We start from the raw sequence: 72,089 nt of genomic DNA on the forward strand, positions 1-72,089 counted from the left end.
AAAACTCTCCTCTTACCCATTAATTGAAAAAAAAAAGATGAATATGTTATGGAGTAGTTGTATAAACATGTTTTAACAAAACTCCTCCACTCAGTTAAGAACTAGGCTGAATTAGTTCAACTAATTTCAAAATTCGTTTAATCTGGGGATCAGTGGTTGGAAAATTTTATTGTTTTTAAATGTAATTTTGAAAAGAAAATATGTTGGTTTTGAAAATAATTTCTTTTAATTTAAATTTTAAGAAAGCTTATTTGTAAATTTAGTTTTGGTTTTGTAAAAAATATTTTTTAGTTATTTATTATATTAGTGTATTGATTATTTTAATTGTATTTTTTCTATTAAACATAAAATTAAATATTAATGAATTTCGAAAAAAACAAATTATGATTTAATAATAATTTTAAAAAAAGACAATATGATTAAAGATGATAATGAATCGGATATGAATAGTATCTACTCACTACTAACTAGATATCCCTGAGTTTTAAAAACTCATGAATACCCATAAATATTTACAAATATTTAAAAAATATATATTTTATAAATTTTTAAAATATAATATAATAAAATTATAAAAAAAATATAAAATATAATATAATTAAATTAAATATAAATTAAAATTAAATTTTAATTAAATTTAACTTAATAAAATATAAAAATGATTTGTTTACACATTACTTATTATTATATTATTAATATTATTATTTAATTTATGTTTTCTAAAAAATGATTTTATTTTTTTATATTGTCAAAGTTTTTATTTGAAACTTTTTATTTTATATTCTATTTCATTACATGTTGAAACTTTTGGTTTATTTTATTTTTATAAAATTTATGTTAACTATTATTATATACTTTGACATGTTTATGTTGTCATCCTAAGTAATGTCTATTATTTGTATCATATGAAAATTTATTATAAAAAAAACACATGGGGAACCAAATTAAAATAGTGTGAAAAAAAACTTTCCAACAAAAAACCTATTTGAACACGAGAAACTGAAATCTATTATGAAAAAAAAAAAGTACAACATGTGACTAAAAGTAAACTATAGTATATTTACAACACAAAGAGTCGATTTATTTATAAATAATTATCCTCTTGATAAAATAATAAATAGGAGAAACTCTAAAACTCATTTTTGTTGGTTATTAAGTGAGTATTATCAAATTCTCCAAGTAATATGAAGAAGATTGTTGTGTTGGAAGTTATCACTACAACCCAATAAGTCTATTGAGTTGGGAGATTTGGATAGTTATGCTTAGAATGTTTATAATTTTTTTAGAAGAATTTACAGCTTTGTTAGAAAAAATTATACTATAAGAGTTTGTAAGTTTCTCTACAAAAGTTATACAAGAAAAGTTTACAGTTTTATAAAAAATAATTACATGAAGGTTTGCAGTTTTTGTTTACAAATATATTTTAAATAATACAGTTTTTTATAAGTATTTGTGGAGTCGAGTATTGAAGTGCTAAAACATATTAAATTTTTAGTGTTTTTATTTATATTTTTGTTCTTATTTGTGAGTGTATTTTCGTTTAAAGATTTTTCTATTGTGTGATTCCCAATAATTGTTGCATAAACATTTGAATTTTTAGTAATTTTTGTTTTTAAATATGATTTTTTTTTTTACGTATTAACTATATTCACAACTATAAACAAAGCAAACTTGGAGTCCAACGCCTGATAATCTTCAATCAAAGTAAGAAGATTTTGAGTCACTTTCAATAAACGTGGATGAATTTGGTATCCAACTTTATATATATTAGAATAAATGTTAAATATAGCCGTGAAATGAATAGTTAGATAATTTATTATATATACTAATAAATCAAATAACACTCAAAAGTAATTATAAAAAAAAAGTAGGAAATGTTAGGCAAAACTATTTAGATGCCTTTATTTGGAATTCAATTTAAACTTATAGATTCTATGCTGAACATAAATACATAGCTATAAATTCATTAATTGATTAGTTAATTATACTAATATGCCTATAAATAAGATTGATACGAAATATCAGCCTTAATGTTAGACCAAAGATATTTACAATTCTTATTTTAGGTCATATATATCATTTACATCTTACCCAACTACAATAAAAAATAACTAATTAATTGAATAAATATACTAATATAGATATAAAAAATAAAAAGTATCCTTACATATTATTTATATAAAACTATATGCTACCCAAATTATTTAATCATGTAACATCCCAAATTCTCACATTAATGTAACATCCCAACTTTTCACATTAATGTAACATCCCAAATTTTCACACTTGATAATTAACATTACATTTACGTTAACATTCCGTAATCTCACCCTTTAAAATTTCCTAGTTGATATAAATCTATACATGTAAAAAGATTCTAATTATCGTTCTTCTACTCCTCCCTTTCCTTGGTACTATGTGAGGCGACATTCCTTCATCTGCTCCCGTATAACGAATTATACGATCATCGCACATACCCAAACACAAAACACAAACAAGTAGGGTGAGCTAACATGCAACAAATCATTTATAAGACATGCATAATTACTTCGATACAAACATCATATAATAATTATGTCAGACACCCTCATACCATCGTACCACAATTCCTATTAGACACTCGTCCCACAATACCCAATAAATACCATAATACTTAATAGACATTCATTCCATAATACCCAATAAACACTCATCCCACAATACCAATAAACACTCATTCCACAATACCCAATATACACTCATTCCACAATACCCAATAGGCACTTATTCCACAATACCCAATAAACACTCATTGAACACTCGTCCCACAATACCCAATAAACACCAAAATACCCAATAAACACCACTATACCCAATAGACACTCGTCCCACAATACCCAATAAATACCATAATACCCAATAGACATTCATTCCATAATACCCAATAAACACTCATCCCACAATAGTAATAAACACTCATTCCACAATACCCAATATACACTCATCCCACAATACCCAAATAAACACTCATTTCATAATACCCAATAGGCACTTATCCCCACGATATTCAATAGGCACTTATCCCAACGATATGTTGATGAGCGATACAACGGAAGGTTTTTCACTTGTGATGTCATTCTTAGTCCCCTCACTATGTCCAAAACCGGCACATAGACCAGGACATTCTGCCCTCCATACCATTCATAATGTTAGTCCCCTCACTATGTCCTAAACCGGCACATAGACCAGGACATTCTGCCCTCCATACCATTCACAAGGTTAGTCCCCTCACTATGTCCTAAACCGGCACATAGACCAGGACCTCCTGCCCCTCTCACCACATAATTCATCATTCTCTACTTGAGACTGATTGATTATTAGAGTATCAGGATAACCTCCAACTTCATGACCCTCAACATCAACATATACGCACATACCATGTCATTACAGAACCTCTCCACGAAACTCATACAATGCTCACATTCCTTAACTCATATTATACCATTACGAAATCTACCCATAATCCTCATACACCTACCATGACATTACAGAATCTCTCCGCGAGACTCATACCATACTCACATTCCTCGACTCATATTATACCCTTACGACATCTCCCCGTAATACTCATACATGTTCAGATGCATAAATTCAAATCAAATAAACTTCCATCATTTCAGAAATCATACAAACTGAATATATTCCAACAAGATATATTACATGATAATTTAACAATACATAATCTGTACACAAGATTTAAGTTAAAAACCTGTCGAGTAGACTTCCAGGAAAGAGAGGTGCGTCACAATGGACAACTTAAGTACCAAGTCTTTCCTTAGCCAAAGTGTTCCTCAACTAGTTTTTAACAAATTTCTTATTAACAGATTCAAAACAACAGCATATAATATTTACACCGAATATCAATATAGATAAACACACAGTAAGCATTAACAATATTCATACATAATTTCAAGACATGAATAGTAATAAAACAGTACTAAATCATAATATAAAAGCTTAGAAAAGTTAGCTCCCCTACCTCTATTCCAGACTTAATCTCCTGCTCCGAATTTGTTTCCCCCGAAACCCTTCAGAACCTCTACTCTTCTTGCAACTAAAAATTTCTCCCTAACTCTTTCTTCTCTATTTCTCAAGCTCTCACTTGATTCCTCTTTTCTTGGTGCAAAATACCCTTCCCTCCCATGGCTATTTATAGTAAAAAAAATTTACTATTCATTAATATTTTAATATTATTTATTATTTTAATATTATTTAAAAATAATATTTCAATCATTTTCTCACCAAATATGATCCTAATTTCTACCTACTACTTTCTTCCATGCTAAGGAATCTTAATGCTGAAAATTTATTTTTACTATTTACTTTTTACTATTTACTATTCACTTTTTACTATTCACTATTCATTTTTTTTACTATTCGATTTTCTTAAAAAAAAATACTAAATAAGTTATCAAAAATTTTAACCTCTCCTTCTAAAATTACTATAATTTTATATTCAAAATATATATTTTTCTATCCATTAAAATTATTATTACTAATAAAATGCTAAAATTTACTATTATAAATATTTTTTTTCATGGGTCTTACATTCTCCCCAACAACAAAAATTTTCGTCCTCGAAAATTCGAAAATTCGACATAAAAAAATAAAGTTATGATTATTTCACTTTATCTTCTAGTTTCCTTGTAAACTCATTACTCTACTTATTTTGTGCATAAAATTTCTAGCATCTCAAATTGAAATGTACTCACGAAAAAAATTAAAATCATAAACCTTCAGAACACTCTTACTTGTCACTTCTAGCCTCGTCAAAACCACCATTAAACATATCTCACTAGTCTCAAAATAATCCATTAATGTTTTAAAATAACTCATTACTCATAAACTATTAATCACAAAATTCCAGAAAACTTTTCATTCCTACTATAACCAGAAAGTGATTCTCCTTATAGATCCCTATTTAAGACTTTCATGACCCTATAAAACTCTAAGAATCATTCTTTTTCCGTAACAACCTTCCATTATATTTTCTCAACACAATTTCTACTCCTAGAAATCGTATACCACTAAAAGCCACTTATGTTTACCAAAATTATACTAGATTGTTCCACCTTACCCTCTACTTCTATTCTCCGTAAAATTTATAATTACTCTGATGATTACACGGAGTCCAAAACACTATTACTAAACAATTCATCCTTTATGTTTTTTTTTTCTATACCCATTTAACAAGAACTTGTCCAAAAGTAATACCTATATTGAGTATGCTTTATAACATCCATAGAAATCCTTCCACACTTAAGATCATGCATCATTTCCTTCACTCGTCCTTGATGAACTTATCTGACTCTCAGTAATACTGCCTTCACCCTTAACCACACTTAATGTTCAACAATCAACTCACAATTCTTGAAGACCATAAACTTCTAAAAACATATTGGAACATGACCAAACCATCCTTTCGATCATACCCTAAACTACAATATCTATCCTTCACTTGCATTGATCAGATATCCCTAAAATACTGATCCTCATCCTTTATTTAACCCACACTAAATGTTGAACCACTATTTTTTTTTTTTTACCTGATAAACACTTCTGAAATACTTGACAAAACTAGAATAATCAAACTTCTTTCAAGATTATACTCCAAATTACCTCAACCTTCATCTAATTGTTTTCCTAGCAAACATTACTAGCCTAAGTTAAAACATTCTCCAAGAATTAACTTATAAACTCTAAATCTTAGGAATATAAACCTTGTCCTCAAAATACCTTCCCACATCCTAACCTAACATGAATCCACAAACTTAACGTTGCCTCTAACCCAGTACCTAACAACTGCGTATCTTTGATAAGACTCAGCAGATCACTCAATCAACAATGTTATAAATTCTGAAACCACTTATTTTAATCTTAATAAGGCCGAATTTAAAACTAACTAACTTCCATATCAGCACTGCACCTACTCATTTAAATAAACCACTTATGCCACATAAGTTAAATCCATCCTATGACATTAAAATATAGTTTAATGGTTAAACTAATTAATCCTCTAATACTTGAAATAACTCCTACAGATATAAAGAATTTATGGGTAATCAAAACATGTCATAGCACAAAACCATTGTGCCAAGTATCCCTTCCCACCACTCTATTCAAGAGCTTTTTCAGGCAAGTATACTCTCCAAACCATTTAACCACCATGTTACTTCCTACCACTCTTCTAGAGATTATCAGGGCAATTGCCACCACTTAAAGAGCTTATTAATGCAATCAACCACAACACAACCTTAATTATAACATGCTTCCCGATATCAAAACCATATCCCCAGGATATTTAGTGTTAACCAAATCTTAAATTTTTATCTTATGCGAACTAAAAGTAAATATAAATAAGTTCACTCACACACATCATTGGTCAGAGATCAAGGTGCGACATATAAATATTTACCCATCCTTTACATCACCATTGAGGTTTGAATACTACCATATAACTATACCTGATGAAAATTGCTCCAATCACAACCTACAACTTCTTAATTATTCCAAATTCCCTAATCACATTAGTATTGCAACTCTCCTTTTTATCTATTTCCAAACTCTTCTTCTTCCTTATCTTGCCATGTTCATAATATTAATTCAACTTACACTACCTCTACTAACTTTAATATTCCAAAATTAATAAGATTTTCAACCATAAGTCATGACTCTTTAATCCTCTCATAAAAATACCAAAACATTGCATAAGCTGAAAGCCAAAATTTTCGTACCTGGATTTTCTCTACCACTCATCATACCAAAATCACATACTCTCAAATTTTATCTCTAATACATTTACTGGAAAAATCTAACCATCTCTTTTTAATCATCCATTTAGCTTAGAATCCTTTCAATACTTCATTCTTCTCTAAAGACCTCGTGTTCTCTTAACTTACAAATTTCTCCTCCTATTAAACTTTCTCTCAATCCTCTTTATTCCTTATACCACTTCTCTTCTACTCTTCTTCGTCTAATATTTGATTTATCCTTAATCTACTTTAGTATTCCTATCCCTTTTTATTTTAAACTTTATCTTCAAATCTTCCACCATTTTCTTTCTTCAGATTCCAACCATCACTGATACATCGATCCATGTTACCAATCTCACACAATGCCACTCTGTTTCTCACCAACACTTCCCTCTCTTCTGACTTCTAACATTACTGATATACTAAACCAAACTGATTTCTCAAACCTTGCTACATTCATGCTTATCCAAAGCTTCTCTTAATCTAGCCTTTGAACTTAACTCCTTTTTGTGAAACGTAAGATATCTAATCTCCTGATTTTGTCCTGCAAACATCTTAAAACATAACTTCTAAACACCAACATCTTCACTTATCCTTTGAAACTCAAATTCTAGTATTATATCTCCCTATGAAGGCTTTAACTAATTATAATATCTTTCATAAACCTTGAGAATTAAGAAAGGAAAATCATCTCTCGTAAAAGTCATGAGTAGTTAGACACAATACTCTACTATCTACACTTGGAGAAAATGGTAAGTATACCATTTAGACTCAATTCTTCACAGAGAAGACACAACAGACCCACGACACAGAGGTCATCCTAAGGACGAACTGCTCTGATACCATTAATGTAACATCCCAAATTCTCACATTAATGTAACATCCCAACTTTTCACATTAATGTAACATCCCAAATTTTCACACTTGATAATTAACATTACATTTACGGTAACATTCCGTAATCTCACCCTTTAAAATTTCCTAGTTGATATAAATCTATACATGTAAAAAGATTCTAATTATCGTTCTTCTACTCCTCCCTTTCCTTGGTACTATGTGAGGCGACATTCCTTCATCTGCTCCCGTATAACGAATTATACGATCATCGCACATACCCAAACACAAAACACAAACAAGTAGGGTGAGCTAACATGCAACAAATCATTTATAAGACATGCATAATTACTTCGATACAAACATCATATAATAATTATGTCAGACACCCTCATACCATCGTACCACAATTCCTATTAGACACTCGTCCCACAATACCCAATAAATACCATAATACTTAATAGACATTCATTCCATAATACCCAATAAACACTCATCCCACAATACCAATAAACACTCATTCCACAATACCCAATATACACTCATTCCACAATACCCAATAGGCACTTATTCCACAATACCCAATAAACACTCATTGAACACTCGTCCCACAATACCCAATAAACACCAAAATACCCAATAAACACCACTATACCCAATAGACACTCGTCCCACAATACCCAATAAATACCATAATACCCAATAGACATTCATTCCATAATACCCAATAAACACTCATCCCACAATAGTAATAAACACTCATTCCACAATACCCAATATACACTCATCCCACAATACCCAAATAAACACTCATTTCATAATACCCAATAGGCACTTATCCCCACGATATTCAATAGGCACTTATCCCAACGATATGTTGATGAGCGATACAACGGAAGGTTTTTCACTTGTGATGTCATTCTTAGTCCCCTCACTATGTCCAAAACCGGCACATAGACCAGGACATTCTGCCCTCCATACCATTCATAATGTTAGTCCCCTCACTATGTCCTAAACCGGCACATAGACCAGGACATTCTGCCCTCCATACCATTCACAAGGTTAGTCCCCTCACTATGTCCTAAACCGGCACATAGACCAGGACCTCCTGCCCCTCTCACCACATAATTCATCATTCTCTACTTGAGACTGATTGATTATTAGAGTATCAGGATAACCTCCAACTTCATGACCCTCAACATCAACATATACGCACATACCATGTCATTACAGAACCTCTCCACGAAACTCATACAATGCTCACATTCCTTAACTCATATTATACCATTACGAAATCTACCCATAATCCTCATACACCTACCATGACATTACAGAATCTCTCCGCGAGACTCATACCATACTCACATTCCTCGACTCATATTATACCCTTACGACATCTCCCCGTAATACTCATACATGTTCAGATGCATAAATTCAAATCAAATAAACTTCCATCATTTCAGAAATCATACAAACTGAATATATTCCAACAAGATATATTACATGATAATTTAACAATACATAATCTGTACACAAGATTTAAGTTAAAAACCTGTCGAGTAGACTTCCAGGAAAGAGATGTGCGTCACAATGGACAACTTAAGTACCAAGTCTTTCCTTAGCCAAAGTGTTCCTCAACTAGTTTTTAACAAATTTCTTATTAACAGATTCAAAACAACAGCATATAATATTTACACCGAATATCAATATAGATAAACACACAGTAAGCATTAACAATATTCATACATAATTTCAAGACATGAATAGTAATAAAATAGTACTAAATCATAATATAAAAGCTTAGAAAAGTTAGCTCCCCTACCTCTATTCCAGACTTAATCTCCTGCTCCGAATTTGTTTCCCCCGAAACCCTTCAGAACCTCTACTCTTCTTGCAACTAAAAATTTCTCCCTAACTCTTTCTTCTCTATTTCTCAAGCTCTCACTTGATTCCTCTTTTCTTGGTGCAAAATACCCTTCCCTCCCATGGCTATTTATAGTAAAAAAAATTTACTATTCATTAATATTTTAATATTATTTATTATTTTAATATTATTTAAAAATAATATTTCAATCATTTTCTCACCAAATATGATCCTAATTTCTACCTACTACTTTCTTCCATGCTAAGGAATCTTAATGCTGAAAATTTATTTTTACTATTTACTTTTTACTATTTACTATTCACTTTTTACTATTCACTATTCATTTTTTTTACTATTCGATTTTCTTAAAAAAAAATACTAAATAAGTTATCAAAAATTTTAACCTCTCCTTCTAAAATTACTATAATTTTATATTCAAAATATATATTTTTCTATCCATTAAAATTATTATTACTAATAAAATGCTAAAATTTACTATTATAAATATTTTTTTTCATGGGTCTTACAAATCAGATCAACTTAGTATATATAGGTTTAAGTTTAAACTATATATATGACTATAAAATAAATAATTAAATATACTATTATATATAATGATAAAATAGCATGTTTAAAGTGACATTGATACAAAATAATAGGTTTAATAATGTAAATACGTTTGTAGATTCTTATTTTAAGTGATAATAGAAAAGTATTATTGGCAGGTTAGTTTGATGAGATAGAAAAGACAAATTTTTTTATTAATTAATTAATTTAAATAAATAAATAAATAAATATATTAATATAGGTATAAAATTATATAATTGAAATAATACGTTATTAATGAAAAATAATAGTCTTAATTCGAATTAAAATGAATAGATATGTATCATGATGAGATGTGAGTTTATTTTAAACCCATAAATAAATATATTTCAAAAGTGATAAAAGAAAGTAGGAAAAAAAAGAAGAGTGCGTTGATGAGATGTTAAATTGATTAAATTATTCTAAATCTACCTATATAGTTCTTATAGCATGTTAAAAAGTGGACTTCAAGTCTAACTTAATACCATAAAATCGTCTTGTAAAATGAAATTTACACCAATTTATATATTATAAATTAGTCTTATCTCTAATCGATGTTAGACTTTCAACAAATGATTGTTTTTTTATGATGTTAACATAATCGATTAAAACTAACCGTTTTAAAATTGTGATAATTCTAATATTGTTTTTTAATATTGTTTTTTATGATGTTAACATAATCTCTGTTACATCCAATATATATATATATATATATATATATATATATATATATATATATATATATATATATATATATATATATATATATGTTTTAAACTTAGATTTCAACTATAAACTCATTAATATAACTTGAATTCTTCTAATTTATTCTTCTATCTCTTTCTTCATTAGCACTCAATTAGACGACATTCCTTCATCTGCTCCCGTATAACGAATTATACGATCGTCGCACAAACACAAACAAGTAGGGTGAGCTAACATGCAACAAATCATTTATAAAACATGCATAATTACTTTGATACACTCAACAAACATCATATAATAATTATGTCAGACACCCTCATACCATCATACAACAATCGCACCATAAACACTCATCCCATCATACCACAATCCCTAATAGACACTCATCCCACAATACCCAATAGACACTCATTCCACAATACCCAATAAACACTCATTCCACAATACCCAATAGACACTCATTCCACAATACCCAATAGACACGCATCCCACAATACCCAATAGACACTCATTCCACAATACCCAATAGACACTCATTCCACAATACCCAATAGACACTCATTCCACAATACCCAATAGACATTCATTCCACAATACTCAATAGACACTCATCCGGATGATACGTTGATGAGCGGTCACGGGAGGTTATGCACTTGTGATGACTTCTACTTCTTCTTACAAATACACTTCCAAAATACTCCATACCATCCACAAGGTTAGTCCTCAACACTATGTCCAAAACTGGCACATAGATCAGGACCTCCTCACCACATAATTCATCTTTCTCTACTTGAGACTGGATGTTTATTAGAGTATCAGGATAACCTCCAACAACAGGACCCTCAACATCAACATATACACTAATACCATGTCATTACAGAATCTCTCCACAAGACTCATATCATGTTCATATTCATCAACTCATACCATGCTCAAATTCATAATTTCATATCTACCACAATAACATGAATTCATCAAAAAATTTCATTCCAACAAGATATATTGCACAATAATTTAACAGTACATAATCTATTCAATAAGATTTAAGTTAAAAACTTGTCGAGTAGACTTCCAGGAAAGAGAGGTGTGTCACAATGGACAACTTAAGTACCAAGTCTTTCCTTAGCCAAAGTGTTCCTCAACTAGTTTTTAACAAATTTCTTATTTACATATTCAAAACAACAGCATATAATATTAACACAGAAATTCAATATAGATAGATATATAACAAGCACATATGTTTTTCATTAACAGTATTCACACAGAATTTCAAGACATGAATAGTAATAAAACAATACTAAACATAATATAAAAGCTTAGAAAGGTTAGTTCCCCCTACCTCTATTCCAGACTTAGTTTCTTGATCAGAGGTTGTTCCCGGAAAACTTCGAGAATCTCCACACTAAAATCCTTCTTACTCTAAATTCTTCCTAATCTTATGATTTCTCTCTACTTCTTGGTGCAAAATCTCCCTCCCCCTTGCTTGGTATTTATAGGCCAAGATTCTGGTACTATTTGGTGTTTTTATTATTATTATTATTATTATTATTATATATATATATATATATTTTATCATTTCAATCACCGAAAGATGTTTTGGTGTTTTTCTATTATTTCAATCACCGAAAGTTTCTTTGTCCATTTGTTTTCTTTTTTTTTAAACAAAAAGGTAAAAAAGAGTTTAAACTCATGTTCTTGAAATCACCACAATTTTCTATCATTTAAGTTACCAAAATTTCTTATTTAGCTTTCCAGATTTTATTTTTACATAAACTTATTAATTATATTTTCCATTCATAAAGAAAAATTTATTACTACTAGTAATAAAATTATTACTATTAAGATAATTATTTTTCATAGGTCTTACAATCTCTAGGAGAATAAATCATTGTTTTACTATGCAAGACTTTCTCACCCAACACACTTTCTAGATTTTGTGGAAACTTTTAGCAAGAGTGTGATGATTTGATTGGCCACTAGTTTTTCGACTCAATCCAAAACAATGAGATGAAATGAATTGTTAGTTCATTCAAGTAATAAATATAAACAAAATCACAAATTATAAGATCAAATATGAATAAACATTTAAAAAGTAAACCGTACAGATAATTTTAGTTAATTACATCCAACCTCTTACAAGAAGATTCGACCACTCATGACGATTTAAATTCAAACTCTAAGAGTTGCATAACATTCCTATGGCTCTTGTTATAGCTAATATAAGAATTACATATAAGAATTACATAGAAGAGAATGACTAATTCTAGCTATTTCTGAATGAATAAAATAGAGGCAGAGTCTTGCTTTTATAGAATATTTTGGTTGGTGCTCAACCCCACCTTTTATGCGCAGCCATATGAATTTCTTCATGTGTGAGTTTTTTTTTTGGTTTAGCGTTATGTTTTGATGCTTAGCTTTCTTTGCACAAAAGGTTTTTTTCTTTGGCTTAGCTCTAATTTATTATGCTCAGCCAGTAATGCAAGTTATGTCTCTTCATCTACTTTCTTTTTTTCTATGACTTGAAACCACTTCCTACCGTTGAGCTGCCTTTTTGTTATTTCTTCTTCCTTTTACTCCAAAATAGCAAGATAACATTAAATTTCATATAACTTAGTTCTTTGATACACCATTGTGCATTTTAAACTAAAAAGGATTATTTTCTTATTAAACGCAATCAAATCAAGCTTGATAAGTGTCTATTTTGATATAAATTTTAAGGTATATTATACACTTATCAAAGACCTTATCGATTTTAATGACATTAACAAAAAAAGACCTGATTTAAGCGTTTTAACAAATTTTGAAATACATTGAAACTTTCTAACTGTATACAAATTATATATCTCAAGTACAAAATAATAGTTTAAAATAAAGCAATTTGATTGGGTGACGTATAGTTTAAATTAGCCTAACAAATTTAAATAAAAAAGTAATGTATTACTCTATGATATAGATTTAGTAAACAAATTCTCATTCATTAAATAAACTAATGAAAATACATATGTGTAATATTTGTGTATGTATGTTTATTTTTTTTCGTTATTAAAAGTAATAAAATGGTTAAAATTAAAAAATGTCAAACCGAAGATTAAATTTAAAGAAACATTCACTTAAAGAATAAATTGATAAAATAATTATTTTAATTTTAAAAAAAATATTCAAAAATACAATTAAAAAATAAATATAAACACGCACAAAAATCTTCTTTATATATAAATATAAATTATACAAAATGGTCAATAAAATGATATAATATTTATTCATATGAAATCACAGTATCATACATACATAAATATAACAACCCAAAAATTTAATATTTCCAAATTTGCAACCAATTAAAACAAGTAATAAATAACATAAATACCATCAAATTAGTTAAATATACTATTATGTGTAACAAATGATAAAAAAATAATATTGATATAAAAAAACTATTAGTTTTAACGTTAAACCAAGAATATTTATAGTCTCTTATTTGGAGTGATAACAAACAAATAAATATGTTGAGAAAAGTTTACTTAGATTAAAAAGAAACAAATTCAATAATTAACTATACTAATATTAGATATAAAACAATATACTTTAAATCATATAGCATAGATAACAAAAATAATATACTTAATTCGTGATAAGAAATAAACAAACATGTTAAGAAAATTTATATGATGCATCAGTTGCAAAAACAAAGTAATGGATATATAAAATTTCATTACGAAGATATTTAATATAGTTTCTAAAATTCTATAGCACAACTAATTTATATAGTTTCGAGTAAATTTGTTTAATTAATTAAACATGGATATAAAATAATTAACTATTATATATATATATATATATATATATATATATATATATATATATTAATTCACGCGTGTGTGTGAATGTCAAATATATATTAAAATTGTAATTAAAATAAAATAAGAATTAAAATTGTAAATTTATTTATTTTTATAATAATAGACAGTAGTAGACAGAGAAATGAGGACCCAAATGATTACATTACAAAAATGACAAAAATAAAACAAAAAAAAAAGCGCAGAATGTCAGAGTGAATAGTGAAAATAGAATAGATCCAATATTTGCAATGATGATAGCATGTGAAAAGTTAAGTGTATTTACAAAAAAGATATCTGCAAAATCACAAAAAATTCATAATGTGAAACATGTGTCTAATAAAATACACCAATTATGAGACTCATGCATAAAAGGATAGGAAATTTTTTTTATTTTATATATTATTTTTTATTTTTTATTATAAAAAGGTTTAATGTCACTTTAGATCCCTATTTTTACATAGCATTAAAATCGTGGCTGACAGTATCTTTTTAAATGATGTGGCATTAAAAACGTGTCTGAAATGTATTTTTTAATTTTTGAATTAAAAAATGAAGTGGGGCAAAGTGGTCAAAAGAAATTAAATTAAGTGTAGTCGTTCCTTTATGTGCAATTACCAAATCGAAATCAGATTGGGAGAAGATTGGGGCTTTGAATTAGGGTTCGTGCGAGAACAATGAAAATCGAAATTAACACGAAGTAGAAATGTATGGAGATGAAAATGCAGTTGAGCTTAGCGTTAATCTGGAAAAGAAGAAGGTGATTACACTAAACTTGCTTAAAAGGGTTGTTGTTGATAAATTGCAAGCAAAGCATATTATTGTTGTTGGATTACTGGATTTGATCCGAAGGAGTGAGTGATGATTGTTGATTCGATTGAGAAGATGGAATGATTGTTCAGAATTTGATTACAGAGAAGGAAAAAACATGAACTCAACAGTCCCTTCTCTCTCTACAAAGTTCCCACTGAAATAAAAACAAGAAATAAAAAACACTTTCTCTTCTCTCTCTCATTTTTTTTCAGTTCTTTTCTCTCTCTCTCTCTCTCTACAATGTAGTTCACCAGAGATGGCAAACTTCCACCGTAACAACGTCGAGAACGTGGTCCTTGGCCACCACCGTTCCAAGAGCACCTCTATCGCCGGTGGCCACTTCCGCATGTGGCACTCCCTCTCCACCACCTCCTTCTGCCGCCTGGTCTTCAATGCCGTCAGTTGCGGCACCAACTCCCGCTACGTCGAGAGATCGGACACGTACTCCAAGAGACACCACCACCAACCGAAACAACAGCACCGACACAAGATGAAGCCGAATAACGAAGATCTGCTAAACCTGGCGGAGGTCAAAGCTGACACGGAAACGAAGAAGAAAGAGGACAAACTCGAGGAGCTGAAGAGCCTAGTGAAGGAGCTTCTAAAGGAAGATGAGATAGAGAAAGAAAAAGAATCAATGACGCGAAGAAGAGAAGCTACTTCGAAAGTGAGGTTGCTAACCAAAGAGGATTTAGAAGTATGCAGTTTAATGTTTAATGTTTAATTCATTTTTACAAATTTCTTTTATTTAAAAAAAAAATTAAAAGACACATCACAATCACATACATTAAATAAGCTACTCCACGTCATTTAAAAATGAAGATTAGCATGTCAACCATACACTAACGTCTTTAGGCTCAATTTGACGGAAAACTCCTATTTGATTCAATTTTACAAAAATAAGGATCCAATTGAGACGCGAAAAAAGAAGGAAACCTATTTGAGATTCTGGACGAAATTAGAGATATAAAGTGACATTAAATCTTATAAAAATCATATATAGGTATAGGTGTATTAACCTTATAAAAAAGATTAAAATTTAATAATTTTTTTCAACTTATTGTATTAGTGTCTAGACAGTGGATAATATGGGATTTAATATTACAATAAAAAAAGTTTGTACACAGTTACTTATTTTTCTATAACATTCTCATTCAAATTTAAGTCTTTGTCATTATCTTTCAATCTAATTTTTTGCAATTCTGCACAACAGATAGGTACGTGTAATGATTTACATTGGGTGGGAATTTAAAAATAATTATCTAAACAAAAATAGTTATTTTTATTTGACTTGTTTGGAATGATGTCCATATGAATTAAGGTTGGATTGATTTGTAAGCTAATAACTAGTTTATTTTCTTGTGTTAAATCATTTTTTTCATTATTTTTATGATAATACAAAGTATTATACAAGTGTTGCAATATACAAAGTACTTGTCTTATAAAAGAACCAAACATATGTTTCACATATCAAAGTTAACGTAGTGAACAACTAGATTTAAGCCAAATTAGATGTACTTCACCAATGTTTATCACAAGACATGTCTTTATGACATAGTATTATCTAATGTCTATAAACACTAGGACAAAAATATTGTATAACGTCGGTATTTTTTTATCTTTCACATTGAATTCGAGACTGACATCATGTCGGAAGATGTTAAATTGACGTCGTATTTAAAAACTCCGATGTTACCAGTAAAGCAAATTGACGTCGGACATTCTTTTATGTTTGACGTCAAATATGTTAATTAACTTCGAATTTTGTCAATATACGAAGTTAATTAATTTTTTTTGTTCCTTTTAATTAATTGTGATCCTTTGTGGTTTTTTTTTACAACTCTATGAGCCTGAAAAGCAAAAAAAACAATAAATTTCAGTTTTTGTTATTTTATAAAGCATGAACTATGAATGTGCAATGGTATCAACAACAAACAACAATAACAAACAAGTTTAACAAATAAGTTCTTTAAAATGAAAACGAAAACTAACCTTCAAAAGGTGAATTAGTCGAAATAAAGTGTTGTCACCAGTGTGAGAGAAAGCAGAATGCACATATGAAGGACAACCGGTCAAAACAAACGAAAATCATACCTAAAGTAGTTAATTAACATGTATTTGTATCAAATGAAAGAAAGATTACATGTGATGGCCGTCAAACTTTGTTCGAGAAAAGTTTGAGCAGAGAAGGGAGTCTCACATTCTAAGATAAAGTGAATGAATTTAAAATCTTCTGCTCAAATTTTTATTGAATTCACTAACTTTTTGACGTCTAACGCTAGGGCATTCGACGTTTTATAACCTTTTGACGTCTAATTCTAGGACATTTGACGTAATCCATTTTCACCTCCAGACCAAGCATTTTTACAAAATTAACGCAATACGACGTTGGACTTCTTAATATTCGACGTCGTATAACAAGTTGACGTCGAATTACAGTTCTAAATGACGTCTAATAATTTTATTTATTTACAAAAATAATAATTTTTAATGACAGTTGAATGGATGATATTATACTCTATTGTTTTTTCTATTGTTTTTGTTATTGTTTTTGTTATTGTTTTTGTTATTGTTTTTATGCTGGTAAAAATAGACAAAAAACATTTCTCTGTAAAGATTCCAACATAAAATATTATTAATTAGTATACTTATGCTCATTATAGTATTGTCCATATAACTAAAATTAATTTTATATCAAAGTTTATAATAATACTTAATATATGGGAGGTGAGCAGCACATATGATGGCGTGTCATGTTAAACTTTGAATTGATGGAGACATGGCCATGGAGGCTCACAATGCTTACACAAATCTTTCGCGAATGGCTCCAAATCGATAATGCCTCACTCACTTTAAAGGAAGTTGGAAGCTTCCTCTACAATTTCAAGATCAACCCATCACCCTATCAATATTGTTAAACCAAAGTTGGATTTTAACTTTTAAACTTCATTAAAAATTGTTAAAAATAAGTAAGATTTAAACTTCAATTTTTTTGAAAAAAAAAAATATTCATATTCATATTACCAACAACAACGAAAATTTAAAATATATGGTAACAAAATTTGAATTTCAAATTTGAAATCGCAAAAAATATAAAAGTGTGATAACAAATTTAATTTTGAAATTCAAAATAAGTGAAAAAACTATAAAAAAAATTGAAACTTTTTAATATATTTGAACAATTTTTACATATTTATAACCTTTCAAAAGAATTTACATTTAAGATGGAAACAAAATTTAGAAGATGAAGACTTTCATTAACAATATAATAATATATTATAATACATAATAAAATCTAATAATATAATAACATGATAATATTAACAAACATAATAATAATAATGAAAATAATATATGATACAGCATAATAATTAAATAATTAAATAATGGCATCATTAATAAATAAAAGTAAACTAAATGAAATAATATTTCATTTAAAATATAAAATTTTAGTAATAGTTTAAATATATTTACAATATAATTATGTCAAATTTTAATAATAATGTAAAAAATAATTTCAATAATATAGACATAAATATATAATAGAAAAAATTTTAGAAGTTGAAGAGTTCAAAAGATTTTATGAAATTATAATATTGTAATATGTAATACTATTTAATAATAATGTTAATTTAATAATAATAAAAATTAAAATATAATATAAAATAATAAATAAATATTGAATAAACACATCGTGAATAAACTAAAAACAATATTACGGAATATATCTTTTTGAATTTATTCAATGTAATTTTTATTTTCAAGTGAAGTTAATTATTAAACTATTTATATTCTTTTTAATTTTTCATTTTAAGGAAAAAACGACAAATAAGAGTTTGAAATATGAATTTGTGTTAACATGTGATAAGTCCAAGCGTTCAACATTTGTATTTTTATAAAGTGTATTTTTTTTTTCTGCATAGTATTTTACATTGTTTAAACTTTCTATTTTTAGATAATCAATTCTATACATTTTTCTACATTGTACTTTTACATTTTCTAGTTTTCATATTTTTTTTTATCCTCCAAAATTTATACTTTTATTGAATCTACTGAACAATTTATGCATTGCTCATCTTTTTTATTTATAATAGTATACTGTTTACAATTTTCTACATTGTTTAACTAATGTTTCATCTAAAATTGAATTTAAATTCTTAATTTTAAAACTCAATCTTTATTTAAAATAATTATATACAATAAATGTCATTAAAAATATATAAAAATAACTTAAATACATTTTTTATCATAAAATCAAATATTATTTTTTAATTTTATGAAATAAAATATTTATATTAAACTATAATTATATTTTTATAATCTCAAGTTAATATAATAAATATATTATAATTTTTAAAATCATAAATAAAGAAAAAGAATATGTGTTTCTTAAAAACATTATCAAGCAAAAGGTAACGACATAAAATTGCAAGTTGATGTGTCACACAAAAATGTTATTTTTGTTAATGTAATTACAAGAAAGAAATATTAGACAAAAAAAATGGCTTAATAGCATTGTTTGGTTACATTTTTGTCAATTTTGTTTAATATTAGATTTATTTTTTTTCAAATGTTCAATGTAATTTTTAATTTCGTAATTTATATTTAATTTGGTCCCTTTTACTAACCACATTTAAATAGTTGACGGCAAAATGTCCACAACACCAATCAGTGAATTACATGACAATTATTGGTTGGCGTGGACACATAACCCTTGTCACTTCATCATTATCTTTTACCTCCAAAAACCCTAATTTCTTACTGCACAAAAACCCTAGCCGTCATCGTCACTCGAAGGACTCGTCGGACCACCACCAGTCTTGCGCCGCCACGGCCAACCTTCTCCATGCTACAGAAACGACAGTATCTCACCCAACCTTCTTCACACCAACTTGCAAACAGAATTTCAGAGAAGTAATCTCAATCGCGATGAATTATGTCGCGCAGCCATGTTCACGACCAGCCACCATCTTCGCACCTTCATCATCAGAGATTTTGAAACCCTAACCAGAAACTTTTGGCGAACATATCACGCACTAGTCACGCTGTTGTTCCAAACGCTCTACCACAAACATCGCGAAACTGAATCGCGAGTTCATCGTGCCTCTAAGCAACATCGTTGTGAAGCTTCTTCATTCTTCACCATCCACCATCAGCCTGAAACACAAAAGATCAAAACCCAGAGAACCAGAAATCTCCTTCAAACAAGAAGCTCGATACGTGCAACAATGGTGAAGAGCCACCAACATCATCACCAACCTCTTGCAAGCAAAACCCAAATCACAGAAATGCAAAGTCAAATCACGCAATCATCTTCAACCGTCGTACCAGAGCCTCTCTGCATGGTTCTCCATCGTGCCTTCTTCATTCACCTACAGGAGAAAAACTTAGAAGCAAAGGAGAAACCCTATTCTTCCGTGAGGACACTGAAGCAAGCTTTTCCCTAATATGCAGATGCAAATCTAAAACCCTAATTTTTGGGTGAAGAAGGGAGTTGCCACATGTCAAGCCCTCATTGGTGCGACCATCATTAGCACATGTCAAGCCCTCATTGGCGCAATCATCGTTAGTCAACTCTGGTTCTAGCCAGAGCCACGTCAGTCAATAACTATTATGTAATTCATTGATTGGTGTTGTAGACATTTTGTTGTTAACTATTTAAAGATGATCAGCTAAAAAGACCAAATTAAACATAAATTATGAAATTAAGAATTACATTGAACATTAAAAAAATAATTTCCATCTCAAAAAAAGCCAACGAAAATAGAAACTAACAGTAATATTAAGTCAAAAGATTTATACGGAAAATGAATATGGTATCTTTTGGTTCTGGATTACCTTTTAAATTTCAAAGAATACATTTTCAATATCATCAATCAATAATCATTGAAAGTAATGTCTTATAAGAGTTAAACTTTACCTGCCACGTCTAGTATTCAAACATCGACAACTCTAAACTGCTATTTCTACAACAAAAACCAAGAAAGGATTGAAAATTCTAATTTTAGACGAAGATAAAAATATGAGTACGACAACTAAAAAATATTGTCTACAAATATTGAAACTCTTTAAAAATGTCAAACTTACAATATTTGCCATACAAAAAAAAAATATACACATTCTTCTTATTTTAAATTTTATTTCTATTACAAAGTATGTTTATCAAAATTACATTTAAGTTACTTTGTAAATTAATCGAAAATGAAAAATATCTATATAAGTGTTCCTTATAAATAAATAAATTTTTATATCAATATAAAGTTATGAAGTAATGCAAAATTATTGAAAACTAATTTAATTTTATGAACATTGACATTTGATACTCTTCTATATACACTTTAATTTTAACATATAGTATGAATGATTCTATAATTTTTTATTAAAATACAGTATTATTTTTTCATTGATCTGCTTATACGGTCTGAAAACTAGTTTAAACATTCTACGGTTTTTCTCAAATTAAAAAAATAAACCTTCTAGAAAAGAACTAACTTTCTAGCACAACTCTAACAAATTATGTTCATTTATTTAACTAATCTTCATCCAATTACTTTTATATCTTACAATTTTTCTAGGCTATAAAACACACACTAGTACCTGTACGGAGAATGGGTTATATAATGTCAAAACATGTCTACCGTGTACAAATTCTTACAAGTAATAATTTATGTATACCTAAACCCAGCCTAATTTGATGGTCCATTCATTACAATTACTTCCTACACCTTCATATTTTCTTTGTTCTTTAATGTGACAAATAATTGACTTTAAAATTTTGTATGCTTTTAAAAAATATTTTAATCATTCCAGAAAAATATATTTTAAAATAAAAACTTTAGAATATGTAATCTAGAATTACATTCTCACTATGTTCAAAATATTTTCTGAAATATGTTTCAAAATATAAAGAGTTTGATCTTTGTCAGCCCTCAATATAAGTGATCTTTAGAGAAGGGGTGGATCTGTGTGCATCAGTGCTTCAATTTTGAAAGGCTCTTGCACGAATCTTATAATAGTTTTTGAAAGTTTTTCGAAAAGTTTGTTTCAAAAATTTGCTCCAAAGCTTCCGGAACAAATAATCTAAAGAAATGTAGGATAAAACAATCAATTTGAAACTCATGAAAGGGTAGATAAAAATTATTGGGTGGAGGAATTAAAAGCCTATCTTATTCAAAAATTTAACCATTCAAAAAGTTTTAAATTTTATATTTCCAAGACATTTTAAAATATTGTAGCTTATTCCAAAATTACTATTCGATAGTGAAAGTTTTATTTATTCCGTAGAAGCTTTACTAAGAAATGTGCTTTGATTAATGTAAAATACTTAAAACTATTGGATAATGTTTATAAAAATAGCTTTTATGGAAAAGCAAAACCTAGAAGCTTTATAATACATTCGAGAAAACGTTTTTACAAATATGAAGAGACGTATGCAAAGAAAACATGTAAGGACATGAAACAACTGTCCAAAATGAAATGTCATGGATGCAGCAGAATGAAGGGTTCAACAAGCATACTCTGAAAAACACAACGCAATGTACAGAAGTATAACCAGTGGATGATCCATATGAAAGCAGCGATGACAGCATAAAAAAGAAGCCTATGATGTTTTAGCAAGAGTCGAGAAATTCATACATTGTTGCCTCGCTCCCAACGAGAACTCAGATTAGGAGGGTCTAAAAAAATGGTGCAAATCACGGCAATGAATGACAACTCATAAAAAAAAGGCACTTCGATTTTTTAATAAACAGTTCAGTTACATAGGAAACAAAATGCTCTCTAATGACATAACTTTTAACTTGTTAAAATATTGATGGTAATGTTTTGCTCTACAATTCAAGGGCTGCAAAGGCTCCTTAAATCCTCCTCCTTCGCATACCAATTTGGTATTATTTTTGAAACATGGGGGTAAAGATCCTTGTAGGAGTTCCTAATCGTTCCTTCAGCAACGCCTGTGGCAATTGATATATCTGCATTAACACAAGCTGTCAGAATGCAATTGTCGGATTCATGGGAATTCAGAAGATACTCGTTTCAAATATATTTTCAAATAAAAACCTATCAAATTGAAGAGATGAACACATAACCCATTCACATGAGTTTGTCCTCCATGCCCCCAAACCCCAGGTTACCCTCTAAGGAGTGGAGTGTCACAAACCTTTAAGAGGCTTCTTATCATCAGAAAGCTGAGTTATGATATATATAACTGCTGCAGCAATTGATATGGGACTCCTCCTGAAAAATTGCAGAAAGATATGTTCATTAGTATCATAACGTACATCTCTGAATATGATGAAAGCTAAAACTGGTTGGTGAGAGCTACACATGCAGAGGGCAATACAGTTATTTTGGCTGATAAAATCAAAATTACATGCAATACAATCTTCGGTGTTTCCACATCATGAAAAAACACGCGTTATTTTTGCATAGCACACCTAAGAGGTCCCACTTCTTACAAACATGACCCCGATTCCTCAGCTTCCACTTCTTACCCAGATGCAGCACACATCATGTAAAACCTGCAGGTTTCTTCTAATCCACAATCTGACCGTAACCATGTTCTCCACGGAAAACAGGAAAGTTTGACACCTTAGCAGATATTCGATCTAGACAATTTATAATACCCTGACCTTATTAAGCTGATATGTTATTTCATAGTATCACTCTACTGTGTCAATTTTAGCCACCGTGTTTTCCTCTCAGAGAAAAAATGAGTAAAGTCCTTTGGCTGAAACTAGACATTTAGTACTAAAAGTGTAATGTAATAAATGGGACAAACCAGACTTCAGCTGTGAACAACCAACCTATTACAAACTCTATATTGAGATGAAATAAAGTAAATATACCTTATATCAAATTCTTCTGATTTCTGCACAGCTTCCTGAGCAGCTTTAACAGCTTGATTATTCATACCAAGATTAGAACAGAATCGCCTCTGATGTTTGAGATGAAATTGGTCAGCAACATTAATAGAAAATATTGAGATAAATTAGCTCCACAAATACATGTAGAAAAATAAAAAGCTATGCATGTAATATTAATAGAGAAAACTCACCATAAAGTCCCCTGCATGTATTGTACCCATCTCCACAGACTGACCATTCTCCAAACCCAGCTGTTTTACTATGTACTCTTTTGCTCGGCCAATTTCCTTCTTTGTGGCCCCATTGGCAACAGAGCAAATTTCTAGTTGAAATCCATAGGTTCAGGGAAGCTTATTTACATACAGAAAGATAAATTGGCAAGCATCCAGATGTTAAAAGAATCATAAGCAGTACCCTTAACAGTACGAGGTTTGTCTTCTTGTCGGCAAGCAATGTAGAGACAAGCAGCCAATAAAGCATCCTGATTTCTTCCTCTACTAGACTTTTGATCTTCAACCCTCTTATATATCTCATTAGCCCGATCCTTCAAACCAATAAAAAAACAAAAAAAGTGAATATATTAATTTTACATGAGAAATAAGTAGAAGATGGACAAGAAAAATTAAAATGAAAGATGGACAAGAAAAATTAAAATGAAAGATGGACAAGAAAAATTAAAATGAAGGTTTCAAAATTAAATTGAGACAATGAAAGGATTATATAAACTTGGTTCTTAGAAGCTTGACATGACATGAGATGAGGACTGCCAAATCGTAATCCAGTCCTTTCCCCAAGTCAAGTTGCAGATAGCCATACTAATCGCTTTGAAAATATAGGTCACATATTCAGGAAGGCACTTATGTTCTAACCCACTAATTTTACAATAGAAAAAACTTATTTCGGGCTCCTACAACTTTTGTAACATAGATCAAGCATCATGAACCAGGTGCACACGAAGTGACCCTGGCCTAGGAGGATTATAAAGCCCTGAACCAAAAGATGCTGCAAAGACACACCTCATCGAGGTAAGAAGTGTACACAACAAAGAGAAAAAAGCAAACTGCCATATATATTAACAACACAAGATAAACATTCAAAGTAAATAAAATTTAGGTTAAAATATAAGACTAGCATCATTAACAAAGTGCACATGAGAAGATTCTATGAAGGAGAAAAAAATCACATACCTCACTGAGTACTAACACTACAAAGAGAAAAATGCAGAGTAAATAAAATTTAGGTTATAAAATTAGCCCTTCTGCCCTATGGGTTCCATGCATTTGGTTTTGGAGGGGGGAAGTATTGATCCCAATCCCACATATTTGGATTCTAGTTTCTAGTAAGTAAAACATGCCTCGTCTGACAAGAAGTCTTTCCAAAGTTCCAAAGGCAACGAGCTCAATAAAGGGGTAGCACCTAAACCAGCTATAGGAACTGAACCTTCTGAGGTTCCTAATAGCATTCTACTACACTAGCAACAATTACGGAAGGCCATAATAAAACAACCTTAACTGTACCATTAAAATGTAATTGAACACCATGTAACTCAACAAAAATCTATACAATGAGGTAGCTGGCACAATTACAAAGTTTCAATAAACTTTGTATTTCTGTTTGAGCTTGAAAGCCTAAGACTTAATTATACCGACAGCAATGATCATATACAGTGTATAAGGATATTCACAAGTTAATGGAACTTGTTATGTAATCAAAGCAGATAGATAAAATGAAGACTTCAAGTTAATATCCCCTTACTAATAATGCAGCTGCTTGTTTCACCATAATTACCTTCAACACTAACATCCACACAACCTAAAGCACAGTACCTTCCATGTGCAATGATTGCCCCTATCTACACACAAATGTTACATGGTACTCATTTGGCTACACTAAAATTTCGGTTAACTTTCCAATCAAAATCCAAACCACAATTCCAATCATAACAACCACGCAGTGGATACAAAAATACACGGTTTTGTGAGTCCCCTGTCATCTCTTTTTAGCTTACTTCACTAAGCATGAGAACGAATCTTATCAAAATAGCCTAGTTCAATTAACATTTACATGGACATAAAACTCCATAGAATAACCGACTTAATTTAGTTCAATACATCTTCAAGTTCAACAAGCTCTGCACCCGTGGTTCAAACCTCACTCACAACCACAGCATATATTCATTAAGGCCTATTTGGAAACAAGTTAAAAGTGCCTTTGAGCACTTCTCTGCTAAAAACATAGAACTTTCTATAACAAAGAAGCTCCCAAAAGCTGTCAAACAGACTTCAAGTTCTGTATCCAAACAGGCTATTAGACACAAACACATACGCAGTTTCAAGAATCTTCTAATGACCTAAAAATTAAAAAAAAAAAAAAAGAGAGAGAGAGAGAAAAACTGTCGGAAACAAGAACACAACATACCTTGATGGTCGCAACCAGTCCCAACCTGCAAAATCATCAACCACATTAGCCAATCCCTCAATCATAAACATTACAAAAATCACATTTCACGATAAAAACTTAAAAACAAAGCCAACAAGAGGTAATCGTTTTAAAAAAGTACAATAAAACATAAAACGACATTAGACCTCATATGGAAGCAAGGATCATGACTCGTATGATACCAATCCCCCGAAACACTGATATGACAGTTCACGTTCTGGATTCATTCATTTATTCATTTAATTGATTTGTTGAGTGAGGTCAAAATTAAAAAATATAGTATAAGATGGGGATCTGGATTGGAACCCTAGGAAGTGACCTGTCGGACATGGTGGCGATGGTCTTGAAAGCCAGGATGAGGGCGCGATCGGGGTTGGAACCGCGGTTCTGCCAGCGGCCGAGGGAGGAGGAGAGGAACTCGCCGCCGGAGCCGTTGGGCTTGGCGATGACGGTAGACAGGCCGCCGTCGGTGAGAAGAGGGTTAGAGGGACCGCCGACACGGTTGGGGTCGTTATCGCCCGACTCGTTGGCGAAGGTACGCCACTCGGAGGTCTCGTCGATGGAGTGGGACTCGAGGACGAGGCCGCACTCGGAGCAGACGGTGTCGCCGGCGGAGTGGTCGAACACAACCTCCGTCTGCTTCTTGCAGTCGCTGCAGAACGCGTCTGACATCTTCTTCCTTCTCTCAAGGTTCCAATACAATGCAGGAGACTCTGTTTGCACGCGGAGAGTGTTTTTGAGAGAGAGAGAAAGAGAGAGAAAGAGAAACAGCCAAGAACTGCAGCGAGGGGAACTTCGCTGCGTTTTCTCTATTTATAGACGAAACTCATTTGTAGGAGATTTGGAATTACACTTTACAAAATAAATAATAATAATAATAATAATAATAATAATTTTGTAAACACTAATAATAAAATTTAGTTTCACAATTATTCTTTTAGCGTTTCTTTTCACATTCTTTTACTTTTAAAATTTTTATTTTCATTAACAAACATTTCAATGTACAAAGTAATCTCCCTCATTGATGAAAAATTGAAATATAACACTTGATAAAAACATGTGTTGACTTTATATTTATTATAATATTATACTAAATTTTCGATTATATTTATTATTTTTATTATAAAAAACATATGTGCATACAAATATGACATTATCTATATTTTTACTAGTAATAATAATAACATAATAGCATTAATACAATTAATAATTTTTCGATCAGCGTTTTATTGATCTAGAATATTTTCTTGAGAAAAATGAAGCAATTAATAATTCAGTAAACGATTATTAAAATTGGAACTACTTTTAAGGAAATAATATTAGAATTAATTAACAGTTATCTGTGCTGACGGTCCATACTCATCAATTAAAATTAAATTTTGTCCTTCTTTTATTTTTTTTAAATTAAAAATAGGAATACAACCGTCATTCTCTCTGATATTGTTTTGCTGGACTAAAAAAATACTAATTTTTATCAATTTTAGTTCTGGAATTTTAACAATATTTTTATTTGTATATGTTTATCAGAAAACATAATATAATAAATTTATGAATTCTCACTTTTATTTCATCTACTAAAATAGGAAACGTCATTATTATTATTTTATTAAAAGGAAGAAAACTGTTCTATTTATTAATCTCTACGTATTAGCTTAAAACCTTTATAGTTTCAATAAATATATGTTGGACGTTTATTTGAGTTTTTTTTTTACATTAATTACATGTGATGTGGTAGTTAATTAAGAAACATTAATATTTTTTCTTGAACCGTAATAAATTTAGATTAATGAGACTTACCACGTTTTTTTAAGTTTTAATAAATAATAAAAATCTTTTAAAAGTGTTATTAACCTTCCTCTTTATTAAAAAATAATTTTACATCTTGCAACAACTTTTTGTTAAATTAGATTATACCGTAAAAAATTTTGTTTACATAAGCTATTTTTCTTTTATCAAATTCAATAATAATGATAAAGAATAATATTAATTTTATCTACTTAACAGTAATTCTATAATTTAGTATTATTCCGTGAGAAAGGGAAAGAAGTGAAATGAGATTATACATATTGTCAGAATCATTAAAAACGCACTAAAAAATCCTCTGAATGGACGCTAGGTGTCAAGCAGAAGGGATTCGTAAATCAGATAGTGGAAGACAGGTGTCGGCAGGTGAGTGGACGCTCGTTTGACGTGAGAAGCAAAACTGAGTTTTGGAAAAAATTCATGTCACACTCTCTGCATGCACCTTCTTCCTCAAACTCTGAAAATTTTAATTTATCCTCCTTCTTTCTAAAAGCTCTCCCTTCTTTCTACCAAATCTTACCATTTCTCTTCTCCGATCACCGTTCAGGCACCGTAGAAGCACTTTCGGCGTCCAGAGCTTCAGTTTGAACCGATCGGTTTCGAGTTCTGAACTGGTAAGTTCTTCTTGTCTTTAGACGTTCGTTTTCTGGCACATGCAAACCAAGTTCTGGTTGCATGATTTCATCTTGTCTGAACCATTGTTGGTTGTTTGGTTTAGTTTGAAGATTTGTTGAGCGTTGAGGGTAGAAGGAATTTTAGTTAGGCGAACTGTATTTCTGCTTCTAGGAACTTTCGTTCACGCTCAGAGGTAAGGGAAGCTTATTTAATTTAATTTGCATGTTTACTGTGCTGTATGAACGTTCGTTGGATTGACTGAAGGAATATGATGTATGATGGTTGATATGCATGGATTGTATCAAGTATGAAAATTGATTATGATATGAATGTATAAAGTTATGAAACTATATGTTAAGAAATGAGTTGGAATATAAATGATTCTGGTATGAAATTTCCTCTATGAAAGGGTACGTTCGTCACTGAACGGTCATTGACCGTTCAGTATTTCTAGTAAACTTTGTTAGAATTGGATTCTTTCATTTGGGAAGAATCCTAGTTGAGAACGAGTGTCTTCACTTCGAAATATTGTGCATGAGCGTTCGGCCAAGCGTAGTTGGTTATTAGTGTTCGGTTATAAACTTAAGTATATATATTTATATATGTGTAATTGTATATTTTAGTTATTCTTAAACACTACTCCAATAGTATCTTAGTATATTTATCAAGCCTCTTTTCTATAAGTTTAGTAGCACTTGGTCTTATACCAAGTGTTCGTATTAAGCAAGTGTTTGGTCTTACATCAGACACTCGTTCTAGCTCCTTAAGTTAAACTTCATAATAAGAGCGTTCGTTCAAGCCCACTAGGGTTCGCTCACTATAGTGTTCAGTCTTTGACTGACATTCTGATGGTTATTGGTGTTTAGTTCCTTCAAAGGTTACGTATATTTATTGACGTTCGGTTTCTTCATGTGAATTCTTCTAAGTATTATTCTTTGAATGTCTTGAAGTGTCTGTATCCATTGGTTCCGGCCTAGAGTCTTAGTGCTTGGCATGGTCTTTTCAGTGTTCGGTTGGATCTCTCAAGAGTCAGTTCATCTAATTGGCTCACTTTGTAATTAACGTTCGTTCCCTTCGTTCCTGCGATATCTATTGCACTCGGTTTCTTTCTCAACCTGACAGTAAATCTCTTGGTCTTAATCTATTCTGGAACTGAAGACCTCTCAATCTCGCTCCAAGTGTTTGGTCTCGTTCTGAGTTAGGGTTGAAGGTTCGGTATTTGGTACCCTTACGGATCTTTGTGAGAAATGTTTAAGTGAGATGAATAATAATGAAAGATAAGAGAGGGTTGCTATCTGTTTGGTAAGTCGTGTAGCGAATATAGTCTCTTTGCGACTCTTGCTAGCTTGGGAAATTAGCCAAATTAATTCGAATAGCGAATTTGGGGCGCTATGCGAATTTTAGCTGAAAAACACTCCCCTCGTCAGGAAAATTCGCTCAGCGCACCAAGGGTGGTGCGCTGTGCGAATTTTTGCTGTCTTACCTTGCATCTTGATGCGTTGTGAGACATGGTTCAGTGAGTTTCATATTTTTCCACATCTGTTTGAGCTGTTTGATGTTGTTTGACTGCCAGGATGTATGTATGTCCATATATTTGAATTGTGTGGCTTGAAATAATGTTACTGCAAATTGAAATGATGAAATTGCGTGTGAACTGGACATCTTAGAGTGAGATGATTGAAAGTGATGTGCGGGGTGTTAATGTTGTTTTGTATAACTGTATGGAGCTTTGAACTGGTATGTCTATCCCTACACTCAAAGCACTGTTCATGCTCAAATAAAGAAGAACAGTGTGAGTGGTGAGAGTAGAGGGAGGTCCTCGTCTATAGTCTTAGAGTTTAGACATAGACAGATGGGGGATTTACCTTGCATAGTGTTGGGGAGGGTCAGTTGAACTATGCAAGTGCAAAGACGACCAATAGTTCGACAGTTATACCAATCCGGATGAGTCTTGTTGAGTGTTTGAGTCATGGTTTAAAGGGTATGCTTTAATTATTCTTTTATATGTAACTAAGCATGATGACATCGATTGATTGTACTATATGATTATTGCTTGTTTATCTAGCTCACCCTTGCTTCTTGTGGTGTGTTGCTTTTGTATGTTTTCTTTTGCGATAATCATCCACTTGGATTGGAGCAGAAATTGTTGAGGAGATACCTTTGGAGCAAGAACTAGAGGACACTGATGTTGTAGTGCAGTCTACTTAGGAATTTCCTATTTGAACGCTTGAAGTGTTGAATACTCTAAACTGTTTAAGTTTAAAATTTTGTCTTCATATTTGGATGACTGTAATTACGTACTTAATTGCAAGTCATACTCTAACTGTTCTCTTTATTTGGATGTTGACGTCTATATTATATGATTGTGGTTATTATATATTTGGGATGTCACATATATTATGTGAGTGAAATAATAAATAATATAATTACAATATTTAAATAATTAATTTTGGATGGATTTGATTTATAATGATTTTAAAACGTCAAACAATAAATTGAATTGAATCACTCTATTCTAATCCAAAAAATTTCAATTTTATAATATAATAAATCTATCCAATGGAATTAAAAAAGACAAAAAAAATATATGTATATACTCTGACGTTTCTTTCTCTTTTCTTCATAGTTAATTTATAATTCTCACCATCTTTATTTGTTTTTTTCCTAATATTTTTCCTCCTATCTTTTTTTCTCAAAATCTGATTATATGTAGAAAAATTAATAATTATTTTTAACTTGAAGATCTAGAAAATTATATTTTAGAAATGGTAGTAAAATTTGGTTATTTTAATATAAAAGAAACTATTATATACGAGTTTCATTATTTTAAAATATATTATTTTTTTAAAAACTACTTTTCTAGAGTCATTTGTCTTCTCTCTAAGGATTTTTGCACCTTGTTAATTTTTTTGAAGATCGGAGACCACCTGTGTGATCCTCACAATGAGATTTTCAACTCTACCCAATCAGTTTCTCAAATAGAGTATGTCAATTCTCTATGTTTTCTCTAGTTTCACGTTCTTCAATGTATGTGAGGTTTCTCTTTGTCGCATGTATGGTCTGAGCTTTCTCTTAGGTTCTGTACTTATCAGTGGTTCTAATGGTATACTCTAACCATGTTTTCGTGGTCTGTAAGTGTTGTTTGGTCTCTTTGAATTGAGGGAGCATAGTAGGGTTTTCTAGAGACAATTGAAGTTTCTAATAGGTAAGGGAAGCTAAAGTTATTTTATAATTTAATTATTGTGTATGAAATAATATTTTGTAGTTTATGAATCTAATGCATGTTGATAATTATGTTAAAATGATTGTTATTGAGTTTGAAGTGTTTTTGGATTGGTGGTTATTGGTTGAATGAGGTTGTTATGTTTTACTGATTTTGTTTAGAACTGATCATTAGTAAGAATGTTGTTGTTAAATTATTAGTAGTGTCAATTTGGTTCTGATGTTGAGAAAAGATGATTTGGTGTGGATTACAAGTGTTTATCCTTAGTAAAAAGAGAGATTTTGATAGATGAATTTGAGAAGTAAGGGTCTATTGATAGAAACAACAATATGAAACGTTTGGTAGGATCAATGAGACTTGTTGAGAACTTGAGTTACTAAAATTCTGATAGGAAACTAGGTATGAGTCAATAAGGTGACTTTAGAAGGTTTTATGTTCAATTTTAGGGATTTTGACTAGTGAGAAATTAAACTAAAATGTTTGGTCAAAAAGAGTGTCTAGAGTCTGTTGTGAAGTCATTTATAACTTGTTAAGACACTTAGTTTGCATAAATCTGAGTTAAAAGATGTTGTTTTGAGTTTAGGTCTTTTTGGAGTTGTCAAAACGGACTCAATGCACCTAACTCTAGGTTTAATGATCAAAGGAGTACTTTGCTTTAATTCTAAACATGATTTTCCATAAGTTTTAGGGTGTAAGGAATCCATTTGATCATTATAACAAAGCTCAAGTGCATAAAAGGTAAGTTTTGAAGTGTGCAATTTGTTTTCATGGGGTTGAGCGCCCTTAATCAGTGTGTCCAGCACTGAGCACCCCTCTTTGGACGCTTGAGCGCTAGTTTGTAGCAGCCATGGTGCCAGTCCCTAGGCGTTGAGCGCCAGTTTCCAGCAGCTAAGGCGTTGAGTGCCAGTATTTGGGCGCTTGGTTTTCCTCTTTCAAGTCTTGTTTTATGGTATTTTCTAATGTCTTGAAATCTTTTGATGAGTTATTTCTTGTACTTGATGAATTTTGTGAAATTTTAAGTGGTAGCATGCAATGTTATATGGAATGTTGTGGAAGGTTTGTGAAATGGATTATTATATGAAGTGTAAATAAAGTTATGAATATGATTATGTATGGGATTAGATGATGATGTTCAATAAAATAACAAGTATGGATTTAAGTATGATATAAAAAAAAGGAATTCCATGGAGGAATATCCTAAAATTTGTTATGTTGTGTAATGTATTTAAGTAGGGGCTCCTGGATTAGGGAATGATTTTGACACTCTCATTAACCCTATCTCAAGTAGAGATGGGTGATTATGCTGTGAAAAGTAGTAGGAGGTCCTAGTCTATAGTCACTGATTTTGGTCATAGATGTTTGACGGATTAACCTTGATGTATGACATTATGGTGGTGGTTGAGGTTGTGGTTATTATTATTCCGAGCAAGTTGCTCCACCATACACGGCTGTAGATTTCCCATGAGTTTGACATTAATACATCTATCTGGATAGTTAAAGTTTCAAAGTTGAAGGGATTTTTTCTATGTTGCTTGGTTTATAATATGGATTTTTTGTTATTGCTTTAAAAAAGATATGTATATTCTCTTGATACTTTAGTTTCCCCTTATTTTTGTATTTGTCTATGTATTGTTTTCTCCTTTGCAATGATCACCTTAATTGGTGTGAGTTTAGGAATAGAACATCTTTTCAGTTGATTCAACTTTTGGTTGAGAAAGGAACAACAAGATAGATAAATTTTGTTCTTTAAAGATATAACTTCCTCCTGTAATAGTTTCAAAGTTATTATATATGTAACGTTTTATTTTAATAGTTTTACATTATTATATTAGAATGTTACCTAACCAAACAAAATTTTAAACAATTTCTAGTTTTTTTTTTCTTTTATGAATTTTAATAAGATCAATTAAGAAAAATAATGATCTCAATTTGATTAAGCTCATACTGAATTTTTATTATGTTTAGATGTTTTGCTCAATCTCTAGATTTTGAACAACTATTTGTTTAAACTAAAACTTTCTTTAAAAAGCAAGGAATTACATGTGAGAAAAAGTTATACATTTTTTTTTATAGAACCTTAGCATAAATTATATGGATGTGTAGATCACATAATTACAATGTTTTAAAATTATTAATTTTTTTTTGTGTTGATTCAGTATATTTTAGATATTTGAACTTGAAATGAGATTTATATAATTTAAACGAAAGAAATTTTTAATCTCAAAGAAAAATATTAAAAAAGAAAATAAAATGTATTTAAAATGTATTATAGTATCTGAAATCAAAATATACTTTCAAATATTATAATTTAAAATACAGAGTCTTCAATATAAATTCTTTAATTCATAATAATTTTTTACATTTAAAAATATATTTATTATTATACAATCGATAATATTATGTACTTCGTAATAGATTATTAGATTATACAATTCAAAATCTTTCCACATCCATGGATAATTTAGATTTTTTTTACAGCAACGAAAACAGGAAGAAGGTTTGGAGGTTTTAAAAGAAATATGCAACAAATATTAAGACATTTTCTTTCTGGACCGTGCCCATGTAGAGAACTTGGGCCCGGCCCACGAGACGAAGTTTAAACCCTCACTTCAGCTACTGCCCCACGTTTCCCCAAAAAACCCCGACCACCACCACAGACCTCGATGAGCGCCGCGAAGGTAGTGGCAGCGACGATCCGGCTCACAGTGCCAGCCGGCGGGGCTCGGCCGGCGCCTCCGGTGGGGCCGGCGCTAGGTCAGTACCGGCTGAACCTGATGGCGTTCTGCAAAGACTTCAATGCGCGCACGCAGAAGTATAAGCCTGAAACTCCCATGGCGGTGACGATTACGGCATACAAGGACAACACGTTCGAGTTCACCGTGAAGTCGCCTTCGGTGTCATGGTATCTGAAGAAGGCCGCCGGGGTGGAATCCGGCAGCAGCCGCCCTGGTCACGTGACGGCGTCCTCCCTGTCGGTTCGGCACGTGTACGAGATCGCCAAGGTGAAACAATCAGACCCGTACCTCCAAAACATGCCGCTGGAATCCATTTCCAAGTCCATCATGGGAACCGCTAACAGCATGGGAATTAAGATCGTCAAGGACCTCGATTGAGGCTTTATTGATTTGAACTGCTTTCTTATGTTGTGCGATTAGGACTGAGGTTAGGGTTTTTATCTTGAGGTTGTTATTGTGCTCTTTTGAGTTCAATAGTGGAAGAGATGCTAGCACTTGCACATAAGCTTTTGTTATAATAATTATTTTGCTAATGGATGTTTTAATTGTATTGATCATGTTGACAGTTAAAAAAATGTTCTTTTAGAGGTTTTTGTTGGCAATATCAGTTATATGATCCAGTCCTTTGGTAAAAAAATATGGTAATATTACCTTTGAATATTTTATCAGTGTCAATGGGGTCTGGGATCTGCATAAAGTCGGGTTTTATCTTCTTAGTAGTATTGATCAACTATGTCTAAGAGGGTTTGGTGATGTTTTGTTCTCGGCAACTAAATGTATGAGTGCTACTTTTGGTTTTCTATTCTTGAATCTTGCTCAATTTATATCTATAGTAGATGTAGAAATCAATTTAGGTTTTAGTCTTTTAAACTGCGTATTTGTTCACATTCATTTGCCTGATGAGTCTCCAGTTGTTCTTGTCCTTTCTTGTTCGATGAACAATTTCAAGTTATGAAATTTGACAATTTACTGACCCTTTATATATGATATGTGGCTGTTGAAATTGGAGCAACTCATTTATTTGATTTCTAGAAGAATATACACATGTGCATGTAGCTAATTTAGATGGTGAACTGGTCATGCTTTGAATAGAGTAGGCATGATCGATTGTTGAGAACAAGAACCAGTTCCTCTCGGTGTGATTTGGCTGATCTTTTAAAATAAAATGGTGACTAGACAGGTTTTTTTCTGTTCGTATGCTATTGGAAGGGGAAAAAGAAGATAAAAATGATAAAGGGATTTGGGGAATGATCTGGCGAGTTTATTTTAAGCACAGAGAAAAGCAAGAAGAAGAAAATAAATGAATGAGTTTTGTAATAAGCTGCAATTATGCATTTGTAAAATCTGAATTCTGGATGCATGAAAGTCAAAGTCTTGAAGAAGCTGAAGAAACTTTGACCTGTATATGCATTTTGCAGATGCAGATTGGCATCCATTGCTGTCTGTCTTCCCTAACTGTCAGGCTTTCTTTCCATACTGCTCTGATTTCAAAATCTGGGGTAAGAATTAACAGTTAACCTGTTCCTTTTTTTTAATGTTGTTATTGTCATATCATATGTGATAGTTCTCTATTAGCTTCAACACTTAACAAGGTTTCTGAAGTTATCAGATAACAGGGGATTGATCTGATGATGGCCCTTGTTATATAATCATAGATTTGAACTTAGGAAACTAAATTATTGTTCTGAACATATAGCATTTGACCCAGCTTTTTTACTTTTTCTCATATTGTTTTTGTTTTATTCAATCTGAAGTCCCAATAATCTCAGTGGTTCTGTCTTGCAAGTTAAAAACTATATTAATGAGTCATAGCTCACTTTTGATGTTGGGATTCAATGATGAACTAAACCATACGAGTTGCTGTAAAAGTACTGTAAGATGATGAACTAAACTATATTTTTTAATTCTTAATACTGTAATTCATATTTTTAAAATAAAAATAATGTTATAAAAAAAGATTATTTGGAAAATGATACTCAGATATTTTGTTTAAAAAATAAGTACTATGAATAATTAGACTATGAATATCTAAAGGTAAATGCAAGTAATATATTATTTTGTCACTGAAAATAGAAAAATAAGACTAAAGTGAAGGAAATGAAAGCTTTCTAGAAAAGGAGTAAAATGTTTTCAATGACAAAGGTAAGATGAGAATAAATTTATTAAACTTGTTCCTCCACATCAAAAGAAAAATGAGGTAAGAATATAAAATATGTACACCTACTAATCAAATTTCAATTTCTGAGATCAATATAGGTGTCTTAACTCAGATAGTATTTAATAATTACTATTTTTTTGGTCCTCATTTCTTTTTTGTTATTTTAATTCTTCAAAATTTAAATCTTATTATTTTATTTTCTCTAGTTAATAATTGAAATTTAAAAAATAAAAATGATAAAAAATTTAAAAGAAAAACAATAAAATTAATATATCATAAAGATTTGTAGAATAATCAAACCTTAAAACTAATATTAAATAATTAGCTTGAACGCCCTTCAAGACCTGATTTTGTTACTAAATTTGTTTCGAGGTTTTGTTACTAATTTTGTGACACTTTCCTATCTTTTAATTCCTATTATTAACTCTAATTAATTTAGTAAAAATAATAAGAAGTATTAATTAAAACAATTAAGTCTTCTAAGTTTATAATTTTATCATGAATGTTTTTTTATATTAGTTTTAAATTGTGTAAAAAAAATTAATAATGTATTTTTAATATGAATATAATTTGAATATATTTATGATTATAAATTTTAAAAAATATGTAGATATATTACTTTTATCTTTAGAAATAAAATACCTATTTATAATATACTAAAATTATAATATCAAAATTAATATCTAGAAAATAATTGACAGGCATTTAAGTAAACAATAATAACTTTTTAATATAAATACAATGTTTAAAGTAAGTAAATTGTTGGTTGAGAAAATAAAATTTATAAATAATTATTTCATTGATATTAAAGAAATATATATTTAAATTAGTTAAGTCCTTAGACATATAACTACTTTGATTTTTAATTTTAATTTTTAATTTTAATTTTTAATTATATTAATTAATATTTTATTTTGAGTAACAAATTAATTGTGATTAAATATAAGAACTAACAAATAGTAAAAAATATAAAAAATGTACATTTAACAACCCTTTCTCAAAAAATCAAAACATACATATATATATATATATATATATATATATATATATATATATATATATATATATATATATATATATATATATTTACTGAAATAAATATTTTAAACACGTTTTTCAAATGCATGTAAATTATTAAAACCTGAGTTTAAAAAACAAAGGTAAGTATAAACTAGTAAGAATAAAAACCCAACTCCAAATGAAAACTATGAATTACTCCATTTATCCTCTACTCATCTATCATTTTATAAATTTTCACATCCACTTATCCCTTTATTTTCACTATATTGTTTTCTAATTTTTTGAATTACGATACTTATAAAAGTTATAAATTAAAATAAAATAATAACTTACTATGAGATTGAAATATCTATTAACATAATTATTATTTCAAAACATTACATATTTAGCACATTTGTTTTCGGAAAAATAATTAACATAAGTTAAAAATAAATTATGCATCCAAAAGTTATAAAAAAATCCAAATTTTTAAAAAATAACTATTTATGAATAAATAACTTGTCTTATTGTTTAAAATAATCTTATTATGTAGACACCCCTTTCAGATATAATTATTAAAAATTCTATCTAAAATAAAAAATATCCAAAAATATACGAATTACAATAAAAATTCAATTCATCTCTAACACCTTAAAAGCTTATTGAACTAATACTAAATAACAATCTAAAAAAAATACGCTGAATATCGGAAATATATTTTTTTTAATAGTCAATTTTAAAATCTAAAAGAATATGTTTACGAACCACACATATCCTTCTTTTAGGAAAAACACACTTCAAACAGAAAACTTCCTTAATTAACAATAACAAAAAATAAAGTTGTCATGTCTTATTAACAGTAATAGAACAATAAGAGCACTGTCATTTTCAAATATGATCATGTTTTCTATCTGTTACACTACTTTTAAATTTAAAAAAAAATCATAATTGTTTGAATTACCAATATAAGTAAATTTAAATATGGTAATTAGATATATTTTAATATTTGAACAAAATCTATAACTCAAGATGAAACCATAAATAGCTTAAAAATAATAAAGGAAAGTTTGTTTTAATCACTACTATTCTAAACATTTCCTACACCTCCTTTCTAATTTTGTTTTAGTACTTTTTTTTAACAATTTACCCAATCACCTTTTCTTTAATCCACATAAAGTCAAATATTTATATAAAAATCTAAGAAAAATACTAAATAAAAATTAGAAATTTAAATCAAAACAACATTCAAAGATCGAATCTGAGATTCCCATCTCAGAATAGATTTTACCAACCCCTATTTTTCAGAAAAAAAATATATCACTTATAAAACAAAAAAGATAATCTATTTAGATGAAAAGAAACATCATGAAGATGGTTGGAATTCCTAGTACCATCCAAAGATAAAGTAAGATTGTATGAGAAAAAACTTTCCTAGAAGTGGCGATTACCTACTCCCCAAGCAAATAGTATCCCATATTAGGATCATTGCCACACATAGTAATCCATCTGTCACTTTTCTCCCAAGATTCTAATTTTGGTCACTCTTTCCATTTTTGGTGGTCTCTGCAGAATCCCAATCCTCTCCAACAACAATATAGTTGTGTTTTTTTTTATTTTGTGTGTGCTGTGTGTCTTGCATATAAATAAAGAACCTCTTTTGAGGTCCTTCTTTTCATGCCCATCTTTCCCCTCTTATTCTGAATGCTGGTGGGTTCAGTGTTTGGTGAGGAAGGATAATAAAGGTTGGTGCTTTGTGAGAGGGAAGAGAAAAAAACATGGGGAGGGGGAAGATTGAGATTAAGAAAATTGAGAATTTGAACAGCAGACAGGTTACCTTTTCCAAGAGGAGAAATGGGTTGCTCAAGAAGGCCAGAGAATTGTCTGTTCTATGTGATGCTGAGGTTGCTGTCATCATATTCTCTAGCACTGGCAAGCTTTATGAGTTTTCAAACACAAGGTGCTTGCTTGTTTCACCCCTTTGTTCAAATCTGAAACCTTTCACAAACAAAAATGATTCTTTTTAGGATTTTGTTTGTTTTTAGGATACAAGGTAATCTTGCTAGATATTTAGTTTTTTTTTTCATGAAAGTTGTTTGGGGTGGTGATACTTGTGGACCAAGTAAACAGGTTTGCTGTTCTTTGTATTGGAGAACCATTTAAGAGTTTAAAGGAGAACAATTGTTTTGTTACAAGAAAAAAAACGTGGAGGGTTTTTATCAGACAAATGTTTGAATTTGGATTTTTGTTAAGGTTTAAGCTAAAGGTGTGGTTCTGATGAATTTATCTTTTGTGGATGATGTGAATGGTGAGGTTAGTTAAAAGAAAATTAACTCTGCAAGACAGAGAAAGAGATTTTTAGGGGTAGAGATAGAATTATACTCTACATGCATTTTGTGGCTATGGGATCAATGAAGAAACAAGTACTGAAACTGAGTTGTGTTCATGTATGATGTATCTGGTTTGATGAGTTGAAGAATCCCATCTTGTGCTATTCTAGATTCCTAATGCCAAAAAAACATCTATGGTAGTAACCATCACATTAGGGTCTACAATTTTCTACTTTTTTTCTAGTCCAAATTCTGCCTTAATCAGTTATTGACAATTAGCCATGTTTAGACTATCTTATTTAGAGAGCTTCCTGAGAATATTCTAAAAATAAGTGATTATTGCTCCAAAATTTAGCTGAAGTAAATATGGGGACAATAATAAAACATATCTTTTAGTTTTCTTTTAAAACTTAGATGCCATTTTTTAAATGCAAGGATATAATTGTGATAGAAGATTTTTTTCCATCAAATTTAATACTAATTTGCTAGTCCAAGCTCATGCTGGCCTTTTAGCAACTTTCAAATGCTCTTACTGTTCTTGCAACTGTTTATATGATCCACCTGAGGCTTACTTTTTTCTTATGATTAATGAATTTTATTTCATTTATGAAGCATGGAGCATACCCTATCAAGGTATATGAAAGGCACAGAATTGGATTCTGCAGAGCAACCTATTGATGTGTCCCCAAAAGATGTATTTAAATGTTTCCCTCTAATATCTTAAAGCATCACACTTTTTTTAATAAACCCCTAACCCTTTTAAGTTAATCTTTCTCAGTATATAGTTTGAAGTGTTATTATTCATGCTTTTCAATAGGTTACGGTTATGGAGCCTGATACAGATCTTTTGATGGATGAAATAACAAAGCTTCGATCTGCATACTCGTAAGTTTCACTGACACTTTATATAACTAATCAGCAATGCTATTGCAACTAACTGATACAATCATTAGTGAAACACCTTAATGAAATGACCCAATAATGGAACTACCTCACTGTATTTTCTATCTCGTGTGTTGATTTTTTTTCTGATAATATTCTCAAATTGTGTAGAAATATGAAGGGTAAGGAGCTTGATGGATTGAGCCTTAAAGAGCTGCAGCACCTAGAAAAGCAGCTGAGTGAAGGGATATTAGCTGTCAAAGACAGGAAGGTACTGAGATCAAATACCAACAGTGATGTAATTGATTGTATTATTTTGATTCGTAATTTCCTTAATCCTTACAAGATTTTCTCTACACTATTCCATGCATGTTAATATGGTCATATTCAGACAGAGTTTGATCCTTTTTAAGGGTATTTGACCACAGTGATTCATTTCCTTATTATGTATAGTAGTCAATAGCGGAATAAAAGAGTGGCCTTTGGCTGCTATGGATTCAAATAATGGCCATAATAGCAGTTTTTTGCTTGTTATGGCAGAACTGTCCAAGTCTAATAAGCTTCAAAAATATTTTTAAATAATGATTAGTTCATTAGTAAGTACTTATTGTAAAAAAAAACGAATAACTAGATTGTAACCAGGTTAATCATATTTTATTTCTGACATGTTTATCAGTTACTAAATTCAACCACTTATTCAGTTCTTCAGGTCAAGACTTATATATGAATCTGCTGTGATTAATCTTATTCCTCACAATATATTGTTTCAGGAACAAGTACTTGTAGAACAACTTACAAGGTCCAGGATACAGGTACAGGGTTCTTCTTGCTCTTTTCATCTCGTTTTCATTCCACAACATAGCTAGTAAAGAGTCAATATTTATGGTAATTGTATTCCTTCCAAAGCCTAACTTTAAAGGAAAAATTTCAGAGGTTCATTTGTTCAAAGTCATTATTTCTTTATGTTTGTAGAATAATAATGGATTATACTCTAATGGAAGAGAATTTGGAATACAGCTTTCTTTTCATAAGTTGTTTTTTAACAAGTTCTCCAAATGTATCTGCAGGAGCAAAAAGCTATGCTGGAGAATGAAGTTCTGCGTAAACAGGTGAGAACCAAACCTGATTTAAGAGTAAAAACTATAAACTATCTCAAATTAACCTTTGAAATCTGGAAACAGCCAATCTTCTTACTCGTCTTTAATTTGAACTGTAAACAGCTTGAGGAGATACAAAATAAAACAAAGACACAGTTCCTTGAATTTAGTTGTTTGGATAGAACATTTTCCAAGAACAGTTCAAAGTCTCTTTTCAATTGTGCTTCAGAGGAAAATGGTCATTCAGATACTTCTTTGCAGTTAGGGTATGTCATCATGACTCCCTTTGTTCTTATTGAAACCTATTTAGAAACTGAAATATGTTGCACAACATGGATATGGACACTTTGACATGTGTAAACTCTAAAATGTAGGACATGGGGATACTGATCTATATATTTCATTATTATGAATTATTTAAATTGACAATCAAGAATTATGTATTCAAAATCATCTATAAACAAAGTTAGTCAAATATAACAATATAAACATATTGCTACTTGATATTAAAATGAGAGATTAAATAAAAACATTCTCAATAATGGATATATAATCTAAAGATTCCTAATTATATAGGATTTATTCCTTAACATTGTAATTGAGTTGAATATAAGTTTTGACATCAGCTAATGAATGATTATGACGTTCTCTAAGGTGAAAAAGTTGAATACTATTGACATTAGCCAAAAGGGTTTCATGCTTGTGAATTTTCTTGTTTCAGGTTGTCAACACCAGATTATGGTCATCAGAGGAAAGGATGGAAAATAGAACCTTGCAACGACTCAGGGAGTCAAGTGGCTTCACAGTGACATTTTTGTACTGAAAGCTTTCTTCATCTGCCACCTTTAAGTTTTAGAATATAGAGATAGTTTTAGGCAAATTAAATAAATTTTATGTTTAGTTCATAAATTTTTGGCTTTCACCAGCATTTGGTTGCTGAATTAGGTTAAAGTTTCATGCTAAATGGCCTTACCATGTTGAAATACTTTAGTCATTTAGTTCAACCAAACAGTTTTCAGGTATTAAGATGGTTGATTAGATAAAAAAGGTGGTTTTTGAGGTCTCCCTCTCTTCCTCTCTCTCTCTCTCTCTCTCTCTCTCTCTCTCTCTATATATATATATATATATATATATATATATATATATATGTAATAATGGATCTTTAGGATTATTTGTTGCAAAATTCAAGTGAACTTGGTGGAGAATTATAAACTTATGAGTTGATGGGAGGGATCTTTTTTCACTCTACAAACATGTACCAAGGCAAGTGTTGTGAAACCAAATATATAAAATAATCAAATTACTATAAGACATTTATATTTCATTTTCATTTTTCTTAGTGTAATGGTTACAAATGAGTTATTTATTAGAATTAATAGATTAAAAAGATGAAGTATAAGAGTGAAGAGTAGAATAAACAATTTTGACTGTGGAATAAATAATTTTGGAAGAGGAATAACTACATTATGTATATTTAAAGTTTCCAACAAACGTTAGTCATTATTTTGGGTGTGTTTACACTTTGTATTTGCTAGAAATTTTCTAAGTTTTCTTTTTTTTCCCTAATCATAAATCAATATTACAATGACACCTCACAAATTTATTAAAATAAGTAATCTCACATCTCAAATAAATATCAAAATATGTTCTTTGTGACATTTTCGACACAAATAATAAAATATTTTACTTGTTATTGTAAAAGCTTCAACAAAATTCATCATGTGTTGACTCAAATCTCACAGTATCAAGAAGTTGTTTTAATGAGATATCATATCAACTTTGTGTGATATTTCACTCCAAATTTTCTAATTCAGTTTATGTGAAGGTTAATTGTCAGAACCATTAATTTCAGCTGTGAGTGGAAACCAAGTGTAGGTGAAAGGGTTTAGAAAATTCAGAAAGTGGAAGACAGGTGTGTGTAGCTGATTGGTCGATCGATTTTTGACAATAGTATATAAGTAAAATTTTCAAACATTGAGCCACTTTTGCATGCACCTCTTCTCTCCAAACTTTCTGAGTTTCTCCTCCTTCTCTCTACAATTCTCCTTCTTCTCTCTAAAAATCTTCACTTTCTCCTTCTTCTGATTATCATCTAGGTTGTGTCTGAGTTCTTCCTTGGTGGCAAGAGTTTCTTTTCCATCAATCTAGTTGCTGTGTGAAGTGGGTATGTAAACTCATTCTTCTTTTTAAGTTTTGGAATTTCCTAAAACATGCAAGACTGTTTAGCTTGCATGTGTTCTTCATCTATCTCTCTAAAACTGTTTCTGTCTTTGATCCTTTGGTTGGTCCCTTTTCGCCGATCGAAATTGTAATAGGTTGCTTTAGAAGTGGTTGCCGGTTAGTTAAAGTGGTGGAAGCTTAGGAAGTGCCTAGTTTATTCAAGGTAAGGGAAGCTAGTGATTTAATTATATTTTTCAGTGTTTGGAATTGATGTGTAGACGCTTGCATGTATGAATAATGGTGTGTTTAATTGAATTGTATTCAAATTCTATGTTTGGCCGAGACATGTGAACTGGACTGGGGTTTGCCTGTTGTAGAACGTTCGATCATTTCTGGTTTGGGAATGAAAGCATGTGAAAATGTGAGTGGTGAGCAGTGTGTAATAGATTCAGTGAAATAGGTTTAAAATAACTTAGAAATCAAGTTTGGAAGATTAGAAATTAAGAAAAATGTCTTGTTTTGGTTTAAGAAGTGTTATTCAGAGTTTTGCTTTGATTGACCGTTCGACCGTGTTACGTACTCAGTCATTTACAGGTGTTCGGTCTATTAGAGGTATTATCTAAGTATGACCGTTCGGTCTGATCATAATTTTCTGATATTAAACTAGAGTTCGGTTTAAGTTATGAGTGTACGGTGTAAGCTCTTCAGGATTGGATTAAGTTCCTAGTATTCGGTTTCTATAGCGGTCGGTCAATAATAGCGTTCGGTCATTTTCTTCTGTTTTGTCTCTTACGAAGCGTTTGGTTCTCTCGGTTGGGTAGTGGGAAAGTGTTTGGTCTCTAACGTTCACATGATATCTTTATTTTATGAATGAAAATGTAACCGATGAATGATAGATTTTGTTAAATATGAGAATTGTGACCTTTAAATACTATGGAAGAGAATTCCAAGGCGGAATGTCTCGTGTATGGTTATTGAATTGTAAAGTATGAATATGGATATGCTAAGCTGGCGTTCATCCTGAAATTCTATGAGTATCATTCTCACATAGAGAGGTATTTCATTTGTGAGAATAGCAGGAGGTCCTACCACCTCAGGGTGCCGAGGTAGCTATTATGGGATTAACCTTGGGTAGTAGCTTGATTGGTGTCAGCTGTTACACTACCACAAGTGTAAGGACGACTGTAGCTACATATTCATACAATCTGGATGGTCAAGTCATAGTGTTCGATTTATATATATATATATGAATGGTGGTGTTCAGTTTGTATGTGATTAAATGTATTAAGTGTTTGCATGATGTACCGTTCGTTTTTGTACGTATTGAACTTGCATGAATTGTATATATGTGTTTATAATTAAATTACATTAGCTTACCCTACTTTCTTGTTTGTCTTGTTTTATCTGTCCGGTTATCTTTTCTTTTGCAATGATCTTCCTGTGTATGTGAGCAGAAGGTGATGAGTGTTCGGTGGAACAAGCATTGGAAGGCGAGGACCCTGTTGCTTAAGTTAAGACCGCTCAATCATTAGTTGTTTATAGTTTTAGAATGGATCGATCAGTCAATAGGCTTAACCTATCTTTTGTAAACCGATCGGTTTAAACAGTGTGTTGTATCACTGTTCGATTTATGTCTTTATTTTTGTATCAGAGTTATGTTGTTCTGTAAAGTTTTTAGTTTTATGGTTATTTTGGATAACTGTACTGTTAAAATACTTTACTAGCTTTATGTGAACTGGTCTATCATATTATTATATGTGATTAATCTATAATATAGTATTATGCTATATTTTGGGATGTTACATCAATCAACATTATCCCTTTCGATTATATATAATATTTAATCAATAATTATACTTGTGTATTATAATTTGGAATAGTATTTTCAACTCCAAATTTTGTAGTTGTTTAATTCAAAATGCTGTTTTCAAGTTTTGAATTGCAAAATCCAAAAGAAAAAAATAAATTCAAAGTTTTACTTATAAATTCCTCAATTTGAAAAAGTTATGGATTGTTTAATCTAAGAAAACTTTCACATTATACAACAGGGAACGAAATAAAACGACCTTCAGATGTTAAAAAGAAAGAAGAAGAAAGAAAATGGAGCTATGGGAGGTTCATAAACATATAATTCTCAAAGAGCAAAATAGGTAATATGAAAAATATTATGGAGTAAGAAGTTACAAGGTGCAAGAAGAATTTTGCTTTGGGCCAGATCATGTGCTTTCTTGTTCAATTTGTTCAACTTAAATAGGGAGCTTCTTTCCTACACCCATTCACCCCAAATTTTTCATAATGACCAAAAGAACCTTTTGACTTTAACCAGGTTTAGGTTTTGTGAAGGAGTAATGGAGGTCAAATTGTGGAAGAAGAATGTAAGTTTTTGTTCTTGGAGTGTTAAATCATAGCCCCACTTGCGGGATTTTGGTGAGATGTAAGGAGGCAATTTTTTATTTTGATTATTTATTCATGAACATGCACAATATTTCCATTTTTATTTTTATTTTTTTTTCAAAGTTTATTTTAAATTAAAAATAATTTTTATAATAACATGCGTGATACTTTCTCGTTTATTTTAAACTATTCTATTCACTATTGTTATTTAAAATTAAAATTAGCCTGTTGGAGTATTTCTTTTTAAGCTACTCTTTAAATGATCCTTGTCAGAAAAAGTTATTAATTTATTAACGTGTTTGGTGGACTTTTAATTATTATTTTCTTTATACACTTGATCTTTTACTATGTACCCAAACAAAGCCTTCCGGAGTCAAGTTAACAATTATTAAATTTAATTTATTCATTTTAGTGTGGAGTTAGTCTTTATCTTAAGATTGTCAATTTATTGAATTAAATTCGTTCGGTTTAGTGTGAAGTTCAATTTATCAGAATAAATTTGTTTGTCTTAGTGCTATGTTCAATTAATTAGACTAAATCTGTTTGTTTTAGTGTAAAGTTGAAGTTATCGAAGTTAATCCATTCGTCTTAGTGAAATGTTCAATTTATTAAAGTAAATCTATTCGTTTTAGTGAGAGGTTCAATTTATCAAACTTAACACATTTGCCTTAGTATTGTATTGGTCTTTGTGTCAAGATTATATGTCTAAAGTGTAATAAATAAAAACTTCACATTTAAATTAACACTTTTTGATATGATACCGATATCTTGCACAAATAATCGTGCTAACATTGTTTTTATGCAAATAAATTTTTGCTCTATATAAGTCTAAACTTGTACTTGTCTATAATTTGAGTATTTTTAGATTTTTCGTCTTCTCATCTTAAAAACTCGAATTTAGGTAATTATATCCTATGGATAAATTATTTTAAGATGAGATGAACATTGATTTATACAACTAATGATTACTTCAATCTCAATTTTGAAAAGACTATTTTAATTTTAATTGCCTTCATTTTTCTTATTTAATTTCTTTCATAAATCATTTTAAGTGTCTCCTTCCAATTTAATCTTTGAATAAAAACTTTGATCATACAAAAAAATAAAATAATTTTTCAACAAACATAAAATAATTAATAACATTAATAATATAATATAAATAATATCTAAACATACTTTTCTTATATTAATTAAGTTTTGAAATTTTTCATAAACTTATCTATTTTAAATATAAATATATCTAAGCACTATAGTATTACTTTTACTATTACTAATATTATCAGTACTACTCTTATTACTAATAATATTATTAGTAGTATAATATATTACTACTATTTCTAGTATTATGAAGATACTCTTCATTAATAATTTTATGTGCTCCATATTACCAAACTCTAAATATATTATTATCTTCAAATATACATAATTACAACAATAATTACATATTATTTCTCTTAAAAAACCGACTCGTGTACGATCTTAGACTAGTTTAAGTCTAAAAGTATAATAAAAGGAGATAATAACTTTTTATATCTCTGTTCTCATTGGGGCACACATGAAACTCTTACCATAAGTGTCATTCCAAAAAAAAATTAAAAATGAAATTCCAAACATTGGGTGGAGTCATAGGAACCACATATAAAAAAGGTGGGTCCTTTTATGATTTAGATGTTGCAATTTCTTATACTAATTATATATTTTTTAAAACAAAAAGATAATTAAGGCTTATATATTTTGAACATTTTTTAATAAGCAAAAGCTATTTTAATGTAACCTACCCTTGTCAAATGACATAAACACTTTTCCATGATTCCTTATATTAAAATGGTTTGTTAACCGATCCACTGGATCTTGGAGGCATAATCCTGGCTTTGGAACCGTCCAAAATCATAATTAACTCAATTTTTCTTTTACATGCCCAATGATGAAAGCAATCAATCATTAATTCAAATATTATATCAGATATTCAGAAATACAAAAATTGGAGAAAGTGAAAGATATAATTGTATTTAAAATTAATTTAAAATTTTAATTTTTTAAATTTAAATATTTTCGAGTGAGTTGTTATAAAATGATTTTATTCTTTGAACGGTTCAAAATGTTTTGTATTTTTAAATTTTTTTTATTTAATTGTAAATATAATTAATTTGATATTATTATAGTTAATTAATTTAGATTTGGAAAAGTGTGGGAGAAAGTGGGTTGAGTGAAACAGCATAATTGTGATTGACCTGAGCTTATGATGATCGTCAGCCTCGTGTCATGCAATTTTGTAATATATTCCCCACTTTCTAGGGTGGCACCAGCACGCGCCTCCATTTCATATCCATTTTTTCTTTCCTTTTCTTTTCAAAATGCTCATTTCCTATATCTTCTTCTCTCTCTCCCCCACATTAATATATTTCTTTTAATTATTTTTTTTATTCTTTAATTAAGTTATTCGTATAAATTATTCATTATTTTTCAATAATAACTAGAATGGTTGAAAATCTTGAATTCACGTAATTCGGTTTCAAATTTTGGATTACTCATCAAGATAATTTTTTTTAATCACTTATTTTATTTTACTTGTTTTATTTTATCTTTACGTGCGGGTTTATGGGACTCTTTATTAAAGATGATTTTCTTATACTATTACATTATATTTTAGGGAAATTATTATCACAACCAGCTTGTTTGAAAGTTAATAATCAATGTATGAACTTTAGATTATAACACCATTTAACAATAATGAAACTTAAAGCATATAAATGAATAGATCATCTTCATCTAAATAATTTTAAAGCAATAAATTTACGAGTTCTATTGAATTTATGAGTCTTATATAAAGTGTTTATTTTTTTTATTTATAGCAAATATAACTTAAACTTATATTTAGATTCCTCGACACTCTATTAAGAGAAAATTATAATTTTATTTTTTAAAACTTTAATATGTAATTTTAGTTATTATTTTGTATGAGTAAAAAAAGGTTATTATTATAATTTTTAGACGTGTTACTGACAACAATTTAATTAATGGTATTTCAGGAAAAAAATTAGACGTGTTACGTAAATAAACCAGTAATTTACTCTTTATACATTTACTAAAATATTTCTTGTGAAAAAATTGTCCTCTAATTATTAAATGTACAATTGTTGGATATTCATCATTATTAAAAACAAGACCAATTTCCTTTCAAATAGAAATAATTTTCATCTTATTAATCAATTTTATGAGTGAATTAGTTCTTAAATCTTCTTATACTTGTGTTAAAAAATTGCAAATTAAAATATTTCGTGCTGAAGGATCTTAGTATAATAGATTTGACCAAAGTTTAGTCAAGCAATATAAAGCTCTAAATATTATAAATATAAAAAGATTCAGTCTATAATGCATAACCCATCTCAGTGAATATACATATTTTGCAAGAAAGAAATGGATAAATTTAATAATATGATTGCAAAAAGGATAAATGATTATTAAATAGTGCATGTTGTGTGTGGAATTGATTCATTCCATGAGCTAAAAAATATATGAAGCAAGTTTTGATATCTTAGTTAGTTAGGTCACACGAATGTGCAAGAAGGTACTCAAATGTTTATAGCTTATTATTGGATTAGAAGGTGTGTCATAAAGTTAATTAATTAGTAGACATAATCGCTTCTTAATCAAGGATTATAGTTTTGTTAGGGATATGTTTGCAGATAATATACATATAAAACACAGACATCAAATCAATGTGCATGTCTCACGAATGTGTCTCTGAATTTTCATACTTTTATTTATTTACTTTTGGACTTCATGCAGGTCCCCATATCACGCATGTTTCCACCATAATTATCATATCTCTCCATCATTTTAATCCAACGGTCAACACAAAATCATACAAATAAACAAAACTTTAATGACCTAATAAATCAAAACCAGCTCATCTATTAGATCTTCTCAATTTTTTATTTTTCTGCATTTCAACAACATCTTCTTACATACAAAGATTTCCCACATTCTTTCATAAGCCTAAATTATTCTTTTTCTTCCTTCTCACAACTATTTAACACTTTTTTTTATAATTAAGTTTCTATTTATTTTTAATAATTAGTCTTTTCAATTTTACGTATTATCACTTCATAAAATCATTACTTTTATTAGAGATTTTTTAGGTGTTTAAATCTAACCACTTTTGCAAAAACTATTTTCCCTAATTTCTTTGGATTCCTAATGCATCCCATAAATAGAGTTTCTATGTCAAAATCAAGTCAAGACAAGATTTCAGATTTATATATACATTCCCATCACCCCTACTTATGATATTTTCTATTTTTCTCTTTTCTTCCCAATTTAGCTAATTTGTAAAAAGTAAAACAAGTTTTGCAAAATTACTAATGGAGTAGTAGTAGCTAGTGTGTGTGTGTGTGTGATAAGGCAAGAAGGACCCACGGATGAAGGTTAATATTTTAGATTTTTCTAGGTCATTAAATTAAACATCAGCATCATTTGTAATGTTAAAAGTGTTAATTAGTCGAGTAAATTAATGAGATATAAGCACGTTATAAGTTGGATTTAGATGGTATAATATGAAAGTGATATTATGATTAAGCAACATAAAGATGATGGTTGTTGTTAGAAGTGTAGGACCATTCCCAATACAAAAGTAAAACAAATTATGATCATCGCAACCACAACCCTCCACACCCTCCCTTTATATTCCTCCCCTCCCCCAACACCATAATCACCTTGTCGGTCCCTCTCCTTCTTCTTCTTCTTCTTCCTCCTCTTTCCAAAATTCAACCTTTATTTACAATCCTTCATTCACTCCAAAACCCCATCAATAACACAGCATGAAACACCACCATCAAAATCAACACCAACAACAAATCTTCCAAAGAAGCTCGAGTGCATGCACAGCCACAACACGAAACACCCGAAGAATCCTACCTTCCACCCTCTCTCACTCCCGCGCCTCCGAATCCGAGGATGTCTCCGACAAACTCCTCGTGGGACGAGGATCATCGCCTTCGGTCTCCACCTTCTACCATCAGCAGCAACAAAAAGGGCAGAAACTAACGCCACAAAACAAGTTATCCACCCTCATACGTTCCTTCCTCAACATCTTCACGTTCCCCACGATGATCCCCACATGCAAGTGGCTCACCATCCCCTCGCATATCTCCATCACCCCCTCTCTCGGCCGGAAAGTCACCGGAACCCTCTTCGGCCACCGCCGCGGTCACATATCCTTCGCCGTGCAGCTCCATCCCCGCGCCGAGCCCCTTCTCCTCGTTGAACTCGCCATGTCCACCTCCTCCCTGGTCAAGGAGATGTCCTCTGGTCTCGTGCGTCTGGCGCTCGAGTGCCAGAAAGTGTCGACGTTCTCAGCGTCCACTAATGGTGGTCGGCAACACCACAAGAGACTCTTTCAGGAGCCTTCCTGGACCATGTACTGCAACGGCAGGAACTGCGGCTATGCAGTGTCCCGCACGTGCGGGGACCTCGACTGGCACGTGCTGACCACCGTCCAGAGCGTGTCCGTCGGCGCCGGCGTGATCCCCCTTCTGGAGGACGGAAAAGGTGGCGGCGGCGGCGGTGGGTCGGAGGGCGAGTTGATGTACATGAGGGCACGGTTTGAACGAGTTGTGGGGAGTCGTGACTCGGAGGCGTTTTACATGTTGAATCCCGATGGTAATGGAGGACCTGAACTTAGTATTTTTCTATTGAGAATATGATGTGAAGATTGTTGACAAAAAAAAAAAACAGAGAGAATTGTCATAAAACTTTGTTGTTTGAAATAGTTTAAGGAAACAAAATTAGGTTCGGATTAAGATTGATGTATTGTTTAGGTTGATCTCACTTGTTTGCTATTTTTTTTTTCAATTATGTCCATATATATATATATATATAAAGATGAAAAGATATGTGATTTAATTTCTGATCATATATATATGTAAACTTTCTGCTTATGGGTGATTCAGTTGATCGAGTTTGTAATGTAGTAAATGTTTATGACAGGGACCTGAAAGGGAGAGATAAGAAAAAAAAAATAGATGAATTACGTGTAGGAATAAATTAATTGGCTTATTTTATTGGGCAATTCAATATATGAAACAGTATGATTGGATCCTCAATCAATCTTTTTGCATGTGAAGCAAGTTTAGTGGCCTGCAACAAGCCTACATAATGGGTAACAATATTATATATTATTTTTGTTTTGTTTCTTATATATAAAGAGAAGAGGATAAATTATTATTTGATTAGTTGTAGGTGTGTCACTTTTTTAATATTTAACGATTAATGTTAGTGTGTCTTAATATTGTCCATATTCCATTTCAATCTAGCATATATAGTAAAAATCAATCATTATATTTGAATTCTTGTTCGTTTTAGAGCTGTATTTAAATTATTATTCAGTCATTTTATGTTCTAAGCTCAATTTTTTAAAAGATATAAGGTCAATGAGTACATTTAAAGATTATTTATTTTTCTTTAAAATGTGACCTAATTGGTTAAAAAAAAGGAGAATAGGTATAAGTTCTACCCTCACTTTATACTCGTTATTAAAGCTATTTAAAACTTTTTGGTTACAGGAACAATATTAATCTATCTTAAAAAGCTTTTTGGTTGCATATCATAGGAAAAACAGTATTGTAAACATTTATTTTTTCAATTCATACCATTAATTATTCTCCAGATCATGTATGACTCTTCTCTCTCACATAAATAATATCAATTATGACTTTTAAAAAAATCACTTTGATATTTCATGAGGTTTTTTTAGTGTATATATAACTGGAATTAAGGGTATGTCAGGCAGAGGAAGGAAAATAAAAGAAAATGAGATTAAATATAGTGAGAAGTGTACCTATTTGTTTTCACAAGTTTTCATTTTCAAAAATAATAATTAAATAAATAAATATATGATTATAAAATTACTGATATATATCGATTATCTTAGAACTATTACTATTATCTTGTACTTGTCAAATGTCAATGTTGTTGTGATTGTTGCACTGTACAGGTATCACGTGGGAAAGATGCCGCTGTAATTACACAAGTCACAAGATGAAACAGCTAATGCTTTTGTAACACACAAATGGATCACGGCAAATCCAGAAAGAAATTCGTCATACGTAAATTTTCAAAAACAAAAAAGATATATATATATATATATATATATAGTTCAAATCAATTAAAAATATCATTAAACGTCTTAAAGGAATCGTTTAATTTAAGTGTGGAATCGTAACAAACCATTTTTGTGTTTTTTAATTGAGATATATAGATTACTTCATTTTCTCAATCCATTCTATATATGTCACGAAGATTGTTTAAATATTTTATTTGATTTCTTACAATTGATCACATAATTTTAGTTTTTTTTAATCTTTGGACTTTATCTATTTTATACCATCTTTTCTCTAAAAATAAAAATTCTTCTCTATCCTCACATGAGTGAAATAAAAGAGATTTTACAATTTACTTTACAATTAATATCGTTTGATGTTGTTCTACTTTAAGTATTTTAGTGGATGTGAATACGAAGTGACAAAACTTCAGAGAGTGATATTCATTATCTTGCTCTAAATTACAATTTCATGTCATATTGTTTAGGTTCTTGAATGTCATAAGAGTTATTAACTCGTGTTCTTTGTAAAATATAAAATTTCTATCACATTTCATCAATATGGTTATAATTATCATAGAGTTTGTCATAAATTTGATTTCATTAATTAATATAATTTGAAATATATTAAGTATATTTTGTATGTTTTCATTTGTCTCTATATTAAATAATTTGCATTAGCAAGTAACACCTTTAGGTCACAACTTTTTAGAGTATGTGTTTAACTTTTAACATTTTACTATATATTTTAACTTTTATACTCTACAAATAATATCTCATTGGGAAATCAGAAATGAAAAACACGTGTTAAATTCTTAAAGCATTTTATTTTGTTATTGGATTGACCAATCAAGTATTAAAAGAAATTTAAGTATTGGAGGTTGACATGCATTAACTAGATATAAAAGCAAATTGCAGACAAATCTTACATATATTATAACCTGTTTTAACTATATTTATTAGGTCTATTAAATATTTTTAGAATATCCATAAATACATAATCCTACATTCAACATGTCCAGATTTGAAAAAAAGGAAAAGAAAAATCTTACATTAATTAAGAATAATATAAAATTATAATGTATAAGTAAATACATATCTCAGTTAATTTAAAAAAAGTAGACAAGTTGATGACAGTATTTTTCACTGTTAATGGAATGTGGAAGATGAAAATTTCCAGCATATGTGGAAGAGTGTCACCCTTGTGGCACACAATGTAAATGTATCAGATATCGATAAGATTCCAATTTATATGTCCACCTAAACTTCTCAGCTTATAGTCAACCAACAATAATTCTAGATATCTTTCCTTAATATTCCATTTTAATCAGTTTTTAGTATCCAGAAAGCTATTAAAAGAACATCATGGAAATATTATTATTTTTTATTTACTTTCTCTACAGTAGCATTGTTTAATAACACCTTTTCTGCCTTTCTGCATACTGTCAGTACACAATTTTTCGTTCGATATCAAGTTTTCAATAAGAGAATTACAGTATTGAGCAAGATTGTATCCATGATTTTTATGGTTACAAATTAATTTTATATAATTCATAAATTATTTTTATTGATAAAAAATTGTGACTAAATATTTCTAAAAATTTACTCTCGATATATAAAATTACAAGTTATTTAACATTAAGATTAGGTATTATTTGAGTAAATTTAATTTTCAGAAACTACTTTCAGTAATCATAATAATTATTACGGTCAATAATATTTTAGATATATATGTTGAAATGAAGTCATTTTTTTACACAATTTAACAGTTTTAGTGCTGTATAAATTTCTTTATAGTTCCACTTCTAATCATGATCTTTAAAACTTTATCGAGGTAAACATAGCAGAATTTCAAAGTACCTTCGATTAATATAAGATATCCGTTTTTGTCATCCCTGCTTTTGTTTTCTTAACTATACTCTATAAGATATCCGGTACCAGGTCGGACGTGTATCTAGACGTCCGACTGTACAGGTCGGACGTCTAAGACCCTAGAACGAGTTTGGCTTCTATAATTCATCGGATGTCTTTGTATACACTGACAAACGTCTATAGACGTCCGATGTGACATTAACAGACATCTAGTGGGTATTTTAAAAAAAAAATTGATTTATTTTTACAATAAAATCACACCTGCACTAGTAAAAAAAGGACTTTTGAAGGCGTTATATATGCTTCGGTTACGAAAAACTGAAGCATAAAACCCTATATACCTCGGTCACCAGTTCACCCGAAGCAGAATGGTTGTACTGTCTCGGTTGATAGAAAACTCGAAACATATATCATTGCAAATCAGGCCGTCCTGTCTCACAACTTTTCAAACAGCCTTACTGCCTCGGTTTTTTAGGCACCCGAGACCTATGCACCTGTGAATGCCTGCTCTTCGCCTGCTTTTTTCGCCTGCTTTTTTGCCTGCTTTTTGCCTGAACCACTGACAGGTTAGCTACGACATCGGTTCTTCAAGAACCGAGGTGTTTAAGGGGGACTTTATACTTCGACCATTGCTTTTAACCGGTGCAATATTGTGATATTACCTCGGGCTTTGGTAACCGAGGTAGTAGCTTCATTCACCTCGACTTAATCTACACGCCCAACACAGCTTCTTCTCCCTAAATTTTTTTTTCTCTTTGTTGAGTCAACCAAATCTGGGATATCACTCTTCCTGTTTACTCGCCTCTCTCTGATGAGGAAACCGGATCTGGGATTTTCCATGAACGAGAGTGCGGTGACTGAAAGCCCAAACCAAGAGTGCGGATCTGGGATTTTCCATGAACGAGAGTGCAGATCTGGGATTTTCCATGAACGAGAGTGTGGATCTGGGATTTGTCACCCGAGACAGCCCCAACGCGATGCGAAGCCACGCCATGGAGATTGCCAACGGCGCAGACATCACCGACTGTGTGGTCCAGTTCGCGCGGAGGCGTTTGCGCGGCGTCCTCTCCCTCACCGGCTCCTGGCTCGTTTGCGCGGCGTCCTCTCCCTCACCGGTTCGTTTCTCCCCAGACCATCCCCTCGTGGTGCCACCAGTCTCACCATCTATCTCGCGGGAGGCCAGGGACAAATCGTTGGCGGCGGGGTGGTGGGCTCACTGGTGGCGGCTGGTCCAGTTTTGATCAAGAGTAGGGTGGTGTCGGCGGGTCTCTGCCTGGGATGGGAGGCGGTCCTTGTAACATCCCAATATCTCACATTATATAATTCATAATTTATATATTGTAACATTACATTTACGGTAATATCCCGTAATCTCACACTTAAAAATTCACAGTTAATATACATATTTTAAACTCAGATTTCAACTATAAACTCCTAAGTATAACTTGAATCCTTCTAACTTATTCTTCGATCTCTTTCTTCATTGGTATTGTTTCAGACGACATTCCTTCATCTGCTCCCGTATAATATCACGCATTATACGATCATCGCATTCACATGCACACACAAGTAAGGGTGAGCTAACAATTCAATACAATAAACATACCTCGATATCAAACCATACTATGCTCACTATACCAGATCAAATTACATCAACAAATATGAGTTACACACTAAACCACATTGCATGCATCAATATATATCAAACACCAAATCAGAATGCATACACCAATATGCATCATGCATACACCAATATGCATCATGCATACACCAATATGCATCAAACACCAAATCAGAATGCATACACCAATATGCATCACGTCCATCCATCCCAAAAGTCATACAAATTGACTATATCGCATACATTCACATATCCTCCACATAAATCACATCATTATAATTCCCAATCATGTTCAGATGCATAAATTCAAATCTAATAAAATCCAATTATTTCAGAAATCATACAAACTGAATATATTCCAACAAGATATATTACACAATAATTTAACAGTACATAATCTGTTCAATAGGATTTAAGTTAAAAACTTGTCGAGTAGACTTCCAGGAAAGAGAGGTGCGTCACAATGGACAACTTAAGTACCAAATCTTTCCTTAGCCAAAGCGTTCCTCAACTAGTTTTTAACAAATTTCTTATTTACAGATTTAAAACAATAGCATATAATATTAACACCGAAAGTTAATATAGATATCAAAAAAATAGAAATTTAAGCAATATTGAGATCTCTAAGAAGATACGAAATTAATATCTATAAATCTGTAACTCCGATTTCAAATCTGAATGGTCACAATAATTCACTATTTGTTATGAACTACATATTAAAATTTCAGGTTGATCCAACGGTTAACTAGATAGATATTGAGGTTTTACCGAGGTAACTCAGGTGCAGAATTTTAAGTGGTTTTCGGTTATACTAAAAATGCGGAACTAATCTCCCTAAGCACAGACATTTAATTACAAATCTGAACGGTCAAAATGACTTAATATGTCTTATGAATTACATTCTAAATTTTGGGCTCAATCTAACGGTAAATGAAATATATATGAAATTTTTACCATGATAACTTAAGAACAGAAATATAGTGTTCATCAGATTTTTCAAAACTTAAAAATTATTTTCTCCAAACATAGACTTTCAATTTAAAATCCGATCGGTCAAAGTGTATTAATATATCTTAGGAATCATATATAAAATTTTCAAGTTGATCTAACGGTCAAATAAGTCATAATATATATTTTACCGAGATGCCTCAGTAACAGATCTACAGGGGTAATTAATTTACTCAAACATGTAGGATTTATTTCTCTAAGTACAGACTTCTAATTATAAATCCAAACGGTCAAAGTGAAGAAATAGGTCTTAGGATTCATATATTAAAATTTTAGTTAAATCCAACGGTCAAAATAATTAAAAGAAAAGTTTTACCATACTAACTCAAAAATAAGAAAATTATAATCATGAAAACTAAATTTATATAAGTGAATAAATAACTACCATTACCAAAATTTTAACATACTCATAACTCATATATTCATTATCATAACATGGATAAAAAATCATATACAAGAAGGATTAGCTCCCCTTACCTCTATTCTAGACTTAATCTCCTGCTCCGAATTTGTTTCCCCGAAACCCTTCAGAACCTCTACTCTTCTTGCAACTAAAAATTTCTCCCTAACTCTTTCTTCTCTATTTCTCAAGCTCTCACTTGATTCCTCTTTTCTTGGTGCAAAATACCCTTCCCTCCCATGGCTATTTATAGTAAAAAAAATTTACTATTCATTAATATTTTAATATTATTTATTATTTTAATATTATTTAAAAATAATATTTCAATCATTTTCTCACCAAATCTGATCCTAATTTCTACCTACTACTTTCTTCCATGCTAAGGAATCTTAATGCTGAAAATTTATTTTTACTATTTACTTTTTACTATTTACTATTTACTTTTTACTATTCAATTTAAAAAAATTTACTAAATAAGTTACTAAAAATTTGAACCTCTCCTTCTAAAATTACTATAATTTTATATCCAAAATTTACAATTTTCTATCCATTAAAATTATTATTACTAATAAAATACTAAATTTACTACTATATATATATATATATATATATATATATATTTTTTTTTTCATGAATCTTACAGTCCTGGCGAAGCTTCGTCGTCAATTTCGGTGTATAATAATAATGTTCCTCCGAATCTGGATCTTCCAAACGAGCAACAGGTGAACCATGAAGCTTGTTCTTCTCCTTTGGGTCATGCTCCTCATGCCAGATCTCCTTTCCAAAGATGAACATCGATTTTCTCAAATTCAACGGAACACTGTATTTTTATTTAAATATAATAATATTATTATTATTATTATTATTAAAAAAAAAAAGACCTTACTGTCTCGGTTATGATCGCAACCGAAGCAGTAGAGGTGACATACTGGATCGGTTGGCTTGACCCGAGGCGAAATCATTCAACTTTGGGCCTCGGTCTGGAACCGAGGCATAAAACTCTGGACTTTTTGTCTCGCCTGTATATGCCTCGGTCCAGGAACCGCTGTCGAATGACGAAAATAACCGGTGTCGTATCCCCTAACTGTACTAGTGCTGAAAAGCAGAAAATTGTCCCAGAACATTATAATATAATATATAAACTCGTTTGAAGTTAACAAAGTACTAAAAAATAATCCAAAACCTAAACTATCAAAAGTTAAAGTTAAACTAAATGTAAATATGTTCAACAACAATAATAAATCTTCCTATCTAAGTCCATCTTTGCAGAAGATAAGTTGTCCACTCCTGTTTTATCTTCTTAATTGTGTCCTTTGGTATAACAGATGTACTCTTGAAGCGCTGCAAAATGAAGAAAGATGCATTATGTACCTAAAACAACAAAGTTAAGTTGTTAGAAACTATAAGAATCTAAATAAGTTAAGCATCATTACCTCACTCCAGTCATTGACAGCTTGAATGATGGTCTTAATCCAAGACATGACATGATAGCCACATTCCCATGAATCTAGCTGCTTGTTACACTAAAATGACAAACTAAATAATCAAGCATTTAGATCATTCAATAACTAGTAAAATAAATTAGAACTATAAATACCTTACAACCTTTGAAAAATAATTTTTCCAAACTGTCCAATCGGACAATTCAAAATTTAACACAAACGATTAAAAGATTAATCGTTTGTGTTAAATTTCAAACGGGAACTAAGTTTCACTCAATTAGATACTAATAATCTAACATACCAATCATAACAACACAACAAAACTTTTATCACATGCATATTCAAAAGCCAATAACATGCATACGCAAAAGCCAATAACATGCATACACAAAAGTCAATAACATGTATATATCCAAAAGCCAACAACATGCAAATCCAAAAGCCAACAACATGCGAATTCGAAAGTTAATAACATGCATATCCAAATGCCAAAAACATGCATACCGAAAAGCCAATAACATGCATAGACAAAAACTTTTAAACAAGAATGCTAACCTTCTTAACCGATTACAAACGTAGTGGAGGATTTTGAGGAGTGGAAAATGCAAAAAAAACGCTGCCCAAGAATGCAAGAAATCGCCGCCCAAGGAAACGAGCAAAACTGCACCAAAACACAGCGAAAACTCATTTCAATCGGTTCAAATGGAAGATAATCAATCAAAGACTAATTTAATCGGAGTAAAAGTAAGTTTAAACGGTCCAAAAGAGAAAAAATAAACATGAAAATGCAAAGCCGCGAGAGAAAACACGAGGAGGAAGATGATGAATAGTGCGCGAAACTGCCCCGAGTTCGCGCAAATGTAATAAAACAGCCTTAGACGTCGGGGGCCTCCCCCATCGGACGTCTATAGAGACATCAGACATCCAACATAAGGGGCCCGAACGTCTATGGATATTTAAAAAATTAATTTTGGCGGAGGCTATACACGTCCGATATATGGGGTCCGGACGTCTAAAGAGACATTAGATGTTCGACATAAGGGCCCGGACGTCTAAAGCAATGGAACAGGGCACCTTTTCACCTACCTGTCAGGTCATTAGACGTCCGACATAGGGGCCCGGACGTCTATAGAGACATCAGACGTCCGACATAGGGGCTCGAACGTCTTAAGCAACACCGTTTCACCTACTTGGCAGGTCATTAGGCATCCGACATAGGTCTACACTGCGAAATAAAATGACTTTTGGTATTCTTTGCCACCATGAGACGTCCGGGTCCTTCCAGTCGGACGTCTTAGAGCTGTAAAAAATTATTTTCTACCACATTTTGGCGTCAGACTGGGAGGAGCTGACGTTTTTGTTAGTATAGTCGTCGGGGACTACTCCCGTCGAACGTCTACAACATTAACTTATTTACGGAAGTGTCACCGATCATTTTTTACATTGAATATTCGAGGGTCGAACGACTAAAAGATGACGTTAAAGTCCTTTTATGCACTAGTGTTAATTAGAGAACTAAAATAGGTGTCTTAATCGCCTATATATTACGAAAACATGAAATTGAGTAAGAATTGCTAGAGGGAAATAAAATTAATAATTATGAACTAATACTATATAAACACTAGCATGATTAGAATTATAGGGCTTTAATATATATTGGAAAAAAAATAAAAAAGGGTTTTAAAAATTTGTTCCTTGGCTTGTACAAATCGATGTGAAAGCACTTAAGATAACTTAGAATTTGATTAAAAAGAGATCGACATTCATTTGTCTCTAAATTAAAGAAGATATTTGGTCGAATGTTTTTAATGTGTGTTTGATTTGAGAGGTGAGAACCAGAAAGGTTGTCTTGTCGGAAATATTTGATGAGATATGAGGGGCATATAGATAGCAGAATTTCAAAGGTAGTTTGAGAATGGTATGAGTGGGGAAGAACAGTTAAAATGGAATTGTTGATAGCATAACATTCACTATGAAAATATTGGTCAAGTTGTGAGTGATATTATTATTCAGACAAGATATTATCCCTGTCCAATTATATTGTGCTACCGTAAAATATCATTCTAATATCTCACTCATTTGGCAAATCTATCATAGAGTAGTAGTATGATTATTAAGAAGTAGTAAATTTAATTAATGCCGAACCCCCAAAACATTGGTTTAATTAATGAATAGTATGATAATCAACAACAAATAAGAATATATTTTAGACAATTTTAATAATATATTAAGTTATAAAATAAGATTTACCTTTATTTATTTATTTATTGTAAATTCGTTTTATTCATTATAGACGTGAAATCTCTAACAAATATATTACATGTATAATATTAATGTAGTATATAAACCTCTTTACATTATTTTACAAGCTAACTTTTTAGTGTTAAATTCAAATTTTAAGATATTATCTGAGTTTATCTCAATAATTATTATTAAATTTATTAGGTCACTTATAGACATTGATTAGTTCCGTAAATTTAATATTGGTAAAGACCCTAATAATTTATTTTGTAAATTTATTTTACAAGTTTTAAAACACCCTATAATATTTAAGATTGAGGTCTAAACAAAAGAAAACTATAAAATTATTATTTTTAACTGATTTTGAGTTTATATTTTTCTTATGTTTAAAAATTAAGTTAGGCTTCAATTACTAAAATAATTGTAATGAATTGATATAAATATAAAACTTAAAAATGTCTAAATTATTTATTTTTTTAGCATTAACACACATGTGTACACTCACATACACATCACACCTACATCCACACACAGTGAACTTGTGGTTCAAAAATGATGTTTCCTAAATCATTTTATCTTATTGTTTTTTGCATATATAATTTTTATAAAAAAGTTTACACGAAAAAGACTTTTATCCCAATATGAATAATAATAAACTTGTGAACATTAATAGAAAACTTTTGCTATTTTTTAAATTAAAGAGTAAGTGTATAGGATTAGGAATAAATTTAAGAAACATATGAATAATATTATTTTTGATATTTTGTTGTTGAAAATTTTAATATTGATGGTGAATATAAACATAATAATATGACAAATTTTCATATGTTAATTGGTTGAGGTGAATATTGATGGTGCAACTAAGAGTTGTCCTAATTTGACTTCATATGTTGATATTTTTAGAGGAAGTCAAGGTGAATGTGTGAGCAAAATTTTAGCTTTTTCAGGAATACATATTTCTATTTATGTTGAGTTTATAGGGTCACATACTTTGAAGCATGCTTGGAGATAGAACTTTCAAAGCTTTTTTTGAAAAATGATTCTTCTCAAGTCTCATGGTTTTTTGGATTAATGAATGGTTCCTTGGAGCTTTAGAGAAAGATAGTGTCGGTGCTTGCATTTCTGTATGCATATACAATTCAAAGTTTCTTATGTTTTTCATGAAAAAATCATTGTGTTGATAAGTTACTAATTTAACTGTCATACGTAGAGAACAATACATGTGATTTAATATTTTATCTCAACGTATTTATTTAGATTTTTCATTATAAGTATAGTTTGCCTATATATTGTGAAGTGTAAATTTTATCATAAGTTTGACGTAGTTTTCCATACTTTATATTTTTTTATTTTTCATAAATTTTCATGTAATAACTAACCTATGAAAGATGTAATAGTGATACCTAACTAGGGTTGGGCATAATTAACCTAACTACACTAAATTATAGATTATCCATACTATATTAAACTATAAAAACTAAACTATTTTTACTAATAACTAAATTATACTATGTTGTGGTTCAGTTTTAAAAGACTGAACCTTTATAGTTACAGTGCAGTTAACTGTATAAACTATCTCTTTTATGTTTATCTTTTCCACCGTGCTTTGTGATAAAGTCTTTTCCTATTACTTTTTTCTTTCAATCATCGATTCACCACGGTTAGAAATTTTTTTGTTGATGGTCCTGTTCTATTATTGCAATTTTAGATTTAATTTTCTCATATTAAACTTATAAGTTTTTATTTCTGATTTAATTTTAGTATCTTACCTTAATTGGGGATTTTTTATTTAGTTAATTTTTATATTAATTAGCTGTTCTTAAGTTTAGACAATCTACAGCATAATTAAATTGTGTCTCATTCTTATTCAATTCTTCATGAGGAAACATAAACAAATTATCTGCCTTATGATAAATGATTTCTGTTAAATATAAAATTATTTTAATAAATTATATGTAAAAATTATATTCTGCATATAATAATATTTTATATGATCTGTATATATAGTCTAAAAATATATAATTTATCTTAAAGATAAAAATAAATAACAAAATTTAAAACAAATTGCCGTAAAAACTGTGTAACGGAAAAGTCAAGAGTTTGGTAAAACTGACTTACACTTGTAATCTGGAAATAGTTTAGTTATTAGTTAACTGGTATAAATTCAGTTTTTTAAAACTGAATTCTTAAATAGTACAGTTTATATATAATATCAAATAGTTTAGTTTTTTTGTAGTTTATTAAAAATATAGTTAACTGTAGTATATAATTTAGTATCTTATGCCCAACCCTATACCTAACACGACCTTGTCTAGAAAGAATGTAATAACTGATATGTAACACACTATATTATCTAAAAGGAAAATAATAACTGATATGTAACACACTATATTATCTAAAAGGAAAATAATAACTGATATGTAACACACGGTATAGATTGATGAAGTTAAAATATTTATTATTAGAAAACATTCATTTTCTTTTTGTTTTTTATTATAATATTTAATAACTATATATGTTCACTACTGATATATTCAAATGTAACTTTATATATATATATATATATATATATATATATTTAAAGCATTCTAAATATTCTATTTAATGCAATTCTTTATCTACTAAAAAGTATTTACAAAATGATAAAAAAGGATTTATATAAATATATATGTACTGTATACATATCTCATACATTTTATATATATATAGGCATCTTCCACAATTTGCTCTTGTATAATTATATGTTTTTTTCAAAATATAATCATTGTAAAATTACAAAAAAAAATCAACTAATGATATAGTTAAACATGCAATAATAATATTAAAATACATAAAATCACACATTAGATTTAAGGTTTAATTCTTTTCGACATCCCTATTTGTGTAGGAATGTCTCAGACAGGTCCTCGTTTTGTAAAGTGTATCAAAATGGTCCTTAATTTTGAAAATTGAGATCAATTGAGTCCTTCCCGTTAAGTTGGCTGGACGGCGTTAAAAAAATTGATGAGTGGGATGCTGAGGTGTCCTTTAATTACGAGGTGGCATGGCATCAGAAGAGTCTTGTTGACCAGCTTTGACTGATTCATAACGTGACCAGTGAAGACCTACCACATGTCAACCCCTTTCCCACCCAAAATTAGGGTTTCAGATAGGGGAAAGGAGGAAACCCAAAAACCCTAGCCGTCAGCCACCTTGAAGCCACCACCGTCAACCTTCAAATTGCCGCTATCCACCATCGCAAAAACGTGAATCGTATCAGCCACCAGAATCGCGATTCCTTCGTCCTCCGCCACCAAGCGTGATTCGATCTCCTTCCTCGCAAGCTTCGCCGCAACCTCCCCCAAACCAGAGATGCAAGCCTCTCCGAATCGCGCCTTTTTTTTCGCATCTCGCAGCTGCTTCGCCAAACCTTAGCGCCACAAAACCGCCGTGAAGACGCTGCCATGATCGCAACCACTAACCTTCATCACCCTCGCACCTGTCAGAGAAAACACGCAGAAACCCAATCACAGAGAAAATCAAAATCGCGCAGCTGTTCGAAAGCCATGGCGCGAATCATCTTCTCCTTCGTTCATCTCCACCTGTAACCACAATCAGACCTGCAAACAAACCCAGAAACAGAAGAGAGCCATCTCCATTCGGAAATTCTGGTGCGAGAAGCGGAGAAAGCATTTTCCCATTCTAACGGCGCGTAGGCAGAGGCACAAGGAGAAGCCCTTTCCCATGGTGGCGGTGAAGACTGGTGCCACGATTATGATTGCGGTGGCTTCTGCGAAGATGCAAAGACGACAATGGTGGCCGGTGAGGCTCGAGTTGGCGGCGCTGGTACGGCGGTGGTACGTTGCGTTTTGATTTACAGATTTCACTTTTTTAAATCTAAAAAACTCACCATTAAGCCAGGTCAATGCCACGTCAGTAACATTTCGTCATCTCAGCATCCCACTCATCAATTTTTTTAACGCCGTCCAGCCAACTTAACGGGAAGGACTCAATTGATCTCAATTTTCAAAATTAAGGACCATTTTGATACACTTTACAAAGCAAGGACCTATCTGAGATATTCTTACACAAATAGGGATGTCGAAAAGGATTAAACCTAGATTTAATAAAGGTCATTAATCACATAAAAGTAAGTATATGTTGATTTTTATTTTTACAAAAACTATGATTAAGTTTGGACTCAGACTAACATCTGGTTTGTTTAATAATTTACCATCTCTGGTATACAATATTTTATGACAAAGTAACTTTCTATATTGAGTATAAACAACACTCTCAACTTGATGCAAAATTCTCTATCCCTCCCATCACGTGATAACTTCATCCCATCACGTGATAACTTCATCTACATGACTCAGTCTATTAGTTGAACCTCGATGAATCATCGAAGTTATTAATCACATAACACCTCTACAATTTAGTAATACCTATCTCCTATTTTCTACTTAACACTTAACACGTTTATTTATCACTATAATATCACTCTAATAATTAATTACTTACAATTATCTCAAGAACTTTCATTCAATACAAAATCAATTTCAAGTTACTTGACATAATAATTATGACTACAAAATAATCAATATTTAACCAATAAAAATAAAAGTCACTAACAATTATCCATCAGTCAACCTTACACTCATGTAGAACCAATACAAACAAAAATATTTCACTATATCACATACATAATATAAATTACAAATTTAACATTTCTAAACTTCTCAATAAATCAGAATATATAACAAGCAACATAAATAATATAAAAATATTACTTTTAAATTGGCACTAAATCTCATACTATTGTTTAACTTGTTGAAGTTCACACTGAATGTTATTAATTTATCATCTAACCTAAAAATACAGATGATAAAAACAAAAATAAAACAACATAAAAATATCTTCAAAAAAATCCCTAGGATATTATTTAGATGCATATTAAAAAACTATGCATATAGAATTGAGAAAGAAAGAAGTTTAAAGATCACGAGGGAACAAACAAACATATTCAAAACAAAGTTTTTTTCCCTCTATAAATTTTATTATTTTTTATTTAAGCATATGTATGAAATAACATCTTGTTTAAATAGTTTAAACACTATTAAGAATCTATTAAGAAAATATACGTTTTCAATAAACTAGAATAGTTAATCAAAACATAATTATAAGAAGTCTATATACACAACTCTATTCTAAAAACTATCTACTCATTTACAAAAGATTTATTACTTTATAACCTAAAAAGAAACACTAACTATACTAAGCAGACTATACATTTCTACATTCACCGCCTAGGACCTACTCCACCGTTAGATTATTTTTCTTTGTTCACACTCATCTGGTGATCATTTCAAAAGCATACAAACATAAGCAAACAAACAAACACAAAAAGGGTAAACTAATATCAAAAGAATAAAACATGGAACTTTCAAACTAAGCACAACACTTAAAATATAATAACATCTAGACTCAAACATCCGGATACATGTATTATTGTCGAGCTATGGCGAGTTGTGTACTTGTGATGACCTTTACTGCTCTACAAAACTATTGCCAGTAGGTTTCACCTTATCACGCACAAGGTTAGTTTGTTAAACGCCTTAAACAAAGGTAAAGCCCTTACAATAGGACCTCCTACTACTCTCATCACACGTTTCATCTCTAATTTAGAATGGATGACCATTAGAGTGTCAGGATAACCCCCAAGACTAAGTTCCTACAATAATACATACACAACTTAAACAACCATCAAGAATTTCCCCTTAGAAAATTTTTTCAAACCATACTTTAATACATACATAACCTCATGTATAAACTATCGTATAATTCAATATATATTACTAAATAAGCTTTAAAGTATCAATACATCTCCCATCCATAAGAAACAAAAGAGAAGAAAGCAAAAACCCAACCTACATATGAGGCGCCCAATGCTAGAATCCTGGCTCTCAGCACCAAACCTGCTCACTCAATGAGCTCACCTAACGCCCAACAAAAGTGCAAACAGAGAGTTCTTCAAGCCCAACGAGAACTCTCGCCCAACCCTTGAAACACATAGTCATCATTCACTATTATTAACTCGCCCGACACCCAAAACCCATTGCAAAAATGTCGCTCGGCTCCAAAATGGAGCACTTAAGGCCTTGGAGCATAGGAGCTCACTATTTTGGCAGCACTAAGCGCCACATAGGGCTAGCGGCATACCAGATAACATCAACTTGTTATTCTGATTTAGATGCACCTTGAACTTATCCAAATGACTAAATTGACTTCTTTCACACTAAGATTGATGTAAAAACATGTTTATGGATGAAATTGAGTACCACTTTGCTCATTTGGTTAGAAACAAGATGCACTAGATCAACCCAACCACTCAAAAACACCTATAACCAATTTTATACATTATAAACTAGAATTTAGCAAACTAAAGGTCTATATAAGTCACAATTGACTCAACAAAAGATCTGAAACCTTCAATTTAACCAGAAACTTACTCTTTTAGATTTTCATCTATTAAAACCCTTAAAAATGGACCAAAAACAACTCAAACTCAATATATTAACTACTTACCAACTTAACATTAGATTTATGGTTATTTGAAGTTCTAGACAAGTTTGAAATGATCTAAAAACAACTCTCCAACATTAGTTTTAGTTCCAAAACCACTCATTTCGAAATTCACCTATCAAAAACTCAATTTAGACCAAAAACCAGTCCAACAACCTCCCTTTTTACTGTTATCAACTGTATAACAGATTTGGTATCTCTTAGGACTCCAAAACAGCAGCATTCAAAGTTCAAGGCAATACCAATTCATAATCGTTCACAACAATATTCATCAATAATCAAACTTCACGCATCAAACACAATTATTATTAAATAATCATCTCAAATGATAACATATATTCAATCAAGCATCATCCTCACAACCTAACAAACATAAATTCATACTTCTTGACACAAAATAAAGCAAATATTATCTTTCCTTTCCTGGTGGAAAGCTTAAACAGCTTTACTAACCCAAAAACCCGTGTCTAAACTCAAATAGCTCTAGTGGTACCTACAGACCATAAAATTATGATCAGGGTAGGTCCTTAGGACCACTAGTCGATGATGAACTAGAAAAGAAGGTTGGATGACACATGCGGCAAGAATACTTGTGTGTGTGTCTTACAGAGTAATCAAGGAAAAAGAGTAGAAACTAATTTATTCTATAGAAAAATCTGACCGGCTAAAGTTGAAAATTTCACTACCGTGATCGTTTAGGCATCTCCTGATCATGATCGTCAAAGAAATAACTCAAGAGCTAGAAAATTTAAAGAAAAGAGAGATGAAGTCTAGAAAAAAAGGTTCTAGAGAGATAGTAATCATTTTAGATAATGAGACGTTTTTATATAATTCTATTTATATTATTGAATTTTTAATATTAAAATAATATAATTTTATTAATTTAAAACACTTATTAATTGTAATATTTTATTTTCTAAGTTCTTATTATCTGATTATAAAGAAAAAAAAATTAGAGACCATTAAAAAAATTAAAAAGAAAATGCTGAAAAAAGGAAAACTATAAAGAGAGTTGTTATTTTGAAGGAAGATAAGAATTTGTGATTCTTAAGTCACTTAAGATCAATTTAATTTATTAAAATATCATACAATTGTTTAATCTATTAAAATACTTTTAAAATTCAATTTAACTTTGAGTTAATATATCTTATTTACCCCTATTATTATAAAGATTAGGAAAGCAAAAGGGAAAAAAAAAAATCTGAACTTGAAGATCAAAATTGAAGATCTAAAGAACAACTCGTACATACCTAACAGATACCTTAAGTTAAAATTGAGACGCTTTAGAAATTATTAATTTCACGTGTACTAACTTAGATTGTATCATGCTATCATGCACGTACTAACTTGAGTTATTGGAATATATATCTTCAAGATCTAAAATGATAATATAGAATAAGGATGAAGTTACTTTTTCGTTCAATTATTTATTCAAACTTTCATTAACTTTAGTTTTTTAAATTATTGAATTCAATGTGAGCTGATATATAAATAATAATAATATTATTATTATTATTATAAGATATTTAAAGTTATTAGATAGTGAAATACAGAATTAGTTTTAGGCAGTGTAGAAAATAGCTTCAACATTGATTTTATTTTTTTACATAATATTTTAGTTTTATAACAGAAATATATTTAAACAAAGTAAAAAAAAAAAAGAGAAACAGGAATTGTTTAAACTTTAGTAAACCTATATTTCAAAAATAAGTTTCAATGGAAGCTTATAGCCGGAGCTTATTTCACTATATGGTTTAGTTCTTTTTGTTAACTGAGACCTATTTTTTAAAATTTCTAGAATAATTCAAAATTATATATTTAAAACTACATGTGGTGGAATAACCGAAGCTTATGCCTATTATTAGGTTTATTCTTTAAACTTTTTTTTTTTACTTTTACCTACATAACCACATAACCAATAACGAAACAAATATTTTCATTAGGAAAAAAACTTTTTGTCTTTTAGGTTAAAAATAGTTACTAAGAATATTTTTTTTTATTAGCAAAAATATTTGCATAGCTTATGCTTTATAGGTTTTGTTTTTTTGGTTATTTATTCTTTGATTTATAGAAAGATGTCTGCTTTTCCTATAAGAAAGTTTAAATATCTTGGTTGTTACGTTTCTTTTATCAACAATGTTATCTAGTTTCTTAAATGCTTTTACTTATTCTTTAATAATAATTGGAATTTTACATATAATTTACACAATAAAGTTTGTATTGAGTATGAGTAAATGATTGAATTTAACATTCAAATTTAATTAGAATTAACATTCAAACATCCAGAAAACAAGACTTAAAATAGTGCTGCCAAAATGAGTTACTTAGTTCAACCTAATTCGACTCATTATAGATTGGTTACTTAGTGAACCAACCTAATCCGACTTACTTATTAATAAGTTGAAAATTTTTGAAACCAACCTAACCTATCACAAGTTGGTGGGTGTAAAAGGATTAACTTACTAACTCACTTAATTAGACGTTTTTTTTTCAATTAATAAAAATTACAAAAATTTTCTAATTCAAATATAAATAAAGGTAAATGGTCTTAAATTATATTTATAATCAAAGATAAAGTTTCATTCACACAAATATATCACAAATTTTCTCAACAAAACTTGAGTTACTAAGTATAAATTTGTGAATTTTTCATATTGTCTAATTATTCCACACAAAAATAATCACGCAAGTCTTTTTTCAATATTTTGTAAAATGACTATC

The 72,089-nt window shown here is 30.4% G+C and overlaps 4 protein-coding genes across 5 annotated transcripts; 3 read left to right on the forward strand and 1 right to left on the reverse strand.

The window, feature by feature from the left end:
• Positions 1-23,142: 23,142 nt before the first annotated feature.
• On the reverse strand, positions 23,143-27,560 carry LOC108326312 (transcription initiation factor IIB). Its single transcript, XM_017559739.2, has 7 exons — positions 27,048-27,560; positions 26,708-26,732; positions 24,704-24,833; positions 24,481-24,611; positions 24,272-24,360; positions 23,584-23,660; positions 23,143-23,395 (listed from the first exon to the last, which is right to left on the reverse strand). Exons 1-7 carry the CDS (start codon positions 27,398-27,400, stop codon positions 23,262-23,264), a joined length of 939 nt encoding a protein of 312 aa, XP_017415228.1. The 5' UTR covers positions 27,401-27,560; the 3' UTR covers positions 23,143-23,261.
• A 7,428-nt stretch (positions 27,561-34,988) lies between these two features.
• Positions 34,989-36,844, forward strand: LOC108325400 (54S ribosomal protein L19, mitochondrial). Its single transcript, XM_017558468.2, has 2 exons — positions 34,989-35,531; positions 36,523-36,844. Exon 1 carries the CDS (start codon positions 35,033-35,035, stop codon positions 35,480-35,482), a length of 450 nt encoding a protein of 149 aa, XP_017413957.1. The 5' UTR covers positions 34,989-35,032; the 3' UTR covers positions 35,483-35,531; positions 36,523-36,844.
• A 2,828-nt stretch (positions 36,845-39,672) lies between these two features.
• Positions 39,673-43,589, forward strand: LOC108325491 (agamous-like MADS-box protein AGL15). Of its 2 annotated transcripts, XM_017558570.2 has the most exons (8): positions 39,673-40,218; positions 41,201-41,282; positions 41,406-41,473; positions 41,642-41,741; positions 42,241-42,282; positions 42,538-42,579; positions 42,691-42,833; positions 43,289-43,589. In XM_017558570.2, the coding sequence occupies exons 1-8, from the start codon at positions 40,037-40,039 to the stop codon at positions 43,374-43,376; spliced, it is 747 nt and encodes a 248-aa protein (XP_017414059.1). In that variant the 5' UTR covers positions 39,673-40,036; the 3' UTR covers positions 43,377-43,589. The 2 variants fall into 2 exon arrangements, with proteins under 2 accessions (XP_017414059.1, XP_017414060.1); XM_017558571.2 differs by lacking the exon at positions 42,691-42,833 and having other exon boundaries at positions 39,676-40,218.
• An 8,190-nt stretch (positions 43,590-51,779) lies between these two features.
• On the forward strand, positions 51,780-53,025 carry LOC108325571 (protein MIZU-KUSSEI 1). Its single transcript, XM_017558668.2, has one exon. The coding sequence runs from the start codon at positions 51,942-51,944 to the stop codon at positions 52,824-52,826; it is 885 nt and encodes a 294-aa protein (XP_017414157.1). The 5' UTR covers positions 51,780-51,941; the 3' UTR covers positions 52,827-53,025.
• The last annotated feature ends 19,064 nt before the right edge of the window (positions 53,026-72,089 follow it).

This window comes from Vigna angularis, chromosome 3 (genome assembly GCF_016808095.1).
Source record: "Vigna angularis cultivar LongXiaoDou No.4 chromosome 3, ASM1680809v1, whole genome shotgun sequence".
NCBI classification, from domain to species: Eukaryota; Viridiplantae; Streptophyta; class Magnoliopsida; order Fabales; family Fabaceae; genus Vigna; species Vigna angularis.

Coding starts and splice junctions, on each gene's coding strand:
- LOC108326312 (XM_017559739.2), bottom strand. CDS start 27,400: ATGTCAGACGCGTTCTGCAGCGACTGCAAGAAGCAGACGGAGGTTGTG. Junction 24,834..26,707: donor GACTGGTTGCGACCATCAAG/GTATGTTGTGTT, acceptor ATTGGTTTGAAG/GATCGGGCTAATGAGATATA. Junction 23,396..23,583: donor TGATAAGAAGCCTCTTAAAG/GTTTGTGACACT, acceptor GTGTTAATGCAG/ATATATCAATTGCCACAGGC.
- LOC108325400 (XM_017558468.2), top strand. CDS start 35,033: ATGAGCGCCGCGAAGGTAGTGGCAGCGACGATCCGGCTCACAGTGCCA.
- LOC108325491 (XM_017558570.2), top strand. CDS start 40,037: ATGGGGAGGGGGAAGATTGAGATTAAGAAAATTGAGAATTTGAACAGC. Junction 41,283..41,405: donor TTGATGTGTCCCCAAAAGAT/GTATTTAAATGT, acceptor GCTTTTCAATAG/GTTACGGTTATGGAGCCTGA. Junction 42,283..42,537: donor TTACAAGGTCCAGGATACAG/GTACAGGGTTCT, acceptor ATGTATCTGCAG/GAGCAAAAAGCTATGCTGGA.
- LOC108325571 (XM_017558668.2), top strand. CDS start 51,942: ATGAAACACCACCATCAAAATCAACACCAACAACAAATCTTCCAAAGA.